This window comes from Phyllobates terribilis, unplaced genomic scaffold, assembly GCF_046119375.1.
Source record: "Phyllobates terribilis strain yellow unplaced genomic scaffold, ASM4611937v1 Scaffold_8__6_contigs__length_399053987, whole genome shotgun sequence".
Classification (NCBI taxonomy): Eukaryota; Metazoa; Chordata; class Amphibia; order Anura; family Dendrobatidae; genus Phyllobates; species Phyllobates terribilis.
The window spans coordinates 158709845-158781933 of record NW_027362768.1 but is presented as its reverse complement, the minus strand read 5'-3'; the positions used below and the strand labels follow the sequence as shown (position 1 = coordinate 158781933).

Here is a 72089-nt window from a genome sequence, read left to right as displayed (position 1 = left end):
GGAGGCCTAGCTTACCTACACAGCTACCCGCGTGCTTCTCCACAGACACAGCTCTTCACTCTCTGTGCACGCCAGACTGACTAACTGCCTAGCTCCACCTTCCCTATTTATATCCCTAACGGGCTCCCTCTGGTGGTCTGAGGTGGAAGGTGGAGGTGTGTGAATGCTTATGGGGGCCCCTTGTGGAGGATTCCATTAATGCACCCCTCCAGGATCTGTGGTACCAAGTACAGCTGGGCGCCACATATGCAACTCAGGATCAGTGCAGGATAAGATATGTGTGGCACAGATGAATCAGGAGAGGGCACCGAAGCTGTGGTATAATGCCAAAGATTAGGGCCTTAAAGGGACATTACACTTACACTCAGTTAACTTTTCTTTTTTTGTTGCATTTTAATATAATCTATTACTCCCTGTTATCAGCCATTTCATGTTGCGAAGATGCGGACTGCAGGACGAGTGAATACAACCGGTTGCTCCCTGTTATCAGCCATTTCAGGTTGACTCTAATGTTCTTCAGTGGGATTAATGATAGAAAGCGTGGAAATGTCCCTGCCCCATAATCACTAAGTTATACGCCCGTCTGCACGAGCTCTAAAGAAGACATGCGCTATCTGTTGTTTTAATGGATAACACTAGTCCCCATGTTATTCTATGTGGCTGTGCACATGTCCGATGTTTTCCTCAGACCGACTCGCAAAAATCGCAGCATGCCCGAGAATCGGATGGAACTCGCCAATTCAGCTCTATTGGTCCGTGGAAAAAAATCGGACTGCACTCGGATGACATCCAAGCGCAGTCTGATTTTCACAAAATGACATTATAGAGAAGATAGAGAAACTTTTTTTTTCTCTCCACCTCCGAAAAATCAGATCACACTCTGATCAGCATGATCGGACTGATTTTAGAGATGAGCAAAAAGATTTGCAGAACCCTGGTCCGACATCCACTTTGTTACTCCTTGTTATCTGGACCAGGGCATTGCAACCTGCCTCAGCTGGCATTCGAATGCTGACATCCTGGGCGCTTCTTGCAATGATTGCTAGGCTGCGTCCGCAACGTGAAGACCTAGTCACTGGCCCTCGCGTGACATCATGATCGCAACGTATGTCAGACGCTCCTTTTATAACGATCCAGGGCTATGTATGTTAGTGGCCCTTTAAAAAAAAAAGGGCATTGGTGACCCGATCCTCCGGACTACACTTCCCATCCAGCTCTAGTGTGACGTGCTACAGTCCATTATTGCACAACAACCTCAGGCCACAAGTTCCCAGTTTTTTCCTCATTTCTGCTTCTTCCTTGCAGAATACTGAGTGCACTCGAGTGCAGGAGGAGTACATGAGGCGGCTTGTATTACATGATGGGGGAGGTGCTCCAAAACCACCATTACATCTGTAGAGCTCCTCCAAGAAACCTCTATAGACTGTATCTATAAATCTTACAAAGTTGGCGATGAAAGAAAACATAGATTATGTGCAAATCTACAACACCTTTCATTCTGATTCATGAATAGAATGCCAGAAAAACAGTAAAGACTGACACTATTCGAGGCAGATGATATGTAATATGTGTGTAGGTCATTCAGGACATGTGGAAAGAAGGGTTAGGAGCCTTACAGGCACAGTAATTGGGCAGGAGTGGAAGCTAAGAGAGGGCTCTGAACCAGCCGTCGCCTATTATAACAGGATGGCACCGACTATACACAGATACAGGTCCGGTCTTGCCTGGCACAGGTGGGTGAATGTCAGTAGAGGAGGGGCAGCGGTGACTGGGAGTGTCCGGTTATATAAGGTAACATAACCACAAAAAATCCAGCAGAGTGAGGACAAAGGACTGATCAGAGAGAAAATGCTGCCCGGAGTGCCAGGTAAACAATGCCAACATTACCAGGAAATGCCAAGCCCATTTTAGTGCGTGCATATGCACATTCAAGTCAAAAACAGGAGTGGATCCGAAACACAGAGAAATAATGGAAAGATATATATGTTTTGTCTTCTCATGAAAAAAACTGCAACGTGTGCATGAGGTCTGAGGGTCATCGTCCTAATCTCCTGTGCAGAAACACAGGGAAATAAACATGATCAGGGCCTTCCTGTCCAGAGATTGGGGGAAGGGTGGTCCAGCATGAGGACCCTGGTCATAATCAGAGCAATGGCGCTCTCCTCCTTGTCCTCCCCTCTAGGCTTCTGTTCATTATTCGCTGCTCATTTCCAGATCATGAACATTTCATATTGCACAAGATCCCAGCAAAGGGTGAAATAAGGCGAAAGCAGCAAGAATTCCCTACAGAAAAAACAACATCCTGGGCATGCACCACATATTTACTTACACCAAGGTCCCCAGGAGGCACCCGAAGAAGCGCATCTGCAAAAACTCTTCTTATTTACACCAGGTATTATGCTCCAGAGCTGCACTTACAATTCAGAAACCAAGCAGTCACAATCAAGGCAGAAGAACTTAGTTTTTCCCTACACTTCCCAGAATACAACTCACCAAAGGATGCAGGAAATACTGGGAAGTTTAAGCTCCAAAATCTACAGAATAATAAGTGCAGCTCTGGAGTACACTACCAAAATTAAATTCAGGATTAGTACAGGATAAGTAATGTAATGTATGTACACAGTGACTACACCAGCAGAATAGTGAGTGCAGCTCTGGAAGAAAATACAGGATGTAACTCAGGATTAGTACAGGATAAGTAATGTATGTACACAGTGACTGCACCAGCAGAACAATGAGTGCAGCTCTAGAGTATAATACAGGATGTAACTCAGGATTAGTACAGGATAAGTAATGTATGTACACAGTGACTGCACCAGCAGAACAATGAGTGCAGCTTTAGAGTATAATACAGGATGTAACTCAGGATCAGTATAGGATCAGTAATGTAATGTATGTACACAGTGACTGCACCAGCAGAATAGTGAGTGCAGCTCTGGAGTATAATACAGGATGTTACTCAGGATCAGTACAGGATCAGTAATGTAATGTATGTACACAGTGACTGCACCAGCAGAATAGTGAGTGCAGCTCTGGAGTATAATACAGGATGTTACTCAGGATCAGCACAGGATCAGTAATGTAATGTATGTACACAGTGACTTCACCAGCAGAATAGTGAGTGCAGCTCTGGAGTATAATACAGGATGTTACTCAGGATCAGTATCTGTGCTCACAATTTACATTATGATCACACATTCTCATGGTTACCACTAGTTTCATCTATTGAGAACTATTACAGCTCATTACAATGAGGATGTCAGAGCCTTGCTGCCAATTTAATGACCTGGTAATTGTAGATGTAGAACTATTACGAGTTAATAATTGGACATTTACTTCAGGAGTCCAGTTATATGCTGACACATCACCATCTTGTTCTGCTGACCTCACACATGGACTCCTGTTGGTCTCGGACAAGTGATTTTCTAATAAACCTGCTGATGCGGATTTCTGTATGGTGGACTCGCAACATCATCACATAATTATTAACCTCTCCAAGCCCAGTCTCATCCTATGGGCATGAAAAATGTGCACCAGACATTACTGAATACGGTTAAAAGGAAACCAGTAAAGGAAAGCCACCAATGCCATCAGGTTGCCAGTGGCAACGTCTCCATCCTCTCAGCGTGTCACAAGTGCCATAACGATGAGTAGACTAATATGACCACTAGATTGCACTGATAACAATATGGAGATTACACCTTTCCCCACAGCTGCAGTCTCTTACACCCCCGGGAGTCTCTATATAGGTGTCATGGTTTCATGGAAAACATTAGGCCTCAAAGATCACAGCTGCCATGTTGGCCATAGCAACCAATCACAGTGCAGGTTTCATCTTTCCAGAGCAGAGTAAACCATGAAAGCTGAGCTCTGATTGGTTGCTATAGGTAACATGGCCTATACTTCAGATTACCTCTGTTTGTACAACTCACTGTTAGTTCAGGTCATTGGATCCACAACCAGCTGACATTTCCAGTTATGTTACACCTCATGTGAAAAGGACTGTAAAATCAGCAAAAGGGTGTCTCAGCTCGGCAACATTGTTAGGACAAGCGCCACCACCCTGGACTACAGCCCTATACACAATGCAGCCGCTCCCTGACCCCACAAATACTGCAGAATGCTAATAGTAATATCTCAGCACTATTCCTGTCACTGTTGTGAGCCATTTTCTTCCAGTATCAGCCAAATCTGCTTCCTAAATACTAAAATAATATTTGTTGCCCTCAAGTCCTAATGTAATAACAAAAATATCAGTAATAGGACTTTTGTGACATCCCGTTGTAATATAAAGACATCAATGCCCTTCTCCAAATACAAGTGATCCCAAAGGCTTAATATGAGGTCTCAGTGTCCCCCCCACTACTAAGAGTATATTGACATGAGATATTATGGTGGCATTTGTTTTCATAGTTTATTAGGTATTTTCATGATCATGGCAAAGCCACCAGTTTTTACAAAAATGCCATAATTATGCCTCAATTACGAAAATCACAGCAAAAAAAAAACCCATAAAAACGCCTCATGAGAATGTGGAAGAACAATAAGTGCATTTATATCATTGAAGAAATATTAGAGGACATTAGCAACCCCCTACCTAAACTTATAACCCATCCACCAACAAAATACTGGTGACTGCAATAAGCTGATGTAAGACCTCAACCCGAAGAGTGTCTCCTCCTGATAGGATATATATGGGAGGAGATCCCTGTAAATTATCTATGAGTCGCACCAGATAATGTAGAGGGATAACAGGTTATCAGTGCCCCCTCTAGAACATTGGATACCCCAAACCTACAATAAGAGGTTATCCGTGCCCCTTCCAAAGCATTGGTTTCTCCCAAACCTAAAATAAGATGTTAAATAAGATGTTATCAGTACCTTCTCCAAAATACTGGTGACCCCCAAACCTAATATAAGATTATCAGTACCCTCTACAGAGCATCGGATACCCCCAAACTTAAGATAAGAGGTTATCAGTGCCCGCTCCAGAACACTGGTGACTCCCACGCCTAAAAAGGAGGTTATCAGTGCTCCCTCCAGAACATCGGTGACCCCCAAACCTAACTAGAAGGTCATCAGTGCACCCTCCAGAACATCGGTGACCCCCAAACCTAATTTATCAGATTATCAGTGCCCCCTCCAAAACACCAGTGACCCCCAAAGCTAATATAATAGAGTATCAGAGCCCCCTCCAGAACACTAGAGACCCCCAAACTAACTAGGAGGTTATTATCAGTGCCCCCTCCAGAACACCAGTGACCCTCACATCTGACAGAGCAGGTTATCAGTGCCCCCTCCAGTTGTAAAGTAATAACTATCCCACTCTACAAAGTAACAAAACAAGCAAAGCAGGAAGTGTCTGACACCCCTCACCCTGCACATAGGTGGTCCCAAAAACTGCACATAACCGCGCCCCAGTAATAGTAAAGATGCCTGCTCTTCCAGGTGACCCCAAAACTTCATAAAATAATAAATAGCTGCCCCTTTCCCAGCTGTGAGCACGGCCTCTGCTCTGGACACCCTGCACCCCTCATCCAGGACCCCGGGCCCCTGCACCCTTCCCAGGGACCTCGACCCCTGCACCACTCCCCCAGGACCCTGCACTCACCCTCCGGGCACAGCAGCCTGTTGTTGCGCTCCCACCACTCACACTGTGCCCGCTGCAAGGAGCCGGCAGATATGAGGGCACGGAGGGTGTGGAGACAGCAGGGGGAGGGAGGCCCAAAACCGGCGCCTACATCCTGCACATAATATTAATCCCAAAATGTTACATTGTAACCAAGGCCGAGTAACCCCTGCCTGCCCGGCCAGCTCATCCTCCCTGCCTGCAACAGCACCAGGAACTACCAGCCCCAGTATGCTGTGTGCCCGGGGAGAACTACAAGTCCCAGCACACTATGCAAGGAACTACAAATCCCATCATGTTCTGAGCAGGAGGAATTGAGGCCAACCGTGATCTGTCTGTAAAGAACTACAAGTCCCAGCAGTTTTCATTACAGAGTCCCAGCTTGTTCTGACTGAGGTTGTGATTTTTTTTTTCCATTTTACCAGGGATTTATGTTACAGAAAGTACAAAACATTTCAATCGTTAACCATTTCTTACCAGTCTAGGTTCACCCCTCTCAGTATTTAATACCGCAGTTTGGGCGCGCCGTGTGGTTTTTTTATTTGAATTAATTTTTGGATATTTTACAGGAGGTCGCCCAGCGGTGTAACAGGCTGGGGTCACATGGCAACTTTATGTTGCAGTCACAGCATCATAGAGATCATAATGTGACCCCATACACCTGAATTACACAGCGAACAGCAGCATAGAACGATTTTTGTTTATACGACCTAAGTCACGTGCAAAATTGCTGTGTAGCCCCAGCCTCAGTCCAGAGCTGCGAGATGTGCTGAACAAAATTGAGAACGCATTTCGCATTGCAAATGGATCCATATGTGTTGGATTTTTTCTCGCTGGTCACGGATTTCAATGCAACACATATGCGACTTGTCTGCAATTTGGCTCTTTTTACAGTGAAATCAAAGCTCAAAATTAGTTGCGCTTGTCTGAGAACTGATGTCATCGTGCCTTATAGCTCCTGGAGTCCAGCCGAAACCTCGTAAAAGCCTCCAGGTAATATGTAAAATACTGGGATCTTCTTGTAGTAGAGGGGACTTTAAACCAGGTGCAACATGACTGCATTCACTTCTTGATAACACTGCAGCCCCTGTGGAGACCCTATCACAGTTGTGTAGCATGGACCTCCAGTGCCCAGAGGGGTTTTCTCAAGTTTGGAAGTTATTCCCCATCCACAGAATAGGGAATATCTTCCCAATCACTGGGACCAGGCTTGGACTGGCCCACAGCAGAACAGGAGAGTCCTCCGGTGGACCCTACCACCCTCTTATATGAGCTGTACTTGCCACTATGTACACTGCTCAAAAAAATAAAGGGAACACTCAAATAACACATCCTAGATCTGAATGAATGAAATATTCTCATTGAATACTTTGTTCTGTACAAAGTTGAATGTGCTGACAACAAAATCACACAAAAATCATCAATGGAAATCAAATTTATTAACCAAGGAGGCCTGGATTTGGAGTCACCCCCCAAATTAAAGTGGAAAAACACACTACAGGCTGATCCAACTTTGATGTAATGTCCTTAAAACAAGTCAAAATGAGTCTCAGTATATGGTGTGGCCTCCATGTGCCTGTATGACCTCCCTACAATGCCTGGGCATGCTCCTGATGAGGTTGTGGATGGTCTCTTGTGGGATCTCCTCCCAGACCTGGACTAACAATGTAGAAGAATGATGAAAGGTGTCAGTAATTCCGCGCTCCTCTGTTAAATTAGATTATACAGGATCCAGTCCTTTTGTGATAGATTTAATAGACGCGTTTCGTGGACGTCCCGCCCACTTCTTCAAGTGTATAGCTATACACTTGAAGAAGTGGACGGGACGTCCATGAAACGTGTCTGTTTTTAGCTTGTCAAAGGAATAAATCTATCACAAAAGGACTGGATCCTGTATAATCTAATTTAACAGAGGAGCGCGGAATTACTGACACCTTTCATCATTCTTCTACATTGCTAACCACCAAGGTTTGGTGTCTCCAGCAGCCCTCTCTCACGCTTAATACATGAGTTGTGCAGGTCACAACCCCGCAAGGTAAGCACATTCTCATTTAATAATTTTGTTTGCCTTGGTAACAGCACTATTGCGCCCCCATTCTTATTTCTTTGTAGAGACCTGGACTAAAGCATCCGCCAACTCCTGGACAGTCTGTGGTGCAACGTGACGTTGGTGGATGGAGCGAGACATGATGTCCTAGATGTGCTCAATCGGATTCAGGTCTGGGGAACGGGCGGGCCAGTCCATAGCTTCAATGCCTTCATCTTGCAGGAACTGCTAACACACTCCAGCCACATGAGGTTTGGCATTGTCCTGCATTAGGAGGAACCCAGGGCCAACCGCACCAGCATATGGTCTCACAAGGGGTCTGAGGATCTCATCTCGGTACCTAATGGCAGTCAGGCTACCTCTGGCGAGCACATGGAGGGCTGTGCGGCCCTCCAAAGAAATGCCACCCCACACCATTACTGACCCACTGCCAAACCGGTCATGCTGAAGGATGTAGCAGGCAGCAGATCGCTCTCCACGGCGTCTCCAGACTCTGTCACGTCTGTCACACATGCTCAGTGTGAATCTGCTTTCATCTGTGAAGAGCCCAGGGCGCCAGTGGCGACTTTGCCAATCCTGGTGTTCTGTGGAAAATGCCAAGCGTCCTGTACGGTGTTGGGCTGTGAGCACAATCCCCATCTGTGGATGTCGGGCCCTCATACAACCCTCATGGAGTCAGTTTCTAACCGTTTGTGCAGACACATGCACATTTGTGGCCTGCTGGAGGTCATTTTGCAGGGCTCTGCCAGTGCTGCTCCTGTTCCTCCTTGCACAAAGGCGGAGGTAGCGGTCCTGCTGCTGGGTTGTTGCCCTCCTACGGCCCCCTCCACGTCTCCTGGTATACTGGCCTGTCTCCTGGTAGCGCCTGCAGCCTCTGGACACTACGCTGACAGACACAGCAAACCTTCTTGCCACAGCTCGCATTGATGTGCCAACCTGGATGAGCTGCACTACCTGAGCAACTTCTGTGGGTTGTAGAGTCCGTCTCATGCTACCACGAGTGTGAAGCACAACCAACATTCAAAAGTGACCAAAACATCATCCAGAAAGCATTGGTACTGAGATGTGGTCTGTGGTCCCCACCTGCAGAACCACTCCTTTATTGAGGGTGTCTTGATAATTGCCAATAATTTCCATATATTGTCTATTCCATTTGCACAACAGCATGTGAAATTGATTGTCAATCAGTGTTGCTTCCTAAGTGGACAGTTTGATTTCCCAGAAGTTTGATTTACTTGGAGTTATATTCTGTTGTTTAAGTGTTCACTTTATTTTTTTGAACAGTGTACTTGAATCACTATGTACAAAGGCAGCATCTTATTCATTTAACAATCTTCCCAGTTCATTGTTATATAAATTTGTGATTGAGGATAATGTCACATTTTCATGTAGTTGAAAAGTGGGGCCCTGGAGTTGGTTACTGGTGGGCCCTTGGCACCCCAGCCCGACACTGACTGGGTCCCCCACTGATTCTGAGAATCCCCACTAATCTGAAGAGCCCCGTGTGAATGGAGCAGTAGTCGATCATGCGCACCTCCGCTCCATTCATTCTTATACTGTCGGAGATAGCTGAGGGCAACGTTCAGCTGGTCTTCAACACTCCCATAAGAATGAATGGAGTGGCAGTGTGCATGATTGACCACACTCAGTTCATATGGGGTTTTTCACAGGGCTCTGGAGTCAGAGTTATGGAGTCGTTGTCCATTTTGGTGGAGTTGGTATATAATGGACTGACTCCGACTCCTAAATTATATAATAAATTGGGTTCAGTATTACAATGCATTATGTGCTGAATATTTTTTCATATAAGAATTTGGGAAAGTTATGAAATGTCCTTTAAATGTCTGTTCTATTCCTAATCTAAGATCTCGGCTGTTAGTTGAGATGAATCTGTTCTCTAGCCTTAAAAAAATTAGATCAGATTTGAGGTCATCTATGAAGGAGGATCTGATGGAGACGATACTATTTCTCAGAACAAATTCATAGACTGCACAAATGTTATTAAGCATGTTTTTTTCCCCCACTTACTGCATAGTGTATTGCATATTTACAGTTTATTAAAGTTTTTTTGTGTTCTAAAGTCGTATTCCAATAAATATATTTTATGTTTTATCTAAATAGCTTGATTGTTGTTTCATAATGGTGATGAAGAGTCATGTATAAGGGAGTCGGGAGCCAGGGAAATTGAGGAGTCGGAGGCTTGGCTTACCGACTCCACAGCTCTGGTTTTCTTTTTCAGAACCCCAGTTCTCGGGATTGGTGGGGGTCACAGCGGTCGGACCCCAAGCAATTGGGAAGTTATCCCCTATCTTATAGTTTGGGCATAACTTCCAAACATGAAAATACCCCTTTAAGCATTTTGCATCCCTAAATTATAATTTACACTGCAGCAAAATAAAATTTTAAAAATTTGAAATTGTTATAATATATTTATTTTACTTTCGATATATTTTATTATATTTTTTTATGTAACTATTTTATTACCCTAGCTCCATCCCTAGTCCTAGATAGGGTTCGAAAAAGTATGTAAAATGTTACATTTATTCTAATTTTTTTTGTCTTTTTTTTTTTTACATGAAGACACTTTTTAAAATTTGGGACAGCTCCCCAGCAGTTTGCCTCTCTTCTGAGAAATTACAATAGAGAGCAGAGGCAGAGGCTTTATGAGAGAACTGCAGAGAACATGCTCTCGCTGCGTAAGCAGAGCACGGCAGGTGAGATGTGTTTTTCTTTGGCTACTGCGCTCTGCCTAGGCAGTAACCAACATGACTAAGCTCACTTCTTTATATTGAGAACTTTGTCATCTCACCGTCGGGTGGGCACTCATTGCATCTGGGCGCCGCTCATAGAAGAAGCCGTTCAGTGCAGTGTACTGGTTCATTCGAATTTGGAAGCGGGGTTCCCCCATACAATTTGACTCTTGGGGGGGAACTGCCCATATTTGCCCCCACACACACTATGCCACTGCTGCCCCATCCCTGAGCAGGTCCTCATCACCCACTAAAATGGGAACAAGAGCTACGTGGTGAGCCCTCCATTGTTCACGTTGATCATGAGGGGGCATGCTGGAGTCTAATGCTCCTGATTCATAAAGAGGTGCATGCCCCTTCCCTCCCCAGGCCTGCCTATTTTGGCGGAGCTTGGAGAAACTGGCGAAAACGCCAAAAGACACAAAATTTAGGCACAGTTCTAAGTTGTGCTTAAATTTTCCAACTTTTCAAAGCTTTTACTCCAGAATTCTGGCATGGAAGCTTTGATGAATCGGCCCCATTGTCTTTGGCTCCTGCCAACAACATTTTACATTACGTTTTGTTTTACAGAAGGAAGACGGCAATCTTCCTCTACCCTTATCCTGCAAATTTTGCTATGTGTCGTCTTCTTTTCTAGCATATCTCATGTGATGTGTATTTATTTATAGCTAATATTTGCCATGGAAAATGATATAGTCTGCCCATATAAGATCTGCCTTACTGCATCCCGTCTATGACATGCCCTATGTGCAGGTGGAGTCACTCTAGAAGAATATGATCACATGCTGGACATTTGCTCCTGTGATTTCTGCTACTGCAAAGTAACTTCCATACATCTGAATGGAGTTGTGTCTGCTGTGTGTGAATATACACTTGTGTCCATATAAAGGAATTGCATGGAAGGCCTGTAGGGATAATGTATCTGCACTGCTCACAGAACCCCAACAGCCGCCTATAGAATGCACCCCATTGTGTATTGATCTCGTTGCGCCACCTGCAGGCAGTAAAGAGACCAGGCATGTACAGGATGGTCTTAGCAGGGGCTCCACTCAGTAGCAGAGACACCTGGTGGCTGCTCTTCAGAATGCACTCTTAGTCCATAACAGTTATATCATGTGATGGAGCTAAAGGGTCATGGAAACTGCAGAGATTTATCTCTTATTTATATTCAAGTTAAAACATTCACAAAATTCCATTGCACAGCTGCATCTATAACTCCTCCACTGTACAAAAGAGGCGAGAAAGGGGAGGGCGAATGTTCAACAATCATTGCATTCTATCCAGGGGCAGACACAGACAGGAGGGGGCCACTCTGTAAGAACAGTATAGGGGCCCTTTACAGTTCAATAGCTCATTATAATGCAAAATTTCATCTGCTTTGGGGGTGGGATTGGAGCCCCTTACCTCTTGGGCCCCTGTGCGGCTGCACAGGTTGCCCCAATCAGAATACGACATACAATTGATGCAGACTGTGCAGCCTCACAGGGGCCCAAGAGGTAAGGGGGTCCACTTCTTACCTCCAAAGCAGCATCTGTCATAGACAGAACTATTTAGCTGCAAGGGCCCTATGTACTGTTTTTGCACAGGGGACCTTTGCTGTGTGTGTCAGCTACTGGCCCCAATGATATATCCACCCCTGATTCTATAGCAGATTGTGAGCTCTTATGTTTGTAGTAGCTTTGCTTTGATAATCTTTATGGTTCCACCTCACATAATGATGGCGCTACACCCATAATAATCATCATTATAAAAAAAATGCAATACAGACTGGAATGTGCATTTTACTCATCTTACTAGAAGTTGGGCTCACTTCACTGCTTTATGGCTAATGTCGGTTATTTATGCTCATAAGTTATATGTCTGACAATGCCAAAGTCTGGACAGATACCTGGCATACAGGGGCGTAGTTTGGAGCCTAGAAGGCCCAAACCATCCCTTTCGCCCATATGAAAATATTAATATTAAAGACCTGCAATAGTTGGGGGCCCTGTTGGAATTTTGCATTGCAGCCCATGAGCTTCATGTTACGCTACTGATGGGGTACATTGACCATAAGCCTGAATATAAGAAAACACATTTCCTATGCAACTAAATAAACGCTATGCTGGTAAGTGCACACCCCTCTTCTAGCTCAGTTTAGATTCAAAAAACTGTCTCCCACATTCATGGTTATTGAGGGATTTCTTGTGATTTTATGTGCTACAATTCTTGCACTTTGCAGGGTTTTTGAGAATTCATTCGGTGTCACAATATCCAAAGGCTTCCCTGCCCCATACAATGGTGCAGTGCAATCCATGCACTGGCGGACACAGTCAGGAGAGGGCCCCTGTGCAATAACAGTATATGGGCCCTTTGTGTCCAGTAGCCCATCATAATGCACCCCTGATTGGAAGGGGTAGAGGGCCCCCTTACCTCTTGGCCCCCTGTGCGACCGCACAGGTTGCACCAATGATATGTCTGCCCCTGAATCCATGACCTCTGATGGTTGTGGGTTTTTTTTATTACAGATTTTCTATTAGAGCCCAGGAACCTCAAGCTCTACAGTGGATGGATTTGCTGAGAGCGGACGTGCAGCATTCATCTACATAAAGAGACATAAAGGATATTACTTTACAGACTTCTCACATGAGTCCAGACGCAACCTCCAGATTATCTAGGTGCCCTCCCTGACAGGTGCAGGTGGCAGGTTCACACCTTCTCCCGGCCAACGCATCTCCAGAGGATTCTGCATGTTTCATCATGAGCCATGACAAGGAGCAAATGGCATCTGAACCCCGAGTCCTGGGAATAAACTGAACTGGGAGAGCAAAGTAACAGGGAAGATTATTATCTACAGTGTGACAAACAGCAGAGCCTTCATTATAAAGTCCTGTGATTCCTGACAAGTAACCATTTACTGGCTCATCAGCTGAAACAATAACTGCCTGATGCATTGTGTAAAAGAAACAAATAAAGGCCCCACTGCAGCACAGAGTATTTTATAGGGTACGGTATCGATCTATCTCCCCTGCAGCACAGAGTATTTTATAGGGTGCGGTATCGACCTATCTCTCCTGCAGCACAGAGTATTTTATAGGGTACGGTATCGACCTATCTCTCCTGCAGCACAGAGTATTTTATAGGGTACGGTATCGACCTATCTCTCCTGCAGCACAGAGTATTTTATAGGGTACGGTATCGACCTATCTCTCCTGCAGCACAGAGTATTTTATAGGGTACGGTATCGATCTATCTCTCCTGCAGCACAGAGTATTTTATAGGGTACGGTATCGATCTATCTCCCCTGCAGCACAGAGTATTTTATAGGGTACGGTATCGATCTATCTCCCCTGCAGCACAGAGTATTTTATAGGGTACGGTATCGACCTATCTCTCCTGCAGCACAGAGTATTTTATAGGGTACGGTATCGATCTATCTCCCCTGCAGCACAGAGTATTTTATAGGGTACGGTATCGACCTATCTCTCCTGCAGCACAGAGTATTTTATAGGGTACGGTATCGACCTATCTCTCCTGCAGCACAGAGTATTTTATAGGGTACGGTATCGACCTATCTCTCCTGCAGCACAGAGTATTTTATAGGGTATGGTATCGATCTATCTCCCCTGCAGCACAGAGCATTTTATAGGGTACGATATCGACCTATCTCTCCTGCAGCACAGAGTATTTTATAGGGTACGGTATCGATCTATCGCCCCTGCAGCACAGAGTATTTTATAGGGTACGGTATCGATCTATCTCCCCTGCAGCACAGAGTATTTTATAGGGAACGGTATCGACCTATCTCTCCTGCAGCACAGAGTATTTTATAGGGTGCGGTATCGACCTATCTATCCTGCAGCACAGAGTATTTTATAGGGTACGGTATCGATCTATCTCCCCTGCAGCACAGAGTATTTTATAGGGTACGGTATCGATCTATCTCCCCTGCAGCACAGAGTATTTTATAGGGTACGGTATCGATGTATCTCCCCTGCAGCACAGAGTATTTTATAGGGTGCGGTATCGACCTATCTCTCCTGCAGCACAGAGTATTTTATAGGGTACGGTATCGATCTATCTCCCCTGCAGCACAGAGTATTTTATAGGGTACGGTATCGATGTATCTCCCCTGCAGCACAGAGTATTTTATAGGGTACGGTATCGATGTATCTCCCCTGCAGCACAGAGTATTTTATAGGGTACGGTATCGATGTATCTCCCCTGCAGCACAGAGTATTTTATAGGGTACGGTATCGATGTATCTCCCCTGCAGCACAGAGTATTTTATAGGGTACGGTATCGACCTATCTCTCCTGCAGCACAGAGTATTTTATAGGGTACGGTATCCACTTATCTCCCCTGCAGCACAGAGTATTTTATAGTTTATGGTATCGATGTATCTCTCCTGCAGCACAGAGTATTTTATAGGGTACGGTATAAATGTATCTCCCCTGCAGCACAGAGCATTTTATAGGGTATGATATCGATGTATCTCCCCTGCAGCACAGAGCATTTTATAGGGTACGGTATCGATCTATCTCCCCTGCAGCACAGAGTATTTTATAGGGTATGGTATCGGCCTATCTCTCCTGCAGCACAGAGTATTTTATAGGGTACGGTATCGATGTATCTCCCCTGCAGCACAAAGCATTTTATAGGGTATGGTATCGATGTATCTCCCTTGCAGCACAGAGCATTTTATAGGGTACGGTATCGATGTATCTCCCCTGCAGCACAGAGTATTTTATAGGGTATGGTATCGATGTATCTCCCCTGCATCACAGAGCATTTTATAGGGTATGGTATCGATGTATCTCCCCAGCAGCACAGAGCATTTTATAGGGTATGGTATGGATCTATCTCCACTGCAGCACAGAGCATTTTATAGGGTATGGTATCGATGTATCTCCCCTGCAGCACAGAGTATTTTATAGGGTATGGTATTCGTCTATCTCCCCTGCAGCACAGAGTATTTTATAGGGTACGGTATCGATCTATCTCCCCTGCAGCACAGAGTATTTTATAGGGTATGGTATTCGTCTATCTCCCCTGCAGCACAGAGTATTTTATAGGGTATGGTATCGATCTATCTCCCCTGCAGCACAGAGTATTTTATAGGGTATGGTATCGATCTATCTCCCCTGCAGCACAGAGTATTTTATAGGGTATGGTATTTGTCTATCTCTCCTGCAGCACAGAGTATTTTATAGGGTATGGTATCGATCTATCTCTCCTGCAGCACAGAGTATTTTATAGGGTACGGTATCGATGTATCTCCCCTGCAGCACAGAGTATTTTATAGGGTATGGTATCGATCTATCTCTCCTGCAGCACAGAGTATTTTATAGGGTATGGTATCGATCTATCTCTCCTGCAGCACAGAGTATTTTATAGGGTGATGGTTACAATGAGAATTGGTGTGAATTGATTCGCAGGACTTGGTCCAGCTACCATGTCGGTAATCTGCGGTTGCTGGACGAGAGCCCTGAGAACTGACTCCTACCTGATGACATCCGCAGTTCTTCTTTTGATTAGCCGGCTTGGCATGATGTCATATTTGTGCCACACTGCAACAACCTGTCATGCCGGCTAATTGAAAGAAGAGCTGTGGATGCCGCGTGTGAGAGGCGGTTCTCAGGGCTCCCGTCCAGCGGTCACACATTACTGATGTGGCCAATGAATCAGATCATGCAAATCGATTCACACTATCTCTAGTTAAAATGTATTTTCTAGGCTACGATTACAATGAATCTTGATTGCAACACATAACATTTTATAGGCTATGGTTAAAATGTATTTCTTCTGTAACACAGAGTTTTTATAGGGTACTGTTACAACGTATCTCTCCTGCAGCATCCAGAATTTTAGATAGATTTTTGGGTTGACTTTAGACATCTGTGAAACACAGTCCCAACCCGAATTTGACAGAATCATAAGAATATATGTGGCTTTTAAGAGAGGGTCAGGAGACAGACTGTGCTTCGTGGTCCGTACATTTTCCAGGATGGTGACATTATACCAGAATAGTAACATAGTAACATAGTTTTTAAGATTGAAGGAAGACTAAGTCCATCTAGTTCAACCCATAGCCTAACTTGTTGATCCAGAGGAAGGCAAAAAACCGCATGTGGCAAACACTAAGCTCCACATTGGGGGAAAAAATTCCTTCCATACGGCAATCAGACTAGTTCCCTGGATCAACGCCCTATCAAGGAATCTAGTATATATAACCTGTAATATTATACTTTTCAAGAAAGACGTCCATGCCCTTCTTAAATTTTAGTAGTGAATCACTCATTACAACATCATGCGGCAGAGAGTTCCATAGTCTCACTGCTCTTACAGTAAAGAATCCGCGTCTGTGATTATGATTAAACCTTCTTTCCTCCAGACGTAGAAGATGCCCCCTTGTCCCCGTCTCATGCCTCAGAGTAAAAAGATCAGTAGAAAGGTCTTTGTACTGTCCCCTCATATACTTGTACATAGTAATAAGATCCCCCTTAAGCCTTCTTTTTTCCACAGTAAATAACCCCAAGTGTAATAACCTGTCTTGGTATTGCAGACGCCCCAGTCCTCTAATAACCTTGGTCGCTCTTCTCTACACCCGCTCTAGTTCTGCTATGTCTTTCTTATACACCGGAGACCAGAACTGTACATAGTATTCTAAGTGTGGTCGCACTAATGACTTGTATAGAGGTAAACTTATGTTCTCCTCATGAGCATCTAGGCCTCTTTTAATGCATCCCATTATTTTATTTGCCTTTGCAGCAGCTGCCTGACACTGGCCACTAAACGTGAGCTTGTCATCCACCAATACACTCAGGTCTTTTTCAGTTACAGTTTTGCCCAGTGTTTTACAATTAAGCATATAATTATACATTTTATTTCCTCTGCCCAAGTGCATTACCTTACATTTATCCCCATTAAAGCTCATTTGCCATTTATCAGCCCAAGCTTCTAGTTTACATAGATCCTCCTGTAATATAAAATTGGCCTCCTCTGTATTGATTACCCTGCAGAGTTTAGTGTCATCTGCAAATATTGAAATATTACTCTGTATGCCCCGTACAAGTTCATTAATAAATATGTTAAAAAGAAGGGGGCCCAATACTGACCCCTGTGGTACCCCACTGTTAACTGAGACCCAGTCTGAGTGTTTTCCATTAATAACCACCCTTTGTTTCCTATCACTGAGCCAATTCTTAACCCACATACATATATTTTCCCCTATCCCCATTGTTCTCATTTTATGTATCAACCTTTTGTGTGGAACCGTATCAAAAGCTTTTGAAAAGTCCATATACACAACATCCACTGCATTTCCTTGGTCCAGTCTGGAACTTGCCTCCTCATAAAAACTGATCAGATTAGTTTGACAGGAACGGTCCCTCGTAAACCCATGTTGATATTGGGTCATGAGGTTATTCTTCTTCAGATACTCTAGTATAGCATCCTCTTAGGAAACCCTCCATGATTTCACCCACAGTAGAGGTTAAGCTTACTGGCCTATAATTTCCAAGTTCGGTTTTTGTCCCCTTTTTGAATATTGGCACCACATTTGCTATACGCCAGTCCTGTGGTACAGACCCTGTTATTATGGAATCTTTAAAGATTAAAAATAATGGTCTATCTATGACGTTACTTAATTCCTGCAGTACTCACGGGTGTATCCCATCCGGGCCCGGGGATTTGTCAACTTTAGTGATTTTTAGACGCCGCCAGACTTCCTGCTGGGTTAAGCAAGTGACATTTACTGGAGAATTTTTGTTATCACTAATCATGTTTTCTGTCATGTGATTTTCTTGTGTAAATACTGTTGAAAATGGTGACATTATACCAGGATGGGTGAATTTATACCACAGTGGGTGACATTATACCAGGATGGGGAAATTATACCAGCATGGGGGACACTATACCAGGATGGGGGACATTATACCAGGATAGGGGAAATGATACCAGCATGCGGGGACATTATACCAGAATGAAGACATTATACCAGGATGGGGACATTATACCAGGATGGGGGACATTATAACAGGATGGGGGACATTATAACAGGATGGGAGAAATTATACCAGCATGGGGGACATTATACCAGAATGAAGACATTTTACCAGAATGGTGACATTATCCCAGGATGGGGACATTATTATTATTATTTATTATTATAGCGCCATTCATTCCATGGTGCTTTACATGTGAAAGGGATATACACTGTGTGCAGAATTATTAGGCAAGTTGTATTTTAGAGGATTATTTTTATTATTGATCCATAACTATGTTCTCAATCAACCCAAAAGACTCATAAATATCCAAGCTTAATATTTTTGGAAGTTGGAGTGTTTTTTTTTTAGATTTGGCTATCTTAGGAGGATATCTGTTTGTGCAGGTAACTATTACTGTGCAGAATTATTAGGCAATTTAATAAAAACCAAATATAATCCCATCTCACTTGTTTATTTTCACCAGGTAAACCAATATCAGTGCACAAAATTTAGAAATAAACATTTCTGACATGCAAAAACAAAAACCCAAAAAATTAGTGATGAATATAGCCACCTTTCTTTATGATGACACTCAACAGCCTTCCATCCATAGATTCTGTCAGGTGCTTGATCTGTTTTCGATCAACATTGCATGCAGCAGCCACCACAGACTCCCAGATACTGTTCCGAGAGGTGTACTGTTTTCCCTCCCTGTAGATCTCGCATTTTATGATGGACCACAGGTTCTCTATGGGGTTCAGATCAGGTGATCAAGGGGGCCATGTCATTATTTTTTCTTCTTTTAGACCTTTACTGGCCAGCCACGCTGTGGAGTAGTTGGATGCATGTGATGGAGCATTGTCCTGCATGAAAATCATGTTTTTCTTGAACGATATCGACTTCTTCCTGTACCACTGCTTGAAGAAGTTGTCTTCCAGAAACTGGCAGTAGGTCTGGGAGTTGAGCTTCACTCCATCCTCAACCCGAAAAAGTCCCACAAGGTCATCTTTGATGATACCAGCCCATACCAGTACCCCACCTCCACCTTGCGGGCATCTGAGTCGGAGTGGAGCTCTCTGCCCTTTACTGATCCAGCCTCAGGCCCATCCATCTGGCCCATCAAGAGTCACGCTCATTTCATCAGTCCATAAAACCTTTGAAAAATCAGTCTTAGGATATTTCTTGACCCATTCTTGACATTTTATCTTATGTTTCTTGTTCAAAGGTGGTCGTTTTTCAGCCTTCCTTACCTTGGCCATGTCCCTGAGTATCGCACACCTTGTGCTTTTTGATACTCCAGTAACTTTGTAGCTCTGAAATATGGCAAAACTGGTGGAAAATGGCATCTTGGCAGCTTCATGCTTGATTTTTCTCAATTGGGGACATTATACCAGCATGGGGGCATTATACCAGGATGGGGACATTAAACCAGCATGGGGGACATTAAACCAGCATGGGGGACATTAAACCAGCATGGGGGACATTATACAAGAATGGGGAATTTATACCAGCATGGGGACATTATACCAGAATGGGGACATTATACCAGCATGGGGAGATTATACCAGCATGGGGGACATTATACCAGGATGGGGGATATTATACCAGGATGGGGACATTATACCAGGATGGGTGACATTATGCTACAATGGGCCCAGGATGTGGGAAAATGTTATAGCATGGGTTAGAGAATGGGGGAGATTATTACGAGAAAGAACCAGAACGGCGGACATTATTACATGGGGGGGGAACACATACAGTATATTTTTAGAATGCTACAAGAGCCCATACAGCTGACCAACATGCAGATGGGGGCTCAGATCCAAATTTTGCACTGGAACCCATTGGACTCTAGTTACACCACTGTCTGTGGCTTAGGAAAGATACATCATAACCTGTCACTGGTGTATCAAGTGTGACAGACAGTTGCTCTGGATTCGGCTGTAGAAGGTCACTGCGCTTGATTCTCTTATCTCTGTAGTATAATGATATGCTCCTCCCTTTAGGACCCAGCAGCGATCTCCACCTTCTGCTGCTAATTGACACACCCTTGCTTAGTAGTTAAATACTCTGTGTCTCCAGAGAGTCGCCGGTGATAGTCATATGTTCCCCTGTTCATGCCTGTGGTACTAGTAATCGGCTACTTTCTTCTTGGACTTCCCTTGGAGGACAGTTGGCATTTTCTCTCTGGTGTCTTCTCAATCTAAGTGTATCCCTTTTGTTTGTTTACCTTGTTTTCTTTAGTTACAGTGGGGCCTGACTAGTGTTCACCCCGTCCCCTCCCTACCTAGGGCCAAGCTCTAGGGACATTCAGGGATTAGGTTTCCTGCTCGGCGATAGGTGTAGAACATACAGTACAGACCGAAAGTTTGGACACACCTTCTCATTTAAAGATTTTTCTGTATTTTCATGACTATGAAAATTGTACATTCACACTGAAGGCATCAAAACTATGAATTAACACATGTGGAATTATATACTTAACAAAAAAAGTGTGAAACAACTGAAAATATGTCTTATATTCTAGGTTCTTCAAAGTAACCACCTTTTGCTTTGATAACTGCTTTGCACACTCTTGGCATTCTCTTGATGATCTTCAAGAGATAGTCACCGGAAATGGTTTTCACTTCACAGGTGTGCCCTGTCAGGTTTAATAAGTGGGATTTCTTGCCTTATAAATGGGGTTGGGACCATCAGTTGTGTTGTGCAGAAGTCTGGTGGAAACACAGCTTATAGTCCTACTGAATAGACTGTTAGAATTTGTATTATGGCAAGAAAAAAGCAGCTAAGTAAAGAAAAACGAGTGGCCATCATTACTTTAAGAAATGAAGGTCAGTCAGTGCGAAAAATTGGGTCAACTTTGAAAGTGCCCCCAAGTGCAATTGCAAAAACCATCAATCGCTACAAAGAAACTGGCTCACATGAGGACCGCCCCAGGAAAGGAAGACCAAGAGTCACCTCTGCTTCTGAGGATACGTTTATCTGAGTCACCAGCCTCAGAAATCGCAGGTTAACAGCAGCTCAGATTAGAGACCAGGTCAATGCCACACAGAGTTCTAGCAGCAGACACATCTCTACAACAACTGTTAAGAGGAGACTTTGTGCAGCAGGCCTTCATGGTAAAATAGCTGCTAGTAAACCACTGCTAAGGACAGGCAACAAGCAGAAGAGACTTGTTTGGGCTAAAGAACACAAGGAATGGACATTAGACCAGTGGAAATCTGTGCTTTGGTCTGATGAGTCCAAATTTGAGATCTTTGGTTCCAACCACCGTGTCTTTGTGCGACGCAGAAAAGGTGAACGGATGGACTCTACATGCCTGGTTCCCATCGTGAAGCATGGAGGAGGAGGTGTGATGGTGTGGGGGTGCTTTGCTGGTGACACTGTTGGGGATTTATTCAAAATTGAAGGCATACTGAACCAGCATGGCTACCACAGCATCTTGCAGCGGCATGCTATTCCATCCGGTTTGCGTTTAGTTGAACCATCATTTATTTTTCAACAGGACAATGACCCCAAACACACCTCCAGGCTGTAATGCACACGCCCGGACTGACTGGCGTGTGCGGGTGTTGTGGTTCCACTGGACCATGGACCGAAGAGTGCCTGGAGGGGCGTGACTAAGTATCTGGCCGATCCGACCAAGGTGGCACGATGGCATACGACGCCAGTGCACCAGGGAGAAACCGGGCAGAGGGACCAGGTGCTACTCCAGGTCAAACTCCGGACACGGGGGTTGACCCACACAGGGGAATACAGGAACAGACTGGTAGGCTGGCACACAGACTGGTGGGTATAGGCAGGCACGACTGGTATGCAGGCAGGCGGGTATGCAGGCAGGGGGGTACAGGCAAGCACAGCTAGAGTGCAGACAGGGAGGCACTAGCAGGTAGGGACACTGGCGGGATAGGACCCAGTACACACTGGTACTCAGGAACAGAACCACAGATGTGGCGGACAAACACAGCAGAGTGAGGCCGCCCAGAGAGGTGAGCGAGAACAGGGCAGGACAAGGCCGCCTGGAGCGGTGAGTAAGAGTAGAGCAGGACAAGGCCGCCAGGAGCGGTGAACAAAGGATCAGAGCTGAGCGAGACTGCCGGAGCAGTGAGCAAGAGTAAAGCAGGACGAGGCCGCCTGGAGCGGTGAGCAAGAGTGGAGCAAGACTGCCGGAGCAGCGAGCAAAAGGGTCAGAGCGGAGCAAGGCTGCCGGAGCAGCGAGCAAAGGAGTCAGAGCAGGCTAGAACCGCCGGAGCGGTAAGCAAAGAAGTCAGAGCAGACTAGAACCGCCGGAGCGGTAAGCAAAGGAGTCAGAGCAGACTAGAACCGCCGGAGCGGTAAGCAAAGGAGTCAAAGCAGACTAGAACCGCCGGAGCGGTAAGCAAAGGAGTCAGAGCAGACTAGAACCGCCGGAGCAGTGAGCAAAGGAGTCAGAGCAGGCAAGGCTGAGTAGGGGGGAGAGGGCTCTGTTCACACGGAACAGACAGGAAGGGAAAGGCAGAGCCAGACACCCACAGGGTACTTGCAGTGAATTAGCGAGTGGACCACAAACTCACAAACGGGAGTACAGAGACAACAGGCAGGAGTTAGGTACGAGTTCAGACTCTGCAGAAAAAGGAAAGGAACGGACATAGAGAAAAGACAGATGAAAGATAGGAGAGAGTACAGACTGGAACTGAGTGTACGGACGAGACCGACACTGCAGCGGGACACAGGAGCGGGTCTGGGAATACAGCCCACAGAGAGGCGGGACGAACAGGCAAGGAGCATGTTCAGACAAGATACAGGAGCACGTCTGGGTAGTCGGCCCCCAGAGAGGCGGGACGAACAGGCAAGGAGCGTGTTCAGACAGGACAGACAAGATACAGGAACGGATCTAGGTAATCGGCCCCTAGAAGGCGGGAGGAACAGGCTAGGAGCGTGTTCAGACAGGCCTGGAAATACAGCCTCCAGGAAAGGCAGCAGGCAAGAGTACACAGACAGGACTCAGTTCAGACACGGGAACTGATACCGCAAGGCAGGAGACAAAGACAGGACTCAGCTCAGACACGGGAACTGATACCGCAAGGCAGGAGACATAGACAGGACACAGTTCAGACACGGGAACTGATACCGCAAGGCAGGAGACATAGACAGGACTCAGTTCAGACACAGGAACTGATACCGCAAGACAGGAGACAAAGAACAGGACCTGGCACCTTCAGAGTGAAAGCACACACTGAATGAAACACTATGCTCAGGCAGGGATAGATGGGAGCAGCTGAGCTATATACCAGGTGACAGACAGCAATAGGCTGAGGACGCACAAGGGGTGTGACCCACAGCAGGTACAAAAAGCAGGAAGTGATCGGGCGCCGCCCTTAAGCAGCAGAAACAGACACAAACAGACAGCATGGAGGGAAGCCAGAGAGACATTCTGGACTGGAGATCAAGTGCGCGCTCTTGCACAGTGGGAGATGGACCACCATGCAAGGACGCCGCCAGGTATGTTACACAGGCTGTGTAAGGGCTATTTGACATAGAAGGAGAGTGATGGGGTGCTACGCCAGATGACCTGGCCTCCACAGTCACCAGACCTGAACTCAATCGAGATGGTTTGGGGTGAGCTGGACCGCAGAGTGAAGGCAAAAGGGCCAACAAGTGCTAAGCATCTCTGGGAACTCCTTCAAGATTGTTGGAAGACCATTTCCAGTGACTACCTCTTGAAGCTCATCAAGAGAATGCCAAGAGCGTGCAAAGTAGTCATTAAAGCAAAAGGTGGCTACTTTGAAGAACCTAGAATATAAGACATATTTTCAGTTGTTTCACACTTTTTTGTTAAGTATATAATTCCACATGTGTTAATTCATAGTTTTGATGCCTTCAGTGTGAATGTACAATTTTCAAAGTCATGAAAATACAGAAAAATCTTTAAATGAGAAGGTGTGTCCAAACTTTTGGTCTGTACTGTATATAGGGATGATAGGGAAGTCAGGGAGATATTAGATCTGCCTAGGGGTCTCCACTCCCCCTTTCCCTAGTTCTTGGGCTCCCTTCCCCCTCTTCCCGTCGTTGTACACATGTTGCTTCCCTCACCTTATGTGACTTAACAATACTCTACAAAATGCTTTCTGCTATAGGAGTGATATATTGTAACTTGCAGGGTAAGCTAATAATGATTCAATAGAAGACTTAATATAACTTGTATTTATTAATTGAAATCCCTCCTCATTTTGGGCTTAGGAGTCCAGTGGGCGGTCCTCATTAGTGATTGACAGTGATCTCTTTATGTACACTTATACAGGAATGGCTGTCATTCATTGACTAGGGCCACCCACTGGACTCCTGAGCCCAGGATGAGCAGGGATTTCAATTAATAAATACAAGTTATATTGCATTTTCTACCATAAACCTATATATCAATCTGCTGTGCTCCTCCTGTTCTATAACATGCTGCCAGTACATCAGACAACATGGTCAATATAACAGGTTCCCTTTAAGGTAACCCCAGTCCATATGCCTAGACACATAGATATTGTAGTGTGTATAGCACCTTTCTAGCTCCTTATACTGCAATTTGAGGTTTCTTTATGAGTTGCTGTTGGATATTATCTTTGGCGCGTTGTCTTTGAGGAAATGAAATCCTGACGGTTATCAGAGATGACAGGTCTGACGTCAGATGATGGGAGTCTGACCTGCGTCTGCTGCTATCCTGAGATCCGTATCCCTGGTAAGACAGCGAACGCTCATTAAGGGATCACACCTCGTATTCATTAATCCTGTACATTATGAACAACAGGTGATTGCTTGATCCCTGGGGGTGCGGACGTGGCTCATATGGCACAATTAATGTAAATTCAGCAAAGGCCATGACTTGAGTATCATGAGAATGAACTAATTGTTTAATAATAATCTTTATTTTTATATAGCGCTAACATATTCCGCAGCGCTTTACGTTCATTATCATCACTGTCCCCATTGGGACTCACAATCTACATTCCCGATCAGTATGTCTTTGGAGTGTGGGAGGAAACCGGAGAACCTGGAGGAAACCCACACAAACACGGAGAGAACATACAAACTCCTTGCAGATGCTGTCCTCGGTGGGATTTGACCAGGTCCCCAGTGCTGCAAGGCTACAGTGCTAACTACTGAGCCACCGTGTTTAATTAATCAATATTTGAGGACCAGTGTAGGAAAAAAAGTGTCTGGAAAAGGTGGGTGACCACTAATATGATCACCAATACAGATTTCACTGTCAACAATGGTAATGTTACATAATTACAAAGAAATATCTCCTATTCCCAGAAAGTTTAGTGACTTTCTATGACTCTATACACTGATCGCTCCTCTCCCTGAGCACTTCTGCCCCTTCATTTTAGACTGTCATTCAGACTTCCATCAATCAAATCTCTTGCTTGTGACCACGATACATCACACGTTTTCCAAAATTATAGGTAACCTTTAATCAATGATGTATCCTGTTCTTCATTGCTTTACAGGGATGTCAAACTCAAATACACAGAGGGCCAAAACAGTAAAATGGCCCCACATAGTCCTCCATACAGTATAATGGCCCCACATAGTCCTTCATACAGTATAATGGCCACACATAGTCCTCCATACAGTATAATGGCCCCACATAGTCCTCCATACAGTATAATGGACCCTGCATAGTCCTCCATACAGTATAATGGCCCACATAGTCCTTTATACAGAATAATGGGCCACACATAATCCTCCATACAGTATAATGGTCCACATAGTCCTCCATACAGTATAATTGCCCCACATACTCATCCATACAGTATAATGGGCCCTACATAGCACTCCATACAGTACAATGGGTCACACATAGTCCTCCATACAGTATAATGGCCGCACCTTGTCATCCATACAGTATACAGGGCCCCAAATAGTCCTCCATACAGTATAATGGCCCCACGTAGTCATCCATACAGTATAATGGCCCCACATAGTCCTCCATACAGTATAGTGGCCCACATAGTCCTTTATACAGAATAATGGGCCTCACATAATCCTCCACACAGTATAATGGCCCCACATAGTCCTCCATACAGTATAATGGGCCCTACATAGTCCTCCATACAGAATAATGGGCCACACATAGTCCTCCATACAGAATAATGGGCCACACATAGTCCTCCATACAGTATAATGGCCCCACATAATCCTCCATACAGTATAGTGGCCCACATAGTCCTTTATACAGATTAATGTGCCTCACATAATTCTCCATACAGTATAATGGCCCACATAGTCCTCCATACAGTATAATTGCCCCACATAGTCCTCCATACAGTATAATGAACCCTACATAGTCCTCCATACAGAATAATGGACTCCATATTGTTGTCCATACAGTATAATGGACCCCACATAGTCCTCCACACAGTAAAATGGCCCCACATAGTCCACCATACAGAATAATGTGCCCCACATTGTCCTCCATACAGTATAATGGAACCCACATAGTCCTCCATACAGAATAATAGGCTCCACATAGCCCTCCATACAGTATAATGGGCCCCACATAGTCCTCCATACAGTATAATGGGCACCACATAATCCTCCATACAGTATAATGGCCCACATAGTCCTTCATACAGTATAGTTGCTCCACATAGTCCTCCATACAGAATAATAGATCACACATAGTCCTCCATTCAGCATAATAGGCCCACATAGTCCTCCTTACAGAATAATTGACCCCACACTGTCCTCCATACAGTATAATGGACCCTGCATAGTCCTCCAGTCAATATAATGGACCCTACATAGTCCTCTATACAGTATAATGGATCCCACATAGTTCTCCATACAGTATAAAGGACCCCACATAGTCCTACACACAGTAAAATGGCCCCAGATAGTCCTCCATACAGAATAATGTGCCTCACATTGTCCTCCATACAGTATAATGGACCCCACATAGTCCTACATACAGTATAATGGACCCCACATAGTCCTCCATACAGAATAATGGGTCCCACATAGTCCTCCATACAGTAAAATGGACCCCACATAGTCCTCCACACAGTAAAATGGCCCCACATAGTCCTCCATACAGTATAATGGACCCCACATAGTACTTCATACAGTATAATGGGCCCCACATCGTCCTTCATACAGTATAATGGACCCCACATAGTCCTTCATACAGTATAATGGGCCCCACATAGTCCTCCACACAGTAAAATGGCCCCACATAGTCCTCCATACATTATAATGGACTCCACATAGTCCTCCGTACAGTAAAATGGCACCACATAGTCCTTCATACAGTATAATGGACCGTACATAGTCATACACACAGTAAAATGGCCCCACATAGTCCTCTATACAGTATAATGGACCACACATAGTCCTCCATTCAGCATAATGGGCCCACATAGTCTTCCTTACAGAATAATTGGCCCCACAATTTCTTCCATACAGTATAATGGACCCTGCATAGTCCTCCAGCCAATATAATGGACCCCACATAGTCTTCTATACAGTATAATGGACCCCACATAGTTCTCCATACAGTATAAAGGACCCCACATAGTCCTACACACAGTAAACTGGCCCCAGATAGTCCTCCATACAGAAAAATGGGCCTCACATTGTCCTCCATACAGTATAATGGACCCCACATAGTCCTCCATAAAGTATAATGGACCCCACATAGTCCTCCATACAGAATAATGGGCCCCACATAGTCCTCCATACAGTATAATGGACCCCACATAGTCCTCCATACAGTATAATGGACCCCACATAGTCCTACATATAGTATAATGGACCCCACATAGTCCTCCATACAGAATAATGGGCCCCACATAGTCCTCCATACAGTAAAATGGACCCCACATAGTCCTCCACACAGTAAAATGGCCCCACATAGTCCTCCATACAGTATAATGGACCCCACATAGTCCTTCATACAGTATAATGGGCCCCACATCGTCCTCCATACAGTATAATGGACCCCACATAGTCCTTCATACAGTATAATGGGCCCCACATAGTCCTCCACACAGTAAAATGGCCCCACATAGTCCTCCATACATTATAATGGACTCCACAGAGTCCTCCTTACAGTAAAATGGCACCACATAGTCCTTCATACAGTATAATGGACCCCACATAGTCCTACACACAGTAAAATGGCCCCACATAGTCCTCCATACAGTATAATGGACCACACATAGTCCTCCATTCAGCATAATGGGCCCACATAGTCCTCTATACAGTATAATGGACCCTGCATAGTCCTCCAGCCAATATAATGGACCCCACATAGTCCTCTATACAGTATAATGGACCCCACATAGTTCTCCATACAGTATGAAGGACCCCACATAGTCCTACACACAGTAAAATGGCCCCAGATAGTCCTCCATACGGAACAATGGGCCTCACATTGTCCTCCATACAGTATAATGGACCCCACATAGTCCTCCATAAAGTATAATGGACCCCACATAGTCCTCCATACAGAATAATGGACCCCACACAGTCCTCCATACAGTATAATGGACCCCACATAGTCCTCCATACAGAATAATGGGCTCAACATAGTCCTCCATACAGTATAATGGGCCTCACATTGTCCTCCATACAGTATAATGGACCCCACATAGTTCTCCATAAAGTATAATGGACCCCACATAGTCCTCCATACAGAATAATGGGCCCCACATAGTCCTCCATACAGTATAATGGACCCCACATAGTCCTCCATACAGAATAATGGGCTCAACATAGTCCTCCATGCAGTATAATGGGCCCCACATAGTCCTCCACACAGTAAAATGGCCCCACATAGTCCTCCATACAGTATAATGGACCCCACATAGTCCTTCATACAGTATAATGGGCCCCACATAGTCCTCCACACAGTAAAATGGCCCCACATAGTCCTCCATACAGTATAATGGACCCCACATAGTGCTCCACACATTAAAATGGCCCCACATAGTCCTCCATACATTATAATCGACCCCACATAGTCCTCCATACAGTAAAATGGCACCACATAGTCCTTCATACAGTATAATGGACCCCACATAGTCCTACACACAGTAAAATGGCCCCACATAGTCCTCCATACAGTATAATGGACCCCACATAGTCCTCCATACAGTATAATGGACCCCACATAGTCCTTCATATAGTATAATGGACCCCACATAGTCCTCCATACGGTAAAATGGCCCCACATAGTCCTCCATACTGTATAATGGGCCCCACATAATCCTCCATACAGAATAATGGACCCCACATAGTCCTCCATACAGTATAATGGACCACACAAAGTCCTCCATTCAGCATAATGGGCCCACATAGTCCTCCTTACAGAATAATAGACCACACATTGTCCTCCATACAGTATAATGGACCCGACATTGTCCTCCATACAGTAAAATGGCCCCACATAGTCCTCTATACAGTATAATGGTCCCCACATAGTCCTCCATACAGAATAATGTGCCCCACATTGTCCTCCATACAGAATAATGAGCCCACATAGTCCTCCATACAGTATAATGGGCCCCACATTGTCGTCAATGCAGTATAATGGGCCCCACATAGTCCTCCATACGGTATAATGGACCCCACATAGTCCTCCATACGGTATAATGGTCCCCACATAGTCCTTCATACAGTATAATGGACCCCACTAGTCCTCCACACAGTAAAATGGCCCCACATAGTCCTCCATACAGAATAATGGCCCCACATAGTCCTCCATACAGTATAATGGGCCCCACATAGTCCTTCATACAGAATAATGGGCCCACATAGTCCTCCATACAGAATAATGGGCCCACATAATCCTCCATACAGTATAATGGGCCCCACATAGTCCTCCATATAGTATAATGGGTCCACATAGTCCTCCATACAGTATAATGAGCCCACATAGTCCTCCATACAGTATAATGGGCCCCACATAGTCCTTCATACAGTATAATGAGCCCACATAGTCCTCCATACAGTATAATGGGCCCCACATAGTCCTCCATACAGTATAATGGGCCCCAGATAGTCCTCCATACAGTATAATGGGCCCCACATAGTCCTTCATACAGTATAATGAGCCCACATAGTCCTCCATACAGTATAATGGGCCCCACATAATCCTCCATACAGTATAATGCACGATGTCTATACAGCTGAAAGTGTGATGCTGGGCAGGGGGTGGGGTGGTGTCAGCGTCTTGGGCCAAATATAATCACCCTGTGGGCCAGAGTTTGGCATGCGTGCTATAGAACCAGGCAGATTTGCAATTCAGGGCCCCTGGACACCAGGGTGGCTGCTGATTTAAGGCTTGAAAGATTGTATCAGCCATGATGAGCACCTCCCAGTATACAATGTATCAGATCCATGGCTGCAGTTTCAGAAGATGCAGGTGAGGTCTGCCCTGGCATTCTGGCAGAATTAATTTGGCACCATTTTCAAGATTCTTAAGAAGTTCTGATGAATAAATACAGACAACAACGTGAGATCAGATAAGATTATTTGCAGTGACAAGTCTATCGCTGCACGCCCGGCCGCCAGTGATTCCAGAATTCAGCCTCGTGGAAAGACAATGGAGACATTCTGCTCCTTGAAACCTTGATTTTCCCTCTTTTGTTGATCTTCTCAGTTCCTGAAATATTTCAGTGCTGACAATGGCAGCAGAGTCACACAATGGAAGTATTCATCCGAGCTAATGCCAAGCAAATCTACATGAGATCAGTGCTGTGCCGGACTCCGCATTTCATCCCTAAGTTACTTCTATAATAAGAATCAATGGAAACCGGGTGTAACTACAATGGGTGCAGGGGTTGTAGTTGCCTCTGGGCCCTTGAGCCTATGGGGCCCAAAAGGTCCCTTTGGCCTGTATGAGATGACTGATACTATTAAAGACCTGTAAAGGTTGGGGCCTTGATGGAGATTTTGCTTTGGGGCCCAGGAGCTTGTAATTACGCCAATGAACGGAAACAAATATAGCCTCTTCTATATAATGGCGGCTCGGATGGTGGTATCACTATGCCTAGAGATATGGGAGGGAATGATATCATGACCAGGGTTAGGGGTCAACGTGCAAAGGTTGCTGTGGCATCTGGAGCCTGTAGGGGGCCTCTTATGATGAGACTAAGGGTGCAGTCAGATGGCTGTATAAATCGGACCCAGATCATAACACAGTGCACGGACTGGCCGGCGGCTCTCCTGGCACGAGCGTGACAGGCAGGGACGTCACTTCAATAGGTGCAGGAGTTGCAATCGCACCCGGGCTCTGGAGCCTAAGGGGCCCAAAAACTCCCTTTGGCTCATATGGAACTATGCTATTAAAGACTTGCAATAATTGGGGGCCGAATTGGAGCATTTGCATTGGGGCCCATGAGCTTCAAGTTACGCCACTGGTGACAGCTTTATATATTTTTATGCAGTGTCACGCTCAGGTCGGGAGAGCTGCTGACCAGTCCAAGCATTGTGATCCGATCTCGGTACTACTTTTATGGCCATCTGACTGCGCCCTATAAGTGATGTTTCATAATTTGGAGTCCTATTGGCTACCAGTCATTACTAGGCTCCTGGGTAAGCTGAGTGCCAATCCCTGTTGGCAGCCATACTGGTTATCACCCAGTTTTCCAAAGAACAGATATGATCCTTAGTAACCTGGCAGAAGATGCGACTCCAGGACTTATTTTTATCGTTACATCCTGATCCAAAGACAATGAAAACTAACAGGGAAATAGTCTGCAAATAATGAAATAAAACAAGTTTTTCGGCTTTCCCAGAGACGCTCACAAGAACAAGCTGTGACAGGTCGAGAATATTCTCTAGAAAAGTCACAATATCGTAATATTTGTATGATGCAATGGAGGAAATAATATGTGAATTATCCTGGGCACGTACTGGAGGCTGCAGCAGCAAAGCGCCAAGTCATGCTGGCTGTGCAGGCCGGAGAGCCAGCAGGAAGAAGAGGATAGTGGGGGTCACTACCCCGAGGAAGGACTGGAGAAACTCTGCAGACACCATGACACTGCACTTGTCACAAGAGCTGACACTCACTTCACAAAGACACATAATGCAGCATATATTCTGTCAATGAATTAGTAATGGAAATTCTAAACTGAAGGGTTTCTATGATTTTAAGGTCGGTTGGTGGTGTTTTCATGTTCCCCATCCTCTTACTGGGAGCAGAATGAATGGGAATTATGGAAACCCCTGAGCAATGCTGTATAAAGTTTCCTAAAGTTCTGACTCATCAGGTTTTCTTAAAGGGCCTCTAACCGTAAAGTGCTGGAGGTTGTAAGAGAAACGGCTGATATCAGTCACACGTATGGATGTAAATATGCCTGGAAGCTCTTAGCACTTGTGATATAGAGTGGGGGGATCGTGGGGGTTTCTACCCTTCCTATTCATCTAATTAAAGAACGTTTCAGCCAGTCCCTCCCCAAAATTTAATGAGTGATAATAAAGGGCAAAGATTTCTCCATCTTCTCCATTCCTTCAGTCCATGAAAATCTTACTACGGCGTGCAAATGACACTTGTGTGCGGTCCGATGGTTTCCACGGCCTCATTGACTTACATGGCCGACTGCAATCCACAGATCAGATCAAACTTGGGCATGCTGCGATATTTTCCTCGGACGGGCTCTGTCCTAGGAAGAAAATCTAACATGTGCACGATCCTAAAGAATAATATAGGTCTGAGTGCGATCTGATGTTTTGTTGATCACACTCGAACCAAAAATATGGTTGCCTGCACGAGCCCTTAAAGGGAAGCTGTGATCAGGATATTATACCCCTAACATCATGTGTGTAATGATGCTTAAATGCTAATTAAATCCTTACTTTGCTTGTAGAGTTTCATTCTGAAGTTTTAGAGAAATCCATTATTTAAATTTTATGCAAGTGCAGCGTGGTGGGCACTGCACTTACAGCTCTCCTGCACTCTCTCCATTTTCCCCACCTGTCGGCTGCCTCCGGTTTTTGACGAACAGGTCACTCTTGTGTCAGTAACCTGCCTCCCCTGTCCGAGATTTTACACCATCATTGCCTTATTGCCTGCGGTCATCTCCCCATAGGAAGTGGTGCAGGCGCAGATCGACAGTCCGGCTCTCGCAACGTCATCAGGAGATTACTGCACATGCACAGCCCCCTAAGAGGAGATGATCCCAGACGATGAAGACGCCTGAGCAAAATCTTGGGTGGTGGAGGCAGATTACTGAGACAAGAGTAACCTGTCCATCAAAGACTGGAGAGAGTGCATGGGAGCTGTAGTGCAGTGCCCACCCTTGTGCACTTGCAGCTCATTAGCATAAAATGTAAACTCTGGATTTCTCTAAAACTTCAAAACAAAGTTCTACAAGCAAAGTAAGGATTTAATCAGCATTAAAATTCCATTACACACATGGCACTAGTTAGGGGTATAATATCCTGAAGACTGGTTCCCTTTTAAGCAAATTGATATACAGTACAAGAAGCTCTATAGGTCCTATCCCATATCCTATGTGGCCACTGCATTACATTATATGGACCACTCAAGGAAAGATATTTTCTGGGCAATTCATGTTACAATGTGAGCAGTGTGGGAACAATGCATTCAGCAGTAATGTCAATATTTATCTGCCTAGCAGGACACTTACAGCTGCAGGGCGAAGTGGCTGCAGCATTCAATGTCAACGGCAAATGCATATACAATACATATATAGAGGGATCCAAATATAACATTATCTGTCTGGAAATATTTCATTAGGTTTCATCATGAATATGGGGGCAAATGGGAAAGGGGATTCAAAGGTGCTCACTAGAGTAATACATGGGATGTTGAAGTCTCTTTTATAATAAGAAACATTGGGATTTTTCAGATTGTAAAAAACTTTAGTGGAAATATTATTAAAATACTGATTGTATGAATATATAGAAATACAGGTGCTTCTCACTAAATTAGAATATTGTCAAAAAGTTAATTTATTTCAGTTCTTCAATACAAAAAGTGAAACTCCTATATTATATAGAGTCATTACAAACAGAGTGATCTATTTCCAGTGTTTACTTCTGTTAATGTTAATGATTATGGCTTACAGCCAATGAAAACACAAAAGTCATTATCTCAGTAAATTAGAATACTTTATAAAAACAGCTTGAAAAATGATTTTAAAATCCGAAATGTTGGCCTACTGAAAGGTATGTTCAGTAAATGCACTCAATACTTGGTCGGGCTCCTTTTGCATCAATTACTGCATCAATGCGGCAATATGGCATGGAGGCGATCAGCCTGTGGCCCTGCTGAGGTGTTATGGAAGCCCAGGTGGCTTTGATAGCAGCCTTCAGCTCGTCTGCATTGTTGGGTCTGGTGTCTCATCTTCCTCTTGACAATACCCCATCGATTCTCTATAATAGATTCTCTATGGGGTTAAGGTCAAGCGAGTTTGCTGCCAATCAAGCACAGTGATACTGTTGTTTGTAAACCAGGTATTGGTACTTTTGGCAGTGTGGACAGGGGCCAAGTCCTGCTGGAGAATGACATTTCCATCTCCAAAAAGAAGCATTTGTATATGAAGTCTGCTTATATGTGGGTGAGGGACAGGTGGCTCCATCATCAATGAACCATACAGTTATGTTTTGTTTTGTTTGTTTACAGTAAAAGCAGAGAAACATTTGAATGTCACAAGAGATATTAATGGAAGCGACAATCACAATGTCTTGGAATAGACCTACATGCAGGTACAGCTGTAGGAGAGATCAAGCTACTGTATGCAGGTGAGCAGGGCAGGGCTGTAGTACCTGACTCAGCCACACCAGTGTGTACGGGGCTGTGGCAGAATAAACTAATGTCCATTCATTCTGCTGATTGCTAAGGGTCCTGTGAGTCTGATCCCCACCATTCATATATCGATGACCTGTCCTATACATAGGTTGTAAGTTAAATGCCCAGCCAGACCTTTTAACTCCTTTCCCACCCTAGACCATTTGAGACATTCCTATTTAAGTGAATCTGTCAGCAGGTTTTTGTTATGTAATCTGAGATCAGCATGATGTAGAAGCAGAGACCCTGATTCCAGGGATGTGTCACTTGCTTGTCTGCTTGCTGTCATTTTGACAATCCCTGTTTCCTCTGCTACAGATCTAGCAGAGCTCTTAATGCTGATCTCTGAATGCTGATCTCTGAATGCTGATCTCTGTATGTCTGTACACTGTGCATAGGCAGAAAGCTGCTAATCAGTGGTTATACAGAGCAGTGGACCAGGAGGCTCCAGATTTTAACGCTTGAAGTGATAATCTCCTGCTGATAAAACAGTGATTGTGTTGATACAACACACAGCCTAATAAATGACACATCACTGGAATCAGGCTCTCTGCCCCTACCTCATGATGTCCTCAGATTACATAGCAAAAACCTGCTGACAGATTCTGTTTAACTAATTTATTACCCTAGGCCACCAGGGATTACTCATTACTCTCCTTCACTACTCTAGGCCATCAGGGGTGTTAGCATTATCCCCTTCAGTACTCTAGACCACCAGGGATGTTAGCATTATCCCATTCACTACCTTAGAGCACCATGGGTGTTAGCAATATTTCATTCAGTACCCTAGACCACCAGGGATGTTATCATTATCCCCTTCAGTACCCTAGACCACCAGGGATATTATCATTATCCCCTTCAGTACCCTAAACCACCAGGGATGTTAGCATTGTCCCCTTCAATACTCTAGACCACCAGGGATGTTAGCATTATCCCCTTCAGTACCCTAGACCACCAGGGATGTTAGCATTATCCCCTTCAGTACCCTAGACCAGCAGTGATGTTAGGAATTAATCCATTTAATATCCTAGATCTCCGAGCATGTTAGCATTAACCCTATTACTACTGTAGACCACCAGGGAAATTAGAATGACCCCCTTAATGAGATGCTAGCAGCTAGAATTAATAATAACAATATTTATATAATGTCGGCATATTACGCCACAATTAACACTTCATAGGAAACATGTACAAACAAATCCAGACATTACATTGAAGCACTGAGAATAAAAACACTAGGCGTGGGGACACAAGAGCTGACAATCTATGAGGATTAAAGCCTCTTAACCAAAAATCACTGAAAATGTGAGCGTTAGGCGAGGTCTAATGATGCCAATGAGGGCACCATCCCCAGAGAAACCAAACCTCGCTGGATTTTATGTCACATATTAGTTTCCCCCATAGACTTTAATGAAAAGCACATGAATCCTCTGCCTGTAAAAGGGGGAGGGGAAGAGCTGGGGGTCCACACACTGTTCTTCCACAGGGGGCTTGAGTTGTCACTGTCCATCCTTGGGTGGGATATTCTGTAGCTAGAAAAAGGTGAAGTGTTCTGCAAAAGAAAAAAAAGTGAGATGCTCTGGAAAAGAAAAAAGTGAAATAATCTGCATAACAGAGAAGAAATGGATGAAATAGACTGCAGATGGAAGAAGGTGAGATGAAAAAGTAAAAAAAAAGTGAGATGCTCTGCAATGAGAAGAGAAGGGTGGAATATTCTGCAGCAGGGAGAAGAGAAGGATGACATGTTCTGCAAAAGAAAAAGATGGTGAGATGCTCTGCAATAAGAAAACAAGAGTGAGATGCTCGGCGGCAGGGGGTCAAATAGTTTTATTGTAGGAGAAGCAGAGGAAGCCGAGACTCTTCTTACTGGAGCCAGGAGGGAGTGATGCTCTGCAGAAAGAGGAGGAGCCGCAGGAGGGGCGGGGCCAGACATCAGCAGGATATAAGGAGCTCCCGCAGCTACTCCATCTCCTCCGCCTGCTGCACCGACCGAGCGTCAGAGACCTGCACCGTAAGTGGCAGCCCGGGCCCCAGCACTGGAGATGGGGAATATCTGTATGGGGTGGGGAGAAGGGGCTGGGGGTCTCCGTCCTTAGACTTGCAGCACGTGTCTGTGTCCTCCCCGGGGCCTTCGCTGATCGTCACCTTCCCGTCCGCAGTTTGCGCCTTGTTTGCACCTGTCCTGGCGCAGAGGAGGCGGATTCTCCGCACAAAGAGCTCAGTGTCCGGATCTGCGACTTCACATTCCTGCACCTCCCGCTCCTTCCTCTGCAGCCACAGGCCGGCACACGAGGGGTTAACCCTGTCAGTCCACCACCATCATCATCGACCCCTCCCGACTACTGTATAAGTTCTGACATCCGCATGAGTGATGTGATTTGTGGCTCAGCTTCCTCTCTCTCAACCTGAATCTCTATAGGAGGAGCGGTATATATATATATATATATATATATATATATATATATATATATATATATATATATATATATATATATATATATATATATATATATATATATATATATATATATATATATATATATATATATATATATATAATGTGTATATGTGACCTGTCCCCAATAGACAGTATTGTCTCCCTATATACAGGACATGTTGTTAGTATATAGAAGACCTGTAATTGTCACCCTATAGACAGTCATGTCTCCTCTATACTAATAGCCTATACTGTATATAGGGAGACCTGTTGCCCTCACCCTATTAGTCATGTCTCCTATATAATAATCTGTATATAGGAAGAGCTGGTGTGGCCCTCACCCTATATAGACACCTGTGACCCTCACCCTATATTGTAATGTCTCCTTTATACCAGAGACCTTTCCTGTGTATAAGGAGATGTGACCCTCACCCTATAGTGTCATGTCTCCTATATACATTGTATACTGGGGACCTGTGACCCTCACCCCACACCCTGTCATGGCTCCTATATATCCATGAAGACCTATACATAGGAAGAGCTGGGGTGGCATTCACCCTATAGAGGACACAGATTAGAAGATAGAGATCTATATCTATCCCATGTTGTCTATAGGGAGTGTTGAATTAATAGGGGACTCTATGTATCGCAGTCACATTTTTCCTATATACCATCATCTTCTCTATAGCAGGAAGTAGTCTTGTATATACCAGTGACCTGTTCTGTATGGGTAGGGTCCTGTATACTGTGTGCCCTCCTCACCTGTATATAATGTGGATTAATTACATTACTGATTTATAGAAGATCTCTGGGTACTAGAATACCCTCTACCTGTTGTGAAGCTGCAGCCCCCTGTGTTACTGCCGGAGCATATTGGGAGTTGTAGTCTGGAGAACCTCCTGTAAACTCAGGAAGGGGAAAGTTTCTTGCTCAGAAGAATCTGCAGCGGATATTTGCCCTATAAACCTAATCTTCAGATAAGAGACTTCCAAATGGGTGGGGTATGTGTGGCCTGACTCCAGGGTCATTGTCAGTCTACACCCCCCTGTGCTGATGTATAATGAATTACTATATCAGCTTCCATGATTAACAAACTGTGGGGGAGGGGATGCGGCCTGCACCTGACTACACTAACTGCATGTTATTAGCCTGTATAATGAGTATCCGGGGGCCCCAGGATCCTGCTGTGACGGGGCCAGCTCCATCCAGTGATAACGCTGCCACTATTGGCTCTCGTTACAGATACTTAGTTCCAGTGATGCTGATGACACTGAATTTGGCAGGAGACTGGGATTGAGGAATTCCCTTTACTGTCTGCAGCGAGGTCACGGAGTGTTCAGTTACATTGTATTTAATACTGTTTGTAAACCGCACAGCTGTTACATTGTACCGATGTGTTTTATACAGTATTGTGTATAGGTTATTCTGTGATGTGTTCAGTATTGTGTATAGGTTATCCTCAGTACTATGTATAGTATTGTTACTGTATCTGTGTACACACATACTTGCTATTGTCTGGTGACTATCCTCAGCCATGTGTGCAGGATTATATCCAGGATCGGATATCGCCAGCTCTCAACTGTATCCGGATTATCTTTTTTGTCAACTTTGACTATTGGTAACTGAAGTGATTGTAAGACTGATTCCTGGAGAGGAGGATTATGGGTTGACAAGACATCACAATTTTCCTGCTATATTCAGTTTACATTCTGTGACTAATGGCTCCAGGGGGAGATTGGGGGGTAAATGCCGTTTACATAATGTTACTTGGAGAACAATCTTTCAACTATTCTTTTTACACCGCAGGAGATGCCTCTGCTTGCTATCTGTAAATTTCTTGTTCACATTAAGTCACACATTGTTGATCAGTAAAGGAGAACTGGATCCTAAACACTGAAAATATAATGGAAAGATTTGTACTGCTTTGCATCTATTCCTGAACGTGATGTTATAAGCCTGATCAAATCTGCATGTGGCCTTGGGCTGTAAATCCATCTGAAGCAAGTCGTGCTTATACCACCGCATGGTCCATTGTAGAGAAGTCTGATTATAGACCTTCGTGATGTATGTTTGTAATTCCCCTGGACTTTAATGGAGAGATCAGTGGCAGGTCAGGCCTCCTGTCGGCTTCTTCCTCTGCCACGCTGCGTTGATGCTCTGTTGGGTATTTATGACTTATTCTATGGATATCGATAAATCTGTGTGGTTTGCACACCCTATAAGTATAAAGTATATTGGAGATGGGCTTTTGCGAGACATATCAGCTGTGTGAGCAGGATGGGGTCAAGCATAGTTTTTATTCACCACCATCAAGCAGATCTAGTGAGGAAGTGAAATGCAAGGTTGCAGATCGCTTTAATAAAATTTAACACATAAGGTGGTTTCATCTTTTATCATATCTTGGAGTTTTTCCATTTATTTCTCACTCGCGGCAGCAGAACCCCACTTACTGGTATGTCCAGGCCCAAGTCAGGGTTTGTTGATCGCCCTTTGGAATCCAGAAAGCTGATATTGATGCTTAGATATGTAAAGGTAGAAGATGTGAACCTTGACCATAAGTTTTTAAGTTAATGAATGACATTTATATGCGGCATGAAATGTGTGGACTGCAATAACCACCAGCGCTGACTCTTCACATTTCGATGCTGCAAGGGTCCACCTTGACATTAGGTCTTGCTGACCAATCTGACTCCTGTCCCACAGTCCCCACAACTGGTACCAAATGGGTAGAGAATTGAAATTTGTGAAAATAAGCAATTCCCAAAATGTTAAATATTTATGCCATTACTTTCCATACCTTTCCCAGAGTTTTCTCTGGCCTATGATTATGGAGGGGCCTCTCTATCTTCTATGGGGGCAACACAACGGGAGCCAGCTGTAAAACCAAATTACAGAGAATAAGACGGTCCTGGGAAAGGGGCTGCCTCTTATAAATTGTATATAAACTTACAGGAGGGGTCTATAGATCATGGCTGACGGCTGTGTAATGTCTACAGCCAGACACAACTCCTTCCAATAACTATGTAGATTGTTTCTACGACTTGAGCGTGTGTGGAGTGGATGGGGGCACAGATATACATGGACCATAAAGCAGAGTGAATATGTACAAAAGCCCAGTAATGAAGGTGCTGTCCGCACATTACTAAACCGTCTGTAGCTCTGGTTATAACTGCTGTTATGTTGGAGAGCGCTGTCTTTAAATGCCCCTGAGATCTGATTTCCGGTGATACTTTGGGGAATAATTCATTATTTCTCCTGTGTCCAGGATGGAGCTCCTCCTTTTCATCTTGTAACTCTCGATTCTGAGACTTCAGCTGCTTCCATCTATTCTCACCACGCTCATCCTTGGGTTACTTGTTCCCTATTAATTTAGCAGAATTGCTTTTAATGTAGATTATTTCTGCGCTGACTACTCAACTATGGAGTGAATTGGATTTAATGTAAACTTATTTATTTTTTTTCTCCCCCCTAGACTGTCACCATGTCTGCCGGAAATGCTAAGATTGGTAAACTCGCTCCTGATTTCACAGCAAAAGCTGTGATGCCTGATGGACAATTCAAAGACCTGAAGCTCTCAGACTACAGAGGTGTGCGGACTGTTAAGTGTTAATACAATAAATGGGCAGAGACTGGTGGAAATATAGATTTGTCCCTGACTGTGACTCCTTCCCATGTAGTACACGCGGCAGAACTGTGGCTTTCTGGCTGTGATGTTTGCCATAGTTTACTAGGGGCTGATTCCAGTTGAGGACCTGCCTTATTCTAATAAGTATCTTCATTTAATAAGAGTCATAGTATAAAGCAGAATTTAAGTCAACCCTGGGCTCAAATACATGAGTTTTCAGTCCCCTTCCCATAAATAACCTGGAAGTAACTATTGGGGTGAACTTTCCAACTATTCCAGTACATGGGCGTTGCACACTGGCCTTTTTTTTTTTTTTTTCCCACCTGGACTGCAGGTTAGCGGTGGGAATGCAGTATGTGCTACTCTTGTACAGACTAGTGGATAAAGTGTCAGGTCATTTCTTTTGCCCCCTCCCCATACAGATGGGGGACACTGAGCCAATCATGTTCACAACTTACAGATATGGCTGCCCCAAGTTTCACCATGTCCTTCTGATCTTAACCTTTGCAAGTTTTCTGAAGAGCGCTGAGCAGTGTACACGGCAGATGGTGCCACCTAGTGGGCAGAAGTAATCAAAGTTGTCTTCCATCTGTAGGAAAGTATGTCGTGTTTTTCTTCTACCCCTTGGACTTCACATTCGTCTGCCCCACGGAGATCATCGCTTTCAGTGACCGCGTGGAGGAGTTTAAGAAGTTAAACTGTGAGGTCATCGCTGCGTCCGTGGACTCTCACTTCTGCCACTTGGCCTGGTAGGTTGCACGGAGCAGTGCCGTGTAGGAGTCCAGGATTTCTGGATGTCTTGAGATGATGCGGACGTCCGTTCTCTAACCTGTAACTGGATGGTGTCCCTCTTCTGCAAGTAAAGCATAAAGGGCTATTCCCAGAGGTTGTCCATGGAGCACGGAGCAGAAGCTAAACATGTGCCGATCTGATCCCTTCAGGACTGGGCTCTGCAGTCTGTTCTTAGACTTCCAGAACACCTTTCTTAAGATCACTGGGTATCCCAGAAATCAGCTAGTTTTCTCCTATCCATAAGATTAGGGATAGCTGTAATTTTGGGAATGACCCTCTTAACTGTTTGCAGCTTTCCAGTACAATTTCACTTCCTCACTATTTTCTCCAGGTTCTGTTTGCTGTCTGTAAAAGTTGCATGGTCTTCCTTGTTTAGATTTGTCCACATTGCAGATTTTCTGCCCACAGCTGATGACTTGTTACAATGTGTAGTCATCAGTGTGGGTAACAACTTGTGACTACACTGATCGTTCGCTTCTTGTAACGCTTGTTCTGTGTTTTCAGGCTCTTGTCATTTCCAGTTTCATCAATTCTTCTCTTTAAACCTTTTTGTATTTCTGCTACTTAGGACCAACAGTTCCCGGAAGGATGGAGGTTTGGGCCCCATGAACATCCCCCTAGTAGCCGACACTCTGCGCACAATCTCTACAGACTATGGTGTTCTCAAGGAAGATGAGGGAATTGCCTTTAGGTAAGATCTGGTGTCTGCTGTTCTGCAGCAGCTGTGCCACTATCTTTGCTGTGGGTGTTGGTGGTCAGACCTGCAGCAATCTTTGAAGGTGTCTGAGACCAGGTGGTCTTCCAAGAGGAGTTGATATAAGGTGGTCCCACTACGACCTGTGTAACCCTCTCCTTGCTGTTCTCTTCCTTGTTCAGAGGCCTCTTCATAGTGGATGAGAAGGGAATCCTGCGTCAGATCACCATAAACGATCTGCCCGTCGGCCGCTCTGTAGACGAGACCCTGCGGCTGGTTCAGGCCTTCCAGCACACAGACAAGTATGGTGAAGGTGAGTGGTCTGTGCCTGTCGTGCAGTGGACTGGGTGGCTTCTACTTGTACAGTCAGGACCCCCCACCCATGACTGGCTGCATGTTTGCTGTGATTTCTATAGGGGGTACTGTGGGAAGTACTTTAGGCTTTATTTGCATAAGTCTGTATGAGAACGGCACGACTCTACATCGGGTGCTGTACAGTACAGATCTCCTTGGGATAAAGCCTGTACCTCCAGATACGCCAGCATCTCTTTAATCTTCCAGATCCGGTGGTGTGTGACGCACTGGACGGACAGTCTGATGGGGTAACAGCCACTAACGAGAAACAGACCATGAATCCTAAATGATGACCAATACCTCTGACCGTCCCAGTCCTTGGGAGGGGGTGGAATGGAAACACTTGCCACTTTGAGACTTAAAACTTAAGTCCTTAACAACTTTTAAGGTTTACTTGCTGTCAGTGAATAAAAACCTGCTGGCTGCAATTGTATCCAGTCTAGACGAGGGACAAAAGAAACTGGACTCCAGACTGATACATTGTAGCAAAATATCTGAGGCTTGTATAGCTGAGGATGTTTAGATATGAGCACAAAAATGGTTCTCATTCACTGACGGCAAATGGGGAAGAACTGAAGAACAGTCTTTAAAAAGTGGTAAAACTTTACAGAATTGATCTTCATTAAAGGCCCCTTAGGCTGCATTCACACTCGGCAGCCATCCTGCAGCACTTTCCACAATAACCCTGTTGTCTGTGCAAGGAAACTAGGAAACTACTGTATTTTTCGGACTATAAGACGCACCTAGGTTTTAGAGGAGGAAAATAAAAATGTAAGCAAAAAATGTTGTCATGATGCACTTTTAAGGGGGAGGGGGGGTCTTCTGCTGACCCTGGTATAGGGGTAATGTCCCCCAATTCTGACAATATCCCCCCCATCCTGGTATATATATGCCTCCCCCCTTCCTTTTATACATGGTCCCCATCCCCATCCTGGTATGCATGGTCCCCCTAATCCCCATCATGCTGCACATTTAAAAAAATAAACTCATACTCTCCTTCTCTCCTCCAGCGCTGCGTCCGGTCTGCCTGCACTGATCTCTCCATGTGAGCCATGCATGACGTCACTGTTATGTGCGGCTCACATGGAGAGATCAGCTGCCGGAAGTCACTGCTCCCCACGCCGAGTCTGTGTGCACGGGGAGCAGTGACTTCACTCTCCTTCATAGCCGGCACACAGCGGAGCCGCGCTGCGGCTGCTGCCGGCTATCTCCTGTGCTCGCTCATTAAAGGGCATGAATATTCACCCCCTCCCCACGCACATGGGCATGGAGAGAGGTTGAATATTCATGCCCTTTAACAGCGGGCGCAGGAGCCGCAGCACGGCTACACTGTATACCGCTATTAAGGAGCATGAATATTCAATGCTCCCCACGCCCCATGGGTGTGGGGAGCAGTGAATATTCATTTTCTTTAGCAGCAGGGACAGTGTAGGGTGCAGCGGGGCGGCTACTGCCTCCTGTACCCCGCTCCCCCAACACCACACATAAATATACACCCACCCCCCAACATTCGGACTATAAGACCCCCCCCCCCCCCCATTTTCCTCCAAAATTTTGGAGGAAAAAAGTGCGTCTTATAGTCTGAAAAATACGGTAGATCTTTTAGATCTTGAAAGTGAAACTTTTTTTATTTCTATGCAAGATTATCATTTTGACAAGTTTTGCAGACGAAACTGATTGTGCAGGGAGTAAAATCTGCTGCATGTGAATGTGGCATAAAAAAAGTATCTGTCTCCTGATAGACTTAAACCCCTCTGCAGAGCTTTAGAGAGAAATGTTATCTGGGGGAGAATCTGGCTCGGTCTGATCTATAGAGCCGCCTCTATTACTGTCGGGGCATCTTCAAATGTAACTGGCACCTTGGCATCTCTTTGGCTGTAGCCTCTGGAGGTCTGGGACGGACAGAAATATAAATTGCTCACTACTAGACAGTGGGACATATGCTTCTTAAATGCTAAAGCCCACCAAATAAAAAAACAAAAACTATAGTTTCCTTAGATTGGAACCATCATGTGATTGTTGGATCTCCTTTCAGTCGTGTGACATTATATCTCATGGCTGTGGCACTTATGAGATGCAATGCCATGTTACTACCAGGAGACATTGTGTGGGTCCACCCCAGGGGGAACTTTAGCATATAAGGGGGTTGTTTAGTAGTGGACAACCCATTATTACTATATATCAATGATGGATGTGTAGTCCCTCTGTAGCTGCATGCACCCCTATAGGCTTCAGATTCTCCTCTCTATAAGAGGGGCCACCAGTGGCCATTCCTGGTGCTGTACTAAAATCCCAACCTGCTGGGTGGCCATGAGGACAAAATTGGGGTATGGCCCTCTATGTGACACTTATAGCATGTGTTATAAGTGTCCCAGATGAGAATAAATCTTATGGTACAGGTGTCCTTGCTGGTTTAGGATTTGTCACAGTACTTGATTTGTAGCTAATCTGACGTATGGCCGACCAGCCCTCTGTCCTGTACAATAACTATCCAATAAACTGTTTAATTTCCTTAATGTTATAAATATCTCTGCTTGCTGTCAGTGAACAGGATCATTACTTATAGTCCAAGGCTAAATGCCCACATCCTGACCACCTTACAGCTGAAGGTTTGCTTCAATTCTATCCAGTCTAAATGATCCTGTGAGCCAAGAGCCACAACCGCACAATGCTCCTTGTTCAGATGCCTTTAGGTTATGTCCCTCTAAGATGTAAACTGGGCATAAGGAAAATCCCCAAATTACTATACTGTACATGTCGATTGGAATTGGTGAAAATTACACTAGAAGCTGAGCCTCTGAAAACTAGCATGCTCATTTACTGACAGCAAGCGGAGATCTTAAAGAAGCACTCGCATCAAAATTATTAATATATTGCAACCATCATATAGCACTGTGTACTTACAATTGCTCACTTTGCCTTTCTACCCAGCTAATTCTTCTATTTTCCATTAAATCTATGACATCACGTGATTAAAAGCTGACTAGCTGAATCCTTCTAAGCCCTGTGTAGAAACAGGAGGTCAATTTTCTCTGCACAAGTCATCAGTCAGTACAAAAGTCCCTGGCAGGAGGAGCAGAGCAGCTGTGTCAGGAGATGAAGAGGGGAATGATAAATGCAGGGACAAGAGACTTCCTGTTTCTACATAGAAAAGAGAAGAATTAGCTGGGTAGAAAGGCAAAATGAGCAATTGTAAGTGCAGTGATGTATAATATGATGACTGCAATATAGTAAGAGGATAAAAACTTTGATTGAATTGACAATTCATTAAGTTGCAGTAATTCAGCTTTTATATCATTCTGGGCTGACCAGTTACATTTTGCTGACTCCTGCACTGGTGACTTTTCTGATGTAACCTCCTGCACTAATGTTGTTTGCAGTCTGCCCGGCCGGATGGAAGCCCGGAAGTGACACCATCAAGCCCGACGTCAAGAAAAGCAAGGAGTATTTCTCCAAGCAGAAGTAAAGGCAGGAGGTGCTGCCCGTCGTAGTTGGGGCCTCGTCTCCATATAAAATGTTTAATGTATTTTAGGATCATTTTCTAATGTAGAGCATAGAGCCCCGGTGCCCGTCTGCAGGGTGGCATTACGTCTGTGTTGTAACATTCCTTGTCACTGATGACAGGCAAATTTTTGTAAAGACCAATTAAAATTCTTTTGGGAACGACCTGGTGTCTGTAGCTCTCTGGACGGCGGCATCACACACTGTAGATGGTGGTCGGGCTACTTGCCACTCAGTTTGGCTGCTGCAGTAATCTGAGAATGGCAATATCTTTATTAGAGGAAAAAAACTCTATACACAACCAGTTTAATTTTTGGTCCATACTTCTGGGGAGTGGGGTAAGATCGCACTTCTTCTTGCTTCCTAGGCAACACCCCTTCATAATGAGCATATGCACAGAGTACACCCCAAGCAATAAGTGCCTTCTATGGAGCCAGTACTACACTTATGGCTTTTGAAAAGTCTCTGTACAAACACATCAGCCGCAGACCCTGTTGCCCAATGTGGGTGGTCTGTATCTAAACTCGAAACATACAAGTGTAATTAGTTGTTTTAAAACATGAGGTCGTGTTGCACATGGAGCCCAACACCCCTGGCAACTGACAATATGAGGTGGCTGTTAACACCAGGATTGAGAGGACACAATCTCTGCAATTTTAAAGGGAGTCTGTCTGCAGAAAATGACTGTCCAGATAAAGCTCTGGGTGCACCCTTGGTGTGGCAGAGTAGCTCAGTGCACCTTCCATCTATCGCTCACCTACTTGCTCCAGCCAGTGCTGTCAATCAAGGGAGGGGGGATATGAAGGGAGCTGCCCAGCCATCCCAGGGGGCACCAAGTGCCTCTGTGTGGCTTGAAAAGTTGCTTTATGCCTGGACTCCAGTTAACCCCCTCTTGCTTTAGCTTTGCAGTATTTATTGATCATGGCCTCTAAGCTGGAAGAGGTTAACACTGAATAATTTAACAAGACTTCTTATGAGAAATCTTATCCTGTATTGATCTTAATTTACTTCACATCTGAAGGAGCACTTATAATCTTGCTGGATGCCACCTGCCAAATATCAGTTATCTACTGGCCATTAATAGATCAGCACTTTGCATCCCAATATGGTGTACAGGCCCTGAACCAGCAGGGGGCAGTGAGGAGATGAGGTCAAGAAGCCAGTGCTGTAACCATAGACTAATGAGACTTGGATGTGACAGTACCTATTCATGCAATGGTTTTCTTACTGGAATGTGCACACTATAGATTCAGATTAAAGGCCGCAAAACCACAAAGGAGAGAACACTTGACACAAGCTAGAATATATTCTACTTTAAATTCCTCACGGGTCCCCCTTTATTAATCCCGAGCCATTCTTCATTCCCCCTTCCAATCGGTGCCATGACTACCTCCGGGTCTACCAGCTACGGTGGCCTTGTTAGATCATGCCACTAACATGGTGTAAGAAACTTCTGTCAGTGCAACACTGACTGCTGGTATAATGCATTGCAATGCTTTATACCTAGAAAATTCCCCTAGAGGGACAAAAAATTTTGTCTTAAATTGTAAATAAAAAAAAAAAAAACTAAATAAAAGCCAAAATGTGTATTTTTCACATATTGGTGTGATGGTAACGACACGAGCTATAAACCAGTCACACTAGTTACCCCCTTCAGGGAACGATGGAAAACTCTTCTCACCATCCCACCAAATAAAGTGTGATTAAAATGCAATATAAATCAAAATGATACAGCTGAAACCATTTTATCCAGAAAAAGCAAGCTGCCATACACCTCCATCGATGGAAAAATGAAGTTTCTAGCTCTCAGAATTAAGAGATGCAAAAAAAAAAACAAAAAAACAAATTTCTATACACTTTTTTTTTTTGTGTAAAAGTGCCAAAACAAATGATATAAATGTGGTATCTGTGTAATCATATTGACCTGAGAAATAAAGCTGTCTTAGCTTTTACCACACGATGAATGGCAAAAAACAAACCCTGAATTGTCTTTTGTTCATTCTGACTTCCAAAAATTGGAATAAATGCTTTTTGCCTTTAATAAAAAAAAAAAAAAAAAAAAAAAAATCCAATGTGATGCTTTTTCCCTTCTGAGCTTTGCATTGTGCCCAAAAGTAGTTTTTGACCACGTATGGAGTATTGGCATACTCGGGAGAAACTGCGTAACAAATTGTACAGTTTGTTTGCTCATATTATCCCTTCTGAAAATTAAAGTTGGGGCCAAAGCAATGTTTTAGTGGAAAAAATGGTACTTTTCAATTTACTCAGCCCAATGTTATACAAGTCTATGAATTGTCTGAGGTTTAAAAATTCTCACTACACCCCTAGATGAATTCCCCTAAGAGGTGTAGTTTCCAAAGTTGGGGTTTCTGCTGTCTAGGCACATCAGGGGCTCTCAAAATGTGACAATCTATTCCAGCCAAAATGGTGCTCCTTTCTTGCCGTGCACCCATACAGTAGTTTTCCCCCACATATGGGGTATCGGCATACTGACGAGAAATTGCACAACAAATGTCCATTTTCTATTTTAACACTTATAAAAATGCAAAATGTGTGGCTAAAGCAACACTTTTGTAGGAAAAGGTAAAATTTTTTTTTTTTTCTTTCCAAACTTACTTTAATTCCTGTGACGCACAAAGGGTTAATAAACTTCTTGAATGTGGCTCTGAACACCTTGAGTGATGTTTTTAGAATGTTGTCACTCAAGTGACTGAGGGGCCTATACTGTATGAATAGAAAATACCCAAATGTGATGTGATGTCCCAAAAAAAAAATATTTTTGTCAAGTTTGAGAAATTGCTGGTCAACTCTTATCCCTTAACTTCCTAACCAACTACATGTTTTCTAAAATAGTGCAGCTGTAAAGCAGACATTTGGGAAATATTATCTATTTTGTGTGAAATAACTCTGGTTTAAGAGCCTGAAAAAAAAATGCAAAATTTGCCAAAATTCTGACACTTTTACAAAACACAAACTTACCACTAAGGTACAATCAGGCTATGTGCCCATGATGCAGAAATGCTGCAGATTTTTTTTCCACTTCTCCCTGGCAGGAAAAACGCATGCGGATTGTACATGCGGATTGTACATGCGGATTGTACATGCGGATTGTACATGCGGATTGTACATGCGGATTGTACATGCGGATTGTACATGCGTTTTTCCTGCCAGGTAGAAGCGTTTGTCAAGCGTTCCTCACATGCATTTCCGCATGCGGGTTGACAAGCGCTTTCCAAGCGATTTTAGCATCACTAGGAAAGTGCTTGACAACTTGTTCACACTATATAAATCCATGCAACCGGCATATATAGTGTGACCAAGTAATAGTTAAAAAAAAGAATAAAAATGGTAAAGATTATACTTGCCTTCTGATGGCCCTCTGTCTCCTCAGCGATGCATCCGGTGTGTTGTATGGGTAAGGTGGTGTGAAAGGACATGACATCATTGAGTCATGTGACAGGTCACGCAACCGCCGACGTCAGGTCCTCACACCACCGCAAGCCGTACAAGAGACCGGACGCATCGCTGAGGAGGCCGGGAGACAGCGGAAGGTAAGTATAATTTTTATTTTGTTATTAATTATTTTTTTATTTTTTAACAGGTTCTATAGTACCTGGGTCTGGATGAGTCTCCTTCTCCAGCCCCGGGTACCATCCGCACACAGAATCACTTAATATCCGTGTGCAAATGTGCCGACATGGATATTATGCGTTTCATTGAAAGTCAATGGCGGCAATTACGCTACATGTCCACAAAATTAATGGTGGTGCTGCGTATTTTTCCGCAATGATGATCCGCAGTGGAAATTTCCACAGCATGTGCACAGCACATGTGGATTATCATTGGGGACCATGGGGCACGTATTAGCAAGCCTTTTCGCTGCAGCAAAAAACACTTGAAAAATGCATAGTGGGCACACAGCTTCAGTGGGATCCATGGAAGAGTTTCAAGAGTTCTCAAAGGGACACTGGTCTGAATTGTAAAATTTGGCCTGGTTGTGAAGGTGAAAACAGACTTGTTGGGGGGAGGTGAAGGGGATAAGACTAGTAGCTGATGAACTTCTCCTCTGCAGCAGAGGTAATTATTCATTCTTTCCTTCAGCAGTCATCATGAGAGCCAATCTTATCACAGCAATTGCTGGATTTTGACTGCACTTCAGGATACTGTAATAATTTTAGCAATTTTCCATAATGTAACGATGGAGTGTGGTGTCTCTTTACTTAGTTGAGTGGCTCTTTCCACATTCTGGCATAGAACAGTTGTGGGTTAGGATAGGGTTCAGCACTGTATGGAGCCATGGACCAACACTGCCCCGACAAAACACAATAGTATTTGTGACCATCTGAAGACCGGTGATTCCATAAATGAACTGTTGATGAAGCGACCTGTTCATTGGAAGCCATTCCAGGTGACCGCCTGATGAAGCTGCTGGACACAATGTCAGGGGGTGTAAAGCGGTCGTCAGCGTAACGGGATTATTCTGGGGAATCTAAGGTTTAAGACTATGTTCACATGCAGCAGTCTGAGTTTTTTTTTTCTGCAGTGAACACTGCATTCACAATGCCTGTTTTTCAGCATTTTCCAGTGCAGATTACATGTGCTTGTATACAGTGCACATTTAAGTTATTTGCATTGTTAGTGTTTTTTCCACACTTTCTGATTACGTTCTAAAAGGGAATAATCAGACGGCTGTATAACTCGAATGGGGATCGCAACGCAGTGCTCAGACGGGCCGGCGGCTCACCCGACCCGAGCAGACATCTGCATCGAAATACATGAAGATGTGACACTCAGATTTCAGGAACGCTGCAGTTCTCATAATTTAATTCACAGAAAAGAAAAACAAGCGTATGTGTGAGATTTCTGATATACTGTAAAAAGCAGCTTTTAATTTGCATAAAAAATGCCACATGTGAACGTAGCCTAACACATTCTGGTTTGTTTCACTGTTTGTGGTTTTGCTGCCTTCAGTCTGAATCTACAATGTGCACATTCCAACAAGATCATGGAAAATCACTGCATGAACAGGGGTCTCCAAACATTTGGCCAGTACTATACAAGTATAATATTTCACTTCATACACCGAATAACTGCCTCAACATTTTCTATAAGTTCTGCAAGAGATTTATTGCCTTCATCCACACCTGTACAATTATATCCCTGTCTGCGCAGTATCAGCTCTGCTCAGTCCAGACTGTTACAGGACACATCATCAGCATCAAACAAGTTATCCAGAGCAGCTCGCACAGTATTAAATGAAGAAGCCTGGTCACAATGTGAACAGCTTCTAGTTTACCATGTTCGAGCGCCGCCTGCAGTGTAAAGAACAGAGGTTTACATGGCTGCAACCCAGATCCTATCAGTAAGTAAATCCACTTTCTTCTCGCATAGATAGATACCAGATTACAGATGTGAGCTTTAAAAAAACCCCAAAAGATGAGCAAAGGGGTTGTATTGTTTTTTTTTTTTTTCCCCCCTCCCTGTATAAACTGTCTGTTTCTACGGTTCCCAGAATGGAAACCTCCGTACTTTACACTGCAGGCTGAAATTCTACAAACTTGTATTAAATCATATAGAGAGGATTAGTCTCGGTTTCATTATATAAAAATAAAATTATAGTAAAATCTATGAATATAAAACATGTCTAGAAGCAAATTACAGAGTATTTGCAGGGTACTGAGAATTGTAAAGTTGGTAGCACGACCCTTCGTACCGGGGGGGATAAAAGTTCTGACTCCATTCTTACAGATTGTGCACATTCTTTTTCCAGAAACGTTATATTCAGAACGGCACCAAAATTGTAAGACCCCTCCCCACCCCCCGAGCAGTTGAAATGCTATCCTGACAATTTTTTAAGACAGCCATGGTCTTGCTAACATTTTAGGGCATAATTTATTGTCCTTTGATTCCTCCTAACTTTCAGAGGTCACTGAAATTAAGTTCTGGGGCGCTGTCTGAAAGTTCATCCAGGTCGTGGTCACTGTCGCTCCGGCTTCTTCCATCTCTGCTTGTGGTCGATTTTTCTCTGGACTCTGCTGGAGGGAAACAATAAATATATGACAATCAGATGGGATTCCTGTTCTACACGACTCATTATGTACAACAATGGCGACAACGTTATCTCAGATGTTGTGCGATTCAGCGATAATCAAGTGATAGTATTGCACCTCTAGAAGCTCCATAAGAAATTCTCCCAGTCACCACCAGAGGGAGCTCATTGCACACAATTCCTATTGAAATCAATCATTAGAGCTCCCCCTAGTGGCAGGACACCTTTAAACAACGTATAACGAGAAGTTTTGCAAAATTTAGGTGTTTGCATTTTTAAATCCTGAGCCTATTGCACCTTCATGACCAGGTCCAATTTTTACAATTCTGATCAATGTCACTTTATGATGTAATAACTCGAACGCTTCAACGGATCCCACTGATTTTGAGATTGTTTTTTCGTGACATATTGTACTTCATGATAGTGGTAACATTTCTTCGATAGCACTTGCGTTTGTGAAAAAAAAGAATTGAAAATTGCAACATTTTTGGCAAATTTCCAACTTTTAATTCTTATAGCCTTAAATCAGAGAGTCAAGTCACATAAAATAATAACATTTCCCACACGTCTACTTTACATCAGCACCATTTTGGAAACTATTTTTGGGTGTGTGAGGAAGTTATAAGGGTTAAAAGTTGACCAGCAAGTTTTTTTTTTTTGTTTTTTTTTTTTTAGGGACCACATCACATTTGAAGTGACATTGAGGGGCCTTTATGATGGAAAATACCCAAAAGTGACACCATTCTAAAAACTGCACCCCTCAAGGTGCTCAAAACCACATTCAAGAAGTTTATTAACCCTTCAGGTTCTTCACAGGAATTTTTGGAATGTGGAAGAAAACAATGAACATTTAACTTTTCTCAATAAAAATTTTACTTTAGACCCAATTTTCTTTTATCTTTGCAAGGGTAACAGCAGTAAATGGACCCCGAAATTTGTTGTGCAGTTTCTCCTGAGCATGCAGATACCCCATATGTGTGGGGAAAACCACTGTTTGGGCGCACGGCAGGGCTCCAAAGGGAAGGAGCGCCATTTGACTTTTTGAATGTAAAATTTGCTTGAAAAATTAGCGGACGCCATGTTACGTACGGAGAGCCCCTGATGTGCCTAAACAGTGGAAACCCCCCACAAGTGACACCATTTAGGAAACTTATCTAGATGTGTGTTGAGCACCTTCAAACGCACAAGTGCTTCACAGAAGTTTCTAACGCTGTGTGAAACAAAAAAAATTTTTTTCCACAAAAATGTTTTTTAGCCCAATTTTTTTACATTTTCACAAAGGATAGCAGGAGAAAATGTACCCCAAAATTTGTTGTGCAATTTCTCCTGAGTCCGCCGATACCCTATATGTGGTCGAAAACTACTTTTGAGGCACAATGCAAAGCTCAGAAGGGAAGGAGCGCCATATTGGAGTTCAGATTTTGTTGGACTGGTTTGAGGGTGCCATGTCACACTGGTAGGGCCCCTGAGGTGCCAGACAGGGCTGTGGAGTCGGTATAAAATGGACCGACTCCTAAAATATATAATAAATTGGGTACAGTAGTTCAATGCAGTTTGTGGGGAATATTTTTTCATAAGAATTTGGGAAAGTTATGAAATATCCTATAAATGGCTGTTCTATTCCTGATCTAAGGCTACATTCACACAGCGTTTTTTGAGGATACGTTTTTCAGCTGCAAAAGCAGATCAGCTTTTTAAAAAACCACATCACCTGAAAGGTTTTTGAGCTCATAGATAATGTTTTCAATAGCAAAAGCAGATTAGAAAAACGCAGCACAAACTGACATGCTCATTCTTTGTGAGGATCCGTTTTTGAGCCCAAAAACGGATCCTCACAAAACGATGTGTCTGAATGTCATATCTTGAAACCCATTGACTTTGCTGGGATGCCCAGAGTCACTGCATTTTACTGCAAAAAAACGGATCCGCAAAAACGCTGTGTGTGAATCATGGCCGTAGCCAGCGAGGGGCGGGGGGTAGCTGCCCCCCCCTCCCCCAGAAGCAGGGGTACGGCCTGCATCTATCAAAACTCACTTGTATGCTGCAGTGCTCCCATCTTGCATCGGCTCCAGACTGCTTGGGGCAATCTCCCCTCCTCTGTCCTGTCTTCTGCCGCCTTCACCAGAGAGAGGAGGGGGAGGGGGAGGGGTGCCTGCCCTGCACAGGATCCGATTCCTGGGCCCCAAGCTGGAGAAAGTGAAAGTACTACTGCTCATCTCTGTCACAGGAAGGTATCTAATGCTAATATTGTAGGTGATTATTATGTGCTCTCTGTACAATATGTGTGAACTATATGTGCAATGTACTATTTGCTGTCTGTAGCTGTCATCTGTCTATCACACTCTATCCCTCCAGCCAACCCTCTATCTATCCATCCATCCATCATTATATCATAAAAATGATTAAATGTCTGATGTTCACATTGTACTACAATACATTTTTCACTTAAATATAAGCAATATATGTAGGAGTCGGAGTCGGTGTAAGGGAAATTGAGGAGTCGGAATCGCAGGTTTGGCTTACCGACTCCACAGCCCTGGTGCCAGATCAGCCAAACCCCCCCATAAGTGACCCCATTTTACAAACTACACCTCTCAATGAACTCATCTAGGGGTGCAGTGATCATATTGACACCACAGGTGTGTCACAGCATTTTATACCATTGATCAGGGAAGAAAAAATAATTTACATTTTTAACCACCAAAATGTTGTTTTAGCACCTTATTTTACATTTTCACACTGGGAAATGGGTAAAAATGGCACCAAAATGTGTCCCACAAATTCTGCTGAATGTAGAAATACCCCATCTGTGCCTGTACAGTACTGCTTAGCCACGCGGCGGGACTCAGGAGGGACGGAGTGCTATATGCCTCCTGGAGCGCAGATTTTCTTAGGGTCTCTGTATATTGAGTCTGCAAACTATTCTAAGTGGTAGAAAAGCAGAATCTCCCCTCAAGTGACCCCATTTTGGAAATTATACCCCTCTGTGAATTTAGCTATAGGTGTAGTGACAATTTTGACTCCATGGGTCTTTTCCAGAAACAAGCAGCAGTGGATGATGCTGAGTGAAGATTGCAAACTGTCGTTGTAGTGACCAGTACGTTGTAGTGACCAGCTCATGCTTCTGGAGATATGCACCAGTAAATTAAGTGAGCTCTCATCGCTACAGGAATGCCAAACATGTGGACACTATCTGCGGTTTAGGCACACTGGGACTCAGAAGGGAGGGGGGAATTTAGAAGCACAGAATTCGCTGAATTTCTTTTGGGGGAGTTGAGGAGCCATTTTGCTTTTCCAGAGCCTTTGTACTACCAGTAATGTGGAAGTCCCTATATTTCCATTGACAGACCTGAGTGGGGACTTGCTTTTTTTTGGATTGAGTTGAAGCCTTTACATAAAATTTGGGATCACATTTATCCTTTGCTCTACGATAAGCACTGACTGATATCAGGGTTTCCATCTAAATCTCTGAGTGACGTGATTCAGATGAAACCCTGGAGGGATCCATTCACTATAATGAGGCAGCAGATTACTCTGGACTCCATCTGGCCTCTGTTCAGCGTTGTCCTTTTCAGAAGTGCACAAAACTGGCCAATCTCGCTTTAATGCATGCCTAAAAAGACAGACACCGCCGTATCACAGGTTCTATGGCGTCCACAGTGCCCCCATCTGCCTCATTGCAGGGAATCTTCAGAGATTTACATGAAAACCCCGGTGTAAGTGCTCAGTGCAGGATAAATGTGCACAGAGCCTTACTGTGATCTTTGGGAGGCAGAATAAACAAATCAGCAGCAGGTGAACAATTGGTTTATTTATCTTTTACGCCGTTCCTCGTGCAGTATAAAAGTGATTAGACAACTTTATTCTTCGGGTCGGTGCGATTACAGCGATACCAGATGTATATCGGGTTTTTAGGTTTGGCTGCTGTCACACACTAAAAGACGCTTTTCTTTTTGGCAAAAGCTAGTTTTTACATCGCTATACTTTTCCGATATTTCTGCCGACAGTCATGTGACGGCTTGTTTATTTGCGGGCACATGACATTTTTTGATCGCTTTCTCTTCTCATTTTTGGGAGGCAGATTGAACAAAAACCGGCAATTCAGGAATTATTATTTTTTTTTTTATGCAGTTCCGCATGTGGTAAAATTGATAAGGAAGCTTTACTCTTTGGGTCAGTACGATTACAGCGGTTCCACATTTATAGCATTTTTTTTTTTTACAGTGTTTACTAAAGGGGTTAACTAGTGTGACATTTTTATAGGTCAGGTCTGATTGGACGGAGCAATACCAAATATGTGTACTTTTTTTTCATAAAAATACTCTATCCTCTAATTTTTTTGGGGAAAATATTTTTACAATTTTATTAAAGAAAATGAATATTCACTACTCCCCACTCCCATGGGTGTGAGAAGTAGTGAATATTCATTCTCTTTAGTAATGGGCATACGTGATCGCCGAGACGCTGCAGGAGCGGTGGCTGACACTGTGCGCGCTATTAAGGAGAAAGAATATTCAGTGTTCCACACACCCATAGTCCGGGCATGGGGAGCAGTGAATCTTCCATCAGCTGATCTCAGCGTGTGAGGGCGTATGGCAGTGACGTCATGCGCGGCTCACAAAGTGAGATCAGTGCTGGCAGCACAACAGGATGCAGTGCTGGAAGGTGAGTATAATCAGTTATTTTATTTTTTTATGTGTGCAGCGTGATGGGGATGAGGGGGCCATATATACCAGGATGGGGGACATTACCCCTATACCAGTGTCAGCAGCAGACCTCCCTCCCTCATGACCACATTTTTTGCTTCAATTTTTTTTCCTGCTCTAAAACCTAGGTGAGTCTTATAGTCCGAAAAATAAGTACTAGTGCCTGGTGACCCGGCTGTTGTCATGACAACATTGGGTCACCATGGCAATGATCGGGCCCCTGCGACTTCACGTGGGGGCGCCGATCTAAGAGCAGAGGGTGCTCCCTCCCTCTGTCTGCCGACTAAATGCTGCGATTGCAGCATTTAGGGGGTTAAAGTGCCAGCTGTAAGAATCAGCTGACACCCAGCGGTGATCGCCCGCGTACAGCCCCCTGTGCGCGAGCAATCACCATGACGTATATATACCCCTTGTTGGTGGAGAAGTACTTCCCGACCATGGCGTGTATATACACTGCAAATGTTGGGAAGATCTTATTCCGATCAGTAAATGGAACAGAAAACTCATCCTGCTGATCATTATATCTCCCAAGTTTATCCTATGGATGGATATTGCCTTAGGGTAGCGGCCTGTAGCCTGTGCTGGGGGTTGTAGAGAAGTCATTGCTACAGATCTCCTGTGCGACACACAGGACATGAAGAGAAGGGGCGACTACCTCTAGAAACAGCAGCAGCGGCGGCTCCAAGGCTGAGCGACGTGTCCTCAGAGCTGATGTCGGCCAGGCTGATCTGAGAGTAGTCATCATCCGCAGAAGAAGAGGACACCGACCTGCTGAGCTCCTGTCTCTGCCTGCAGCGTCTGTGGTCTGTAGAGCATTAAGGAGAGCGGTAAAGGTCTATAATGAACAGGAGGTGACATCACAGCGCTCCAGATACAGGTTATATATTAGATCCCGAGAGCAGTGATTGTCACCTCCTGTATATTACATCCTGGAGGCGAGGGCACAGCACTCCAGGAATAAGTTATATCATACAAGGGGGTGATAGCACCACTTTCCAGATATATATTAAGTGATATTATACACCACTCTTTAGATACAAGCAATAATATACAGGAGTGACATCACCACTCCGTAGATGCAGGTTGCATTTACATCGGTGGTGACATCATTGTCTATAGAAACAGGTCATATGCTACAGTAGTAACATCACCAGCTATATGTACAGGTCGTATTATACTACTAGCTGTTATAACCTGCCGTGGCTGGGATTATACTGACCAGGCCGCTCACTCCTTGTTCTGTTGAGAGAAGCTTTCCTCTCCAGAACGCTCACATCCTCCTGCAGGTCTCCGATTGCCAAGCTGTGGATGACACAATAAATAACCAGAAAACCGATCTAATCTGATCTTTACAGAGTTTATTGGTGAAATTCTTTTAATCTGCTACCCGATGGTCTGGCACTGGGGTTCCTGGTGGCAGATGTGCCACCATCCCCGTGCTGGGACCTATATGCCATTACTGGAGATGGTGTAAACATCACAATTTTGCAGATTTTCTAAACCTGGAACTGGCCATCTTGGATAACGGTAACGATCCATGGTGGTGGGAGTTTGGATACGGCCGGTACCTGATCCGCTGTATCTCTCGATGCGCTCCTTGTGTATCCGATCGGACCCGCTCCAGCTCCTGCGTCTGCACTTGATGGCAGCTCTGTATTCTCTCCAGCACCTGGGGAAGAAGACAGACCTTATATATGACCGGCAGCGATTAGCGGGCTCAGGCACTGTCACCTGCTCCACCACCTACCGCGCCGTGTCTCTCCTGCGTCCGCATCAGCTCCTGCCCGTCGGTGATGTGCTGCCGTAAGTCGTCCTCTTGTCGGCCTTTTTACACAGAATAAGTTTTGGAAAGTTACCGGGCTACTGTAATAAACCGCGGACCCCCTCACCCTGCAGAGGTCACTCACGTAATCTTTGGTGCATGTAGTCGGTGTCTCGCAGGAGACTTTCCAACTCCTTACAGATTAGCTTCTTGCTGCAGGTGACAGAAGAATAGTCTAACATGACGTGCGCAGTGATGGCGGTGAGGAGACTGCGGCTTCACTTACGTTTCGCTCATCTCCTGTGAGATGCTAATGGCTGAGCGCAGCGAGGGACTCAACCCGCAGGTGCTGGAATCTTTCACTCTGTCCTCCAGGTGGCGCAGTTCGCTGGACAGTTCCTGACGCAGGCCGGCCATCTTCCTCTCCAGCACAGACTCTGACAAGTCCGGCCCACGCGAGGCTGCGAGCCGCTGCACCTCAGCTGTGCAATGGGGAGAGGGGAACATCACCGTCACTAATAGCAATGTACATGGCAGCCTACATTCATCCCCAGCGGTGCTTGCCATTCATTGCAAAAGAGGGGGTAGCCATATTTATCCTACAGCGAGATCCAGCGATCGGAGAGTTCAGGACTTAAAGTATCAATGACGATCAGATCGGACTATTATATCATCCTCGGCTCCTACCTTCCAGACTCTGTATCCGCTGGATATGAAGGTCGCGGTCTCTCTCCAGACGGCCAATGGCTTCATGCAAGGAAGTGATCATCTGACGGGAAGAAGGAGACCAAACACATCATCACTGGCTGTATGTACATAGAGCGCCCCTCAGTGGTCATGGGAAGCGGGTCGTGCATGGTCATTGGCTGGCTCTTAAACTTATGTTTTTTTCTAAAATGATGGAGCAAGACTAATTTTTGCTCCCGTGTTCCAGGCAGCAGGAATCCGCTGTCAGGTTCCCTTTAAGATAGAGCATTCATGTTTGATCTGTGGGGATCTGACTACAGAGATGCAATTAAAGGGCCACGGTGACTTTTCCATATTAGACCTATCCGAAACTAAATCCACCGAGTTACCGCTTGTGCGATGGTGACGCTTATAACGGTGCAGCCCGTGAGGTGAGGACATTATACCTTAGCCTGTGACAGCAGCTGACTGCTCAGATTGACCATGTCTTCAGAGGACACCAGCGCGGTGTGGGTGTAGGCAAACGGGGCATACGGTGAGGCGGGTTTAATTGCTGACCTGTCATCATACTGGACTGATCTTCTGACAGGAGTTGAATCATAGCAAAAATCTGCAAAAAAAAAAAAAAGCCACAATAGAAATTCTGAACCAGTCCAGTATCCTCAAAGCTTTCAGGCCTCAGTGTTGCATCTTCAAGTTCTCCGCTGATTTACAGTGATGTGAAAAAGTGTTTGCCCCCTTCCTGATTTCTTATTCTTTTGCATGTTTGTCACACTTAAATGTTTCAGATCACAAAATAAATGTAAGTATTAGAGAAAGATAACACAAGTAAACACAAAATGCAGTTTTTAAATGAAGTTCTTTATTATTAAGGGGAAAAGAAATCCAAACATACAGAGCCCTGTGTGAAAAAGTGATTACCCCCTAAACCTAATAACTGGTTGGGCCCTTAGCAGCAACAACTGCAATCAAGAATTTGCGATAACTGCCAATGAGTCTTGTACAACCCTCTGAAGGAATTTTGGCCACTCATCTTTAGAAAATTGTTGTAATTCAGCCACATTGGAGGGTTTCCGAGCATGATCTGTCTTAAGGTCATGCCACAGCATCTCAAATCGGACTAAGGTCAGGACTTTGACTAAGCCACTCCAAAGTCTTCATCCCCAATCCATCACACTACCACCACTATATTTTACTGTTGGTATGATGTTCCTTTCCTGAAAAGTTCAACTTTTGTCTAGTCAGTCCACAGAGTATTCCTCCAAAAGTCTTGGGAATCATCAAGATGTTTTCTAGCAAAAACTAAGACGAGCCTTTATGTTCTTTTTGATTAGCAGTGGTTTTCGTCTTGGACCTCTGCCAATCATGCCATTTTTGCCCTGTCTCTTATGGTGGAGTCTGGAACATTGACCTTAACTGAAGCAAGTGAGGTCTGCAGTTCTTTGGATGATGTTGTGGGGTCTTTTGTGACCTCTTGGATGAGTAGTTGCTGTGCTCTTGGGTAATTTTGGTCGGTCGACCACTCCTGGGAAGGTTCACCACTGTTCCATGTTTTCACCATTTGTGGATAATGGCTCTCACTGTGGTTAGCTGGAGTCCCAAAGCTTTAGAAATGGCTTCATAACCTTTTCCAGGCTGATAGATCTCAATTACTTTGTTTCTCATTTGTTCCTGAATTTCTCTGGATCTCAGCATGATGTCTAGCTTTTGAGGATCTTTTGATCTGCTTCACTTTATCAGGCAGATGCTATTTTAGTGATTTCTTGATTGAGAACAGGTGTGGCAGTGATCAGGCCTGTGTGTGGCTAGGGAAATTGAACTCAGCTTCCCAAAGATGTGATAAACCACAGATAATTTATGTTTTAAGAGGGGGGAGAAATCACTTTTTCACACAGGGCCCTGTAGGTTTGGATTTTTTTCCCCCTTAAAATAATAAAGATCTTTATTTAAAAAACTGCATTTCGTGTTTACTTGTGTTATCTTTGTCTAATATTTAGATGTGTTTTGTGATCTGAAACATTTAAGTGCGAAAAACATGCGAAAGAATAAGAAATCAGGAAGGGGACAAACTTTTTCACACCACTGTATATCCCAAAGTTGAAATTCTTTCCCTCTCTTACAAATAAAATATATTACAGCCAGAAACTGAAAACCTGCACAAATATAAGAATGCTCTGGTTTAGTGACAGCAGAGATCTTGCAAACAGACTACAATGGAATCCAAATGAACAATCATTGCAATATGACCATCGTCGCTGTGCAGCCCGAGGTTAGAACGTGTTGCAAGTTTAGTGCGCGGCTTGTATGCCCGATACTTGACGCAATCTGAATCATGAGAGCGAGTTTTACCTCTGATGGTGTCGCCCCGGGTGTTCAGCCTTTCCTGCAGAGAAAAGAGCGTGTGTCAGAAGTGCAGCAGGTAATGTCACAGACGCCATTACTAACCCCTTGTATTCTTATAGGACGTTCACAACACCTACAGGCAGAGTCCAGAAATCCCAAAGGTCACTGCTCTAGATGTACACGGCATTTATAATATCCAGCACTTTGATATTTAACTGCTCCACAGGGCAGATGCCGGCTGTGTTATACAGCCAGCACCCACCTCCAACAGCAGCGATCGGAGCAAGCTATCAATCACAGGCACCTTTTGCCGACCCCCCTCCCCATGATCTCACTGCGGTGCCAATGACCTGCCAAGGCAGCCAATGCCAGCTGAAGGCCCTCATTGTCGCCATTATGGTGCTCCTGTGAAGCTCAGCCACAAGCTGGACTTAACAGGAGACTGATTTCACTATGTACTGCAATACTGGAGTATATAGAAGAAGCCATCGGGCGATCGCAGGTTAGAGTCTACTATAAAAAAAAAAAAAAAAAAAAAAAAAAAAAAAGTAAAAATAAAACCTAAATACGATCACCGCCTTCTCGCCATCTAAAAATAATTAAACGAATAAAAAAAGAAAAAAAAAGTCCAATCCATCAAAATACAAAATTATTTTACCCATAAATGCTAAATTTTTTTTTTGTTTTGTTTTATTGCATAAAAATGCAATAAAAAAATAAATTTACATACTGCTCAAAAAAATAAAGGGAACACTTAAACAACACAACTCCAAGTCAATCACACTTCTCTGACATCAGCCTGTCCAGTTAAGAAGCAACACGGATTGTAAATCAATTTCTCCTGCTGTCGTGCAAATGGAACAGACAACTGGTAGAAATAAATGATCGGCAATTAGCAAGATACCCCCTATAAAAGGAGTGGTTCAGCAGGTGGTGACCACAGACCATTTCTCTGTTCTCATCCTTTTTGGCTGTTGTTTTGGTCACTTTAGCATTTTGTCACTGCTCTCACCCTGAGTGGTACAACAGCATGAGGTGGTGTCTACAACTCACAGAAGTTGCTCAGGTAATGCAGCTCATCCAGGATGCACATCAATGTGAGCTGTGGCAAGAAGGTTTGCTGTGTCTGTCAGCACAGTGTCCAGAGGATGGAGCAGATACCAGGAGACAGGCCAGTACACCAGGAGACATGGAGGGGGCCATATGAGGGCGGCAGTAGAACCGCTGCCTCCTCCTTTGTGCAAAGAGGAACAGGAGCAGTGTCACAGCCCTGCAAAATTACCTCCAGCCGCCACTAACATCCTCATGTCTGCTCTCAGAAACAGACTTAATGAGAGTCTGACGTCCACAAATGGATGTTGTGCTCACAGCCCAACACCGTGCGAGAGAGATTGGCATTTGCCAGAGAACACCAAGATTGGCAGATTCCACATTGGCGCCCTGTGCTCTTCGTGGATGAGAGCCGGTTCACACTGAGCATTGGTGTGACAGACATGTCCGAGTCTGGAGACGCCATGGAGAACGTTCTGCTGCCTGCAACATCCTTCAGCATGACCAGTTTGGCAGTGGGTCAGTAATGGTGTGGGGTGGCATTTCTTTGGAGGGCCGCACAGCCCTCCATGTGCTCGCCAGTGGTAGCCTGACTGCCATTAGGTACCAAGATGAGATCCTCAGGACCCTTGTGAGACCATATGCTGGTGCGGTTGGCCCTGGGTTCCTCCTAATGCAAGACAATGCCAGACCTCATGTGGCTGGAGTGTGTCAGCAGTTTCTGCAAGATGAAGGCATTGAAGCTATGGACTGGCCCGCCCGTTCCCCAGACCTGAATCCGATTGAACACATCATGTCTTGCTCCATCCACCAACGTCACGTTGCACCACAGACTGTCCAGGAGTTGGCGGATGCTTTAGTCCAGGTCTGGGAGGAGATCCCACAGGAGACCATCCGCAACCTCATCAGGAGCATGCCCAGGCATTGTAGGGAGGTCATACAGGCACGTGGAGGCCACACACAATACTGAGACTCATTTCCTTGTCTTGAGGCATTTCCACTGAAGTTGGATCAGCCTGTAATTTGATTGAGTATCATCCCAAATCTAGACTCCATGGGATATTAATTTTGATTTACATTGATCATTTTTATGTTTTCTTGTTCTCAACGCTCCGCTATGTAATGAATAGAGATTTGCAACTGGAATATTTCATGCAGTGATCTCTAGGATGTGGTATTTGTGTTCCCTTTATTTGAGCAGTGTATATCGCAATAAAGATTTTTCAAAATGTCACCCGAATAGCAAATAAATAAACACCCTACACAGGTTTGGCAACGCCGGGATCGTGCTGTTTAGAGGAATGTTTTCCAGTCATGTTTACCGCACTATTAAAAAGTCGTAAAAACTAAAAAAAATACAAAAAAAAAGTTCTGGCTCTTGTAAGAAGGGGAGAAGGATTGTTGCAGCGCCAGGGACAGACTGCAGCGCCGCGGCCTCTCACCTTGATTTTCGCCACGCTGTCGTCAGCGGCCATGAGGACGGCGTCCAGCTTAGAGTCCCAGTTCATGGCGGCGGCCGGTCCTCACTAGGAAACAATGGAAATTCTGGAAGAAAACAGAAGAAATAGCTATAAATATCCCAGAGAACAAAGATCACAGAGGAGGGTCCGTTACAATGGATCATGAGATTATAAGCAGCCTGACACATTGTAACAGACCATCAGCAGGAGAGGCCTGTGCTGCTGATGTGGGGACCAGGTCTATAGACTCACTGTAACAAACACTCAGCTGTGCAGTCAGCAGAGCTCTTACCCCACAGTCTGCAGCACCTTATGATGGTTATTGTGATCACAGAGGCCCTGTGAGGGTCGTCCCGCACTTACTGGGGGCCCCCGACCTCTCAACTTAGGCTCCTCTCATCTCCGCTCTCCTTCCCTGACCATTCAAACAGTCTCCCGGGCACCAGTAGCGTCCAGCTCTCGGTAACGGCGCCTGCCGCGGAGGACGCCGGGATGTGTAGTTCTCTTTGCCACACCTTGTACAGAGAGCGGCGAGAAAAGAAACTACAAGTCCCAAGAGTCTCCACGCAGTGCACGCACTGTGCACGTAACATCAGCTCCGCCCCCGTACTACAAATCCCATGAGGCGCCGCGGCTGGAGGTGACTTGGGGTATAATGGGCGCACACGTGGAGATCCTGGAGAAGCTGCAGGGGGCGCTACAGTGGCAGGGGTTCGAGGTGTATCCATTCCAGGTAACCGGGGGTCCCGAAATATACTTCTGAATGTCAGTAGAGGAGGAGGCTCTGTGAGTAAGAGGCTGCAGGAGGAGGCTCAGTGAGTAAGAGAGAGGAGGAGAAGGCTCAGTCAGTAAGAGAGTAGAGCAGGAGGCTCTGTGAGTAAGAGAGTAGAGGAGGAGGCGGCTCTGTAAGTAAGAGGTTGCAGGAGGAGGCTCAGTGAGTAAGAGAGAGGAGGAGAAGGTTCAGTGTGTAGGAGGCTGCAGAGGAGGCTCAGTGAGTAAGAGGCTACAGGAGGAGGCTCAGCAAGTAAGAGAGAAGAGGAGAAGGCTCAGTGGGTAAGAGGCTGTGAGAGGAGGCTCAGTGATTAAGAGAGATTAGGAGGAGGTGCAGTGAGTAAGAGTCTGGAGGCTCAGTGAGTTAGAGGCTGCAGGAGGAGGCTCAGTGAGTAGGAGACTGGAGGAGAAGGCAAAATAACTTCTGTTTCAGTTATCAGATCACAAATTTGTGCTGCTACTTGCAGTTTTGCCACAGCTGGAGATCGGTTATAACTGACATAGGAGAGGGCTCAGTGTGTAACAGTCTGAAGATGAGTAAGAGACTGTGCTACATATGGAACAGCTGTAATATCGTGAAGAAAGTGGTGCAGTGAATGAGTAGGGTGCAAGGATCCATCACTAATAGGGGAGGGTCAGTGGGTTAGACATTGGAAGTGTGTGTCGGAGGGGGTCAGTGGGTAAGCTACTGGGTTAGGTTCATGTCTGAGGAGGTTCAGTAAGTAAGAGGCTGGGTTAGTTGCATGTCTGAGGAGGGGGGTCAGTGGATAAAGAACTGGAGGAGATTTGTGTCTGAAGAGGATCAGTGGGTAAGAGACTATAGAAGGTGTGTTCCTTAAATAGAGGGTCAGTGGGTAAGAAACTGGAGGAGGAATATGTCTGAGGAGAAGGATGGGTAAGAGACAGGAGGAAGTATATGTCTGAGGAGAAGGATCAGTGGGTAAGAGACTAGTGTGTCGTAGGAGGAAAGTCAGTAGGTAAGAGACTGCAGGAGGTGTATGTCTAATGAGGGGGGATCAGTGAGTAAGAAATTAGAGGTGTATGTCTGAGGTGGAGGATTAGTGGGTAAAAGACTAGGTATGGTCAATGTCTGGGGTGCAGAGACAGTGGGTAAGAGAATGAAGAAGTATGTATGACTTGTAGGGTCAGTGAGAACGAGTCTAGAGATATTCTCCATCTATGAGACTAGGTACAGTGGGTCAGAGATGGGGCGAGAAGGTTCAATTAATAGAATACTAAAACAAACTCCTCATTGGAGGCTCAGTAGGTAGATGCACAGGAGGACTGGACATTAGAAACATGATGTGGCTCGATGGGTAAGAGGCTTGATTGTGTCCTGTAGTGTAATCTTCCAGTTGCTTTTCCCTGGTGTTTTCCTTGCAGGTCGGTTGGTACAATGGCGTCCTGGATCCCGTCTTCCATCTCTCCTTCCCATCTGACACGCTGGCGGTTGTGGTGCTGAGTGCGCCCTCCATGTTTGAGAAGGCGTTTAAGCCTTTCCTCGCTCAGCACGAGCTGCAGAGTCTCCGGGACCCGATAGATCAGTGCGTGTCCTACCACATGGTGCAGGTGAAGGAGGTGGGTGCAGAGACCCCGCCGGAAAAGATTGGGGGGTTAGGGGTGGGTGTGGCCTAGATGAGGGGGGGGGGTTTGATGGAGACAGTTGTCCATGGGCGGAGTCTAGTGGAATCTGGCTAAGCGGGGGCATGGCCTGAATAATTACTGTTGTACGGGAGCGGGGCCACCATGGAGGCGACAATGGATTCATCTTCAGCTCCTTCCCACAGAGATTTTCCGCATACGACATTGACATCATCTACGACTATGAACTCCACCCCAATCGGCGGCCGAAGGTTCTCATGCAGACGGCGGCACACGTGTCCGGAGCGGCGTACTATTACCAGAGGAAAGACGTGGAGCAGGATCCCTGGGGGGCGAAGGTAAGTGCAGTAATAATCGGCGCTTGTACAAAGCTGTCTGGTCAGTGGGACTGCCAGGAGAAGGGACTGAGTGTCTCTGACCAGCACCTGTCAGGAGGAGGGACTGAGGGTCTCTGACCAGCACCTGTCAAGAGGAGGGACTGAGGGCCTCTGATCATTACCAGGGGCAGTCAGGAGGAGGGACTGAGGGTCTCTGACCAGCACCTGTCAGGAGGAGGGACTGAGGGTCTCTGACCTGCACCTGTCAGGAGGAGGGACTGAGGGTCTCTGACCTGCACCTGTCAGGAGGAGGGACTGAGGGTCTCTGACCAGCACCTGTCAGGAGGAGGGACTGAGGGTCTCTGATCATTACCAGGGGCAGTCAGGAGGAGGGACTGAGGGTCTCTGACCTGCACCTGTCAGGAGGAGGGACTGAGGGTCTCTGACCTGCACCTGTCAGGAGGAGGGACTGAGGGTCTCTGACCAGCACCTGTCAGGAATGACACCCGACAGAAGCCGCACAGATTATGAACATATTAATGTCAGAGCTGAGAGTTACAGCTATCGGCTCCGCCTGCCGGAATATGGATTGTGTGCTGTATGGGGGGTGCAGCGCCTGATAATACTCCGAAGGGATTACGGCAGTCACTGATGAGGTTCTGCAGCAGCTGGGGTGTATATTATAAGTTATATTGCCCCAACTGCTGCAGGACTTCTTGGATTTGGGGAGCACGTCAAAACCAGTGACAATAATGGAGAAGACCTGATATATAATGGGTGGAGGGTCCAGGCTGGGAGTTGACGGTCTGGGTTCTCTGGAAACAGGTTTAGCGGCTTTTCACATTCCTCCAAGATTAGTGAAGACTCAGGGCGAAGTCCAACGAAAACTTTCTTGATTCTCTGGAATTTCTGCACTTTATCTGTCAGGTCTTTGTTTAGAGTTAGTTCTGTATTTTATATTTGGGGGGTGGGGATGACATTAGATTTTACTTTTACTAGATTTTACTTATTGTCTCCCACAGGTGAAACCATCTTAGTTTTTGTCAACACCACTTTCACTTTTTATTAGAAAATTTGAAGTTCCCCATTATGTCCACTAGGTGTCACGATACACATACTTGTGTATGTAGCAGCTACTACCATACTGACACTTAGTGGACATAATGGGGAACTACATATTTCTAATAAAAATGTGCAAGAGGTAGTGATATAATTAATAAGTGAGGTTTGCAGAAAGTCAGATTTATGTTATTATTTTTCTGCAGACATTCACCGAGTTCTTTGTGTTCTTTGCTCCAACAGAAGATGTTCGGTGTCTGTGTTCATCCGCGATTCGGGGGCTGGTTTGCCATTCGCGCTGTGCTGGTGTTTACCGATGTCCAGGCTCTGGGCTTGGAGCAGACTCTTCCCATTGACTGTGTCCCCAGCAGGGAGGACAGGATAAGTCTCCTAGAAAGCTTCAACTTTAACTGGAAGGATGGGAAGTACCGGGACGTGCTGCCGGCAGAGGAGAAGTATTCAGCGGAGCAGACTCTGTACTTTGCTACTCCACCTGCGGAGAGACTGACGTTACTTACACTTTCGGGTCAGATACAGCCCATCCATCCCTGCTGAGACTGTGACGACTCCTCCACTAACCTAGTCCTTCCCTATATTCAGTGTATTCTGTGGCCCCAGGCTGCAGTCCGGCAGGTCATGGGTACAGGTGGCCGGTACTGGACAATTACGGGAAGATCTAACACTACATGGTACTTGGTATTTATTGGTCTTGTAGATGGTGCGGGGGCTGGGATTGTAGTTTCTGGATTTTCTTTATTTCTGATTCTTAAAACTTCAGATTTATTTTATGACTTTTTTTATTATTTATTAAACTTCGGGAAAAATTTTATTTAAAAATGGAAAGTTTTATTTTTGTAATGAGATTCTAATAAAATGGACACATTATCTCCTGGTTTGTCACAAGATTATGAGAGGGAACGTGTGTGTGTGTAATGTACGTACGGGCTGCGGCTCCAGCGAGAGGGTCTGAATATTAGGCCACGGCCCCACTATCAGTATTTTTTCTCAGGAGTGGGAGCCAAAACCAGGAGTGGGTGATAAATGCAGAATTGGTGACTTGTTTCTATTACACCTTTTCTCTGATTGTTCCACTCCTGATTTTGGCTCCCACTCCGGAGAAAAAATACTGACCGAATACTGATAGTGGGTCCATGGCCTATGAGCCATAACTTTTTTTCTTCACATTTACATACTATAGCCATATGATTGTTGTTTTTTTTGTGGGACAAGCTGATGTATAGAATGACAGCATTTACTTTATCATATAATGTAATCAAGAATGGGAAAAAAAAACTAGTAAAAAAAAAAAAAAAGGTTGCATTTTTTTTATATTTTAAACTTTTGTAAAAATATATATATATACAGTACAGACCAAAAGTTTGGACACACCTTCGCATTTAAAGATTTTTCTGTATTTTCATGACTATGAAAATTGTACATTCACACTGAAGGCATCAAAACTATGAATTAACACATGTGGAATTATATACTTAACAAAAAAGTGTGAAAGAACTGAAAATATGTCTTATATTCTAGGTTCTTCAAAGTAGCCACCTTTTGCTTTGATGACTGCTTTGCACACTCTTGGCATTCTCTTGATGAGCTTCAAGAGGTAGTCACCGGAAATGGTCTTCCAACAATCTTGAAGGAGCTCCCAGAGATGCTTAGCACTTGTTGGCCCTTTTGCCTTCACTCTGCGTCCAGCTCACCCCAAACCATCTCAATTGGGTTCAGGTCTGGTGACTGTGGAGGCCAGGTCATCTGGCGTAGCACCCCATCACCCTCCTTCTTGGTCAAATAGCCCTTACACAGCCTGGAGGTGTGTTTGGGGTCATTGTCCTGTTGAAAAATAAATGATGGTCCAACTAAACGCAAACCGGATGGAATAGCATGCCGCTGCAAGATGCTGTGGTAGCCATGCTGGTTCAGTATGCCTTCAATTTTGAATAAATCCCCAACAGTGTCACCAGCAAAGCACCCCCACATCATCACACCTCCTCCTCCATGCTTCACGGTGGGAACCAGGCATGTAGAGTCCATCCGTTCACCTTTTCTGCGTCGCACAAAGACACGGTGGTTGGAACCAAAGATCTCAAATTTGGACTCATCAGACCAAAGCACAGATTTCCACTGGTCTAATGTCCATTCCTTGTGTTCTTTAGCCCAAACAAGTCTCTTCTGCTTGTTGCCTGTCCTTAGCAGTGGTTTCCTAGCAGCTATTTTACCATGAAGGCCTGCTGCACAAAGTCTCCTCTTAACAGTTGTTGTAGAGATGTGTCTGCTGCTAGAACTCTGTGTGGCATTGACCTGGTCTCTAATCTGAGCTGCTGTTAACCTGCGATTTCTGAGGCTGGTGACTCGGATAAACTTATCCTCAGAAGCAGAGGTGACTCTTGGTCTTCCTTTCCTGGGGCGGTCCTCATGTGAGCCAGTTTCTTTGTAGGGCTTGATGGTTTTTGCAACTGCAATTGGGGACACTTTCAAAGTTTGCCCAATTTTTCGCACTGACTGACCTTCATTTCTTAAAGTAATAATGACCACTCATTTTTCTTTACTTAGAATTTGTTTTATGGCAAGAAAAAAGCTGCTAACAGTCTATTCAGTAGGACTATCAGCTGTGTATCCACCTGACTTCTGCACAACACAACTGATGGTCCCAACCCCATTTTTAAGGCAAGAAATCCCACTTATTAAACCTGACAGGGCACACCTGTGAAGTGAAAACCATTTCCGGTGACTACCTCTTGAAGCTCATCAAGAGAATGCCAAGAGTGTGCAAAGCAGTCATCAAAGCAAAAGGTGGCTACTTTGAAGAACCTAGAATCTAAAACATATTTTCAGTTGTTTCACACTTTTTTTTGTTAAGTATATAATTCCACATGTGTTAATTCATAGTTTTGATGCCTTCAGTGTGAATGTACAATTTTCATAGTCATGAAAATACAGAAAAATCTTTAAATGAGAAGGTGTGTCCAAACTTTTGGTCTGTACTGTACATGTCTATTTTTGTTCTTTACATTTCTGTCAATGGAGCAGAATTAGGGCTTGTTTCCCACATGCAGAGTTGACCCATCCTCTCTGGCTAGCTATCGCCCCATATCACTTCTCCCTTACGCCTCAAAACTACTGGAACATCACGTCCATCTCGAACTATCCTCCCACCTCTCCTCTTGCTCCCTCTTTGACCGCCTCCAATCTGGCTTCCGACTGCACCACTCCACTGAAACTGCCCTGACTAAAGTCACCAACGACCTACTGACCGCCAAATCCAAGCGACCCTACTCTGTCCTCCTCCTCCTGGACCTGTCATCTGCCTTTGACACAGTGAACCATTCCCTCTTACTGCAGACTCTCATCTCTCGGCAACACAGACTTGGCGCTATCTTGGATCTCCTCATACTTAACAGACTGGACATTGTGTCTCCCGCTCACTCACCACCTATCTGTCGGTGTCCCCTAAGGCTCAGTTCTAGGGCCCCTGCTCTTCTCCATCTACACCTTCGGCCTGGGACAGCTCAGAGTCTCACGGCTTTCGGTTTCATCTCTATGCTGATGACACACAGCTCTACCTCTCTGGATCCGATATCTCCTCCCTACTAACCAAAATCCCACACTGCCTGTCCGCCATCTCATCCTTCTTCTCTGCTAGATTTCTAAAACTTAACATGGATAAAACAGAATTCATCATCTTTCCACCA

General features: G+C 44.7%; 3 protein-coding genes across 5 annotated transcripts; 2 read left to right on the top strand and 1 right to left on the bottom strand.

Annotated features, from left to right (window-relative positions):
• The first annotated feature begins 37037 nt into the window (after positions 1–37037).
• PRDX1 (peroxiredoxin 1) lies at positions 37038–46750 on the top strand. 2 transcript variants are annotated; one of them, XM_073643600.1, is made up of 7 exons: positions 37150–37193; positions 38862–38943; positions 41092–41206; positions 41840–41993; positions 42605–42727; positions 42913–43043; positions 46465–46750. In XM_073643600.1, exons 3-7 carry the CDS (start codon positions 41101–41103, stop codon positions 46548–46550), a joined length of 600 nt encoding a protein of 199 aa, XP_073499701.1. In that variant the 5' UTR covers positions 37150–37193; positions 38862–38943; positions 41092–41100; the 3' UTR covers positions 46551–46750. The 2 variants fall into 2 exon arrangements, with proteins under 2 accessions (XP_073499700.1, XP_073499701.1); XM_073643599.1 differs by lacking the exon at positions 38862–38943 and having other exon boundaries at positions 37038–37193.
• A 4672-nt stretch (positions 46751–51422) lies between these two features.
• On the bottom strand, positions 51423–65161 carry CCDC159 (coiled-coil domain containing 159). Its single transcript, XM_073643598.1, has 12 exons — positions 65006–65161; positions 64625–64727; positions 62139–62172; positions 60236–60399; positions 59790–59871; positions 59389–59584; positions 59248–59315; positions 59088–59164; positions 58909–59009; positions 58560–58642; positions 57996–58145; positions 51423–52617 (listed from the first exon to the last, which is right to left on the bottom strand). Exons 2-12 carry the CDS (start codon positions 64688–64690, stop codon positions 52505–52507), a joined length of 1134 nt encoding a protein of 377 aa, XP_073499699.1. The 5' UTR covers positions 64691–64727; positions 65006–65161; the 3' UTR covers positions 51423–52504.
• Positions 65162–65229: 68 nt separating this feature from the next.
• MMACHC (metabolism of cobalamin associated C) lies at positions 65230–69412 on the top strand. Of its 2 annotated transcripts, none has more exons than XM_073643597.1 (4): positions 65230–65375; positions 66797–66982; positions 67201–67353; positions 68635–69412. In XM_073643597.1, exons 1-4 carry the CDS (start codon positions 65298–65300, stop codon positions 68944–68946), a joined length of 729 nt encoding a protein of 242 aa, XP_073499698.1. In that variant the 5' UTR covers positions 65230–65297; the 3' UTR covers positions 68947–69412. The 2 variants fall into 2 exon arrangements, with proteins under 2 accessions (XP_073499698.1, XP_073499697.1); XM_073643596.1 differs by having other exon boundaries at positions 66797–66991; positions 68635–69407.
• The last annotated feature ends 2677 nt before the right edge of the window (positions 69413–72089 follow it).

What these genes read in the sequence shown, in the direction of transcription:
- PRDX1 (XM_073643599.1), top strand. Translation starts at nt 37,068, where the DNA reads ATGCTCTGCAGAAAGAGGAGGAGCCGCAGGAGGGGCGGGGCCAGACAT. An exon ending in GAGCGTCAGAGACCTGCACC is followed by an intron (nt 37,194 to 41,091) that starts GTAAGTGGCAGC and finishes TCTCCCCCCTAG; the next exon opens with ACTGTCACCATGTCTGCCGG. An exon ending in CACTTCTGCCACTTGGCCTG is followed by an intron (nt 41,994 to 42,604) that starts GTAGGTTGCACG and finishes TCTGCTACTTAG; the next exon opens with GACCAACAGTTCCCGGAAGG.
- MMACHC (XM_073643596.1), top strand. Translation starts at nt 65,298, where the DNA reads ATGGGCGCACACGTGGAGATCCTGGAGAAGCTGCAGGGGGCGCTACAG. An exon ending in TCGAGGTGTATCCATTCCAG is followed by an intron (nt 65,376 to 66,796) that starts GTAACCGGGGGT and finishes TTTTCCTTGCAG; the next exon opens with GTCGGTTGGTACAATGGCGT. An exon ending in AGGATCCCTGGGGGGCGAAG is followed by an intron (nt 67,354 to 68,634) that starts GTAAGTGCAGTA and finishes TTGCTCCAACAG; the next exon opens with AAGATGTTCGGTGTCTGTGT.
- CCDC159 (XM_073643598.1), bottom strand. Translation starts at nt 64,690, where the DNA reads ATGAACTGGGACTCTAAGCTGGACGCCGTCCTCATGGCCGCTGACGAC. An exon ending in ACAGCGTGGCGAAAATCAAG is followed by an intron (nt 62,173 to 64,624) that starts GTGAGAGGCCGC and finishes TTTTCTCTGCAG; the next exon opens with GAAAGGCTGAACACCCGGGG. An exon ending in CGCAGGAGAGACACGGCGCG is followed by an intron (nt 59,010 to 59,087) that starts GTAGGTGGTGGA and finishes CTTCTTCCCCAG; the next exon opens with GTGCTGGAGAGAATACAGAG.